The sequence below is a fragment of the Pleurodeles waltl genome, chromosome 2_2 (assembly GCF_031143425.1).
Source record: "Pleurodeles waltl isolate 20211129_DDA chromosome 2_2, aPleWal1.hap1.20221129, whole genome shotgun sequence".
NCBI classification, from domain to species: domain Eukaryota; kingdom Metazoa; phylum Chordata; class Amphibia; order Caudata; family Salamandridae; genus Pleurodeles; species Pleurodeles waltl.
In genome coordinates this window covers 12,258,802-12,330,890 of record NC_090439.1, presented here as the reverse complement: position 1 = coordinate 12,330,890, position 72,089 = coordinate 12,258,802, and positions in this window count along the sequence as shown.

Genomic DNA, 72,089 nt, shown 5'->3' with positions numbered 1-72,089 from the left:
CCAGCAGTAAAGTTTCCAGAGAAAAGTTATGAAACCCTTCTGTGCCCCCACTTACTATATCAAGGTGCATTTACCTATTTTGGAGTCACCCTCTCATCCACTGTAAACCTGAACAGGCACCTACCAAATGTCAGCTGCAATAGGCAAAACGCCAACCAGGAAAATTCCCAGATTTATGCATACATTTGGGGCCGGCATTATTCAGTATATATCAATGAGAACTCAGAAAAAGTTAGACTCTCAACTATTGCATATAGCAGTTAAATGTTCTGCATACTTATCTTAGCACTTAACTATTTTTGTGTTGAGCTTTAATCCCTCCATCAATTTACCAGGAGAATATTGACAATTCTCAGTGGTTTATTTTTCACACAAAATTACTTTGCAAAAACATGTTTCCATATAAACATATGCAAATTCATCTTATTTTATTGGACACATCCAAAATGTATATTGTCTTATAAGACACACTGTGCCATGTACAGTCTGTAACAAACTTCTAACAGAAAGAAACAAGATCATGAAATCTCCTATGTCAATTCCAGAATGTTGGTGATCAAATCATCTAGCTTTCCTGCTGTTGCCAAGCCAGTCTTTTAAGATGTATCATTGACTTTGCTTGCAAAGGTTCAGCTAGAATGAATGTTGTGCCTTCATCAGGATGTTCAAACGTTTCAGGCTAATAGCTAAAATCAATTTCAGCATGCACCATGTTACCCTCAATTGCATTTCATATAGAGATATACGGCCAGATGTGAGTAGGTTTGGGTTTAAAAATTCGCAATTATGAAATTGTAAACTGGGATGTATAACAGTGTGTTTACCACTGTTTGCGATTCCCATTGGGGTCGTAAATGACCTGCCTAATCAATATTCATGAGGTAGGTCACAATTTGTGACCCCGTGGCTCTAATACCTGCTCTGAAAAAATATTTCTCTTCCATTCACAAAGGGGATGGATTCCCATGGAGACCTCTACCCATTCGCAAATGGGTTAACTGCAATTGTTTTGTGACCGCATTCACTGTTGCAAAACAATCTTATATCCCCCTGCGACTCGCTATGAGGAACAGACGCCCTTGGCACTCCCCTTCCTAACATCGACTCGCAAACCTATTTTCGAGTTAGTAACAGGTTATCGACACAGAATAGGATTGTTACATGGGAAAAAGCTTTTTCCTGACAAAATTAACCATATGCAACTGGGAAAAGGCCTTCATACATCTGGCCCATAGTGATTCTTCTATTATATATCAAAGGTAATTTATCTGTATCTGTTTTACAATTGAGTGAACGCTAACAGTCTGTTACATTTCACTGCTTTATTCAATTTTACAGATTATCTCAGTTTTAGACTACATTATTGGGCAAATAAATCCTCCCATTTTATCTCCTGTATCTATTTTCATTTCACCTCAATGATCATGTGTTCACAACACCTTCCCTTTTCCTCCATAACTGCCTTGTGTTGGCAGTCTAGTCTAGCAACTTGACGACTTTAGGTATCTATAAATCCATAAATAAATCAATAATAAAAATGTAACATGATAGGACATGAAGGTAAAACACATCTTGTGAAGCCAACAATGTAATGACTGGTGTTGGGAAATGTTTACTACCATAAGCCTACTAACTAAACTTTAGCTCTTCAATTGTGTATGGCTGCAAGTCTGAACTTCATAAAGAAGACATGTTATGCCTCCACACTAGACTTAATTCGATGAAAAGCTATGAGTAACTAACTGAAAAAGAATATACTCCTGGGAAAGATATTTTCAGTCTACCCGAGTTGCTCCAGCCTTATTTGCCATCCCTGCAAAATGCAGATGTATGGAAACATTTTGTACTGACAGTGGCTGACATCCTAACTTTGAACCTGCTGGTAAATAAGTGGGGCCCACAAACATACTAAAATGCACATCAAACACAAGTTGTTTAGTTCATATATTGTGATTGTCTATGGCATCCCATTCATGCAAAAAAATAATTGACTAAGCCTCGGCCTTGAATACCTGAAATAAAAACTAGCTTATTTTTTTGTAGGAAACCAAGATGTATCAGTCACAAAGAAAGTTTAGCTATTAAAAACCAGAGTCCAGTCAGGAGGGTGTGGCTAGGCAGCGAGGGAGTGAGGAGTGCCTAATTCATTGTCAAAATACTTAATGGGATGGAAACTGTGTTGCGGTATGTACCCCATCTTTTATTCCTATACTATAGTCCACTTCACTGTAACATAGCCCATGCCACATGAATACATTTATGTATTTTTGCTGGTGCCATGGGGGTGATGGCCATATGGTTAAGTGCAGTCATGGTCACATTGTTTTTGTCATAGAAGGGAAGGGAATAGGAGAGAATAGGAGGGTGGCTCAGTGTTAGTTGTTCTTGAAAAAGCTGTTGCACCTAGGTGGCTCTGGACTATAGTGCTAAGCATGTGTGGGTGTCTCAGCAGACGGCATGTTGAATGCAACAGTTGGCCTCCAAGGTTGAATAACTATTGTTTTTGTTATCCACTTTTTCTGTTTAGTTCCATAGGTGTAGTCAGCTTTCCTTACTTGTGAAAGTAACATAACTTCAGTTGTTTCATCTGCTTTTTCTCTTTATTTGATAGGTGTGGTCAGCTGTCCTTATTCATGAAAGTTACAGTTTAGGTCTCGCCTAGAACAGTGTCCATGCGCTGTTACTTGCAAGATATACTGCTTACTACATGCGGCGGGGAGCCTGCCCATTGTTTCCGATTTGTTTGCTTCATTGTCACTTTTATTTGCTGCCTCCTAATGGACGAGTGAGTGCCAGTTTTACTTCTTTCATGATTTACTGATTCCTCAATTTTGATTATCGCCCTTCTGCTGTTTGCACTTTAATTCAGGTACTAATTTTATTTCTTCTTCCTTGTTTCTGTGTTGCTTCTTCTGTGCTGCTGCTTCCCTCCTCCCCTGTTGTTCATGTTGCTTCTTCCTTCCCACCCCTTGTTGTCCACTGGCCACATTGTAGGGCCTTTTTTCCTAACTTTTAGCCATGCTGCACAACAACTGCACTTCTCTACAAAATGTCTTAAGGAAATTAGCAATGCCAGTGGCTCTTACATAAACAAGACCTATTGGTTTTGTCAATGCTTGTTTTTCATATACATTTTCTCCTTCATTCCTTAGATGTGGCTAGCTTGCATTATGCCTGAAACTAACACTCACACTTGGACTTTTGCCAACTGCACCGAAAATGCAGAACTTCATATCAAGGGTGTAAATAAAAAACATTTTCTTCAAAAGATGAGTGTAAAAAATGTTTGTCACTTCTCAATTGCTATTAACAGGGGAGGAATGCAGGCCCTTACAGCCCCGGTGATCAGGACCAGATCTAAGGTGGGACACCCATTGCAGCCGCACCTGACGCTGACCTCTCGGGGGTGTCGTGTTTTGAACTAACAGGGTTTAAAAAGCACCTGCTGCAGAGTTCTTTGGTGACCTGCAGTTTCAGGCAGAAATAAAAATGGCAAGATAACTCTTGTGATTAATGTTACTGCTGGAGAGAGATCGAAGTTTTGTCTAGTGGTAGTTTCCACTCAGAATAGAGTAGTGCAGAGGGTTAATGTACCCTCTCCAAAGAACGTGTACCTCACAAATCACAAAATTGTATTTTATGGGAATCACTCAGTAGGTAACTGCTTTTGTCACTCAGAGCCTTTTGTTACTTGCAATTGGTAAGTTGCAACCCTAATATAGCAAAGTGAGCTATGAACTGACATCAAACAACTCCATGCAAACTGCATGATATAGGTTGGAATGTTTAGTTGTTTTCCCCTACTTTTACTATTTTGCATTCTTATTAATAAAGTCAACAATGTGGTACACTGTAAATCATGAATTTGTGCTCCTCCAGACAAAAGACCTAAAATCTACTGCCTACTTGTATTGGTCACATGTGACTTCTACACCTTGTAATCCTCATAATGTTATGTAACATTTCCTATAGGCTGATTTACACATGTATGATTCATTGCCTCATTAAAATCTGTGTGTGATGTGAAGTGCTCTGTTCCTTAAACTGGCATGTTTAGCACTATAAAACAAATCAAATGGATGTTAGAAGGAGCTACGGGGAAATGAGGGTCACCGGTGGAGCGTGGCAGTGAGGAAATATTTTGAAGAAGATGTTTTTTGGGGGGCACCAACAACGATTGTTGCACAGGGCACCACCAGTTATAAAGCCGGCCCTATCTACTGTGCAAGGGGTCCCCCAACACTTCAAGGGCTCTAAACACTTGAAGGGGGACCCATTTATTCCAAGACCAATGAATATCTGTGAGATACAGTAGGCTAAGGGGCCCCTTTTCACATTCTTTAGGGGGTCCAAATTGTTTTGCGTTATGCAGCTGGTTACAAAAGTTGTTTTTGGATGTGGTGGGCAGGCGAATGCCATTTTTCATTGGTGGGATGGGTGTAAATGTACTTTATACCCATATCAGTTGATGAAAATGTTGGTGCATAAATCCACTGTAGTAGTGCACTGTCTGCCTCCTGGAGACTTAAGGGCATATCTAAGTGCCCCTAGCACCACCTTACCGTTGCCATGGTGTCATTATTTTGACCCTAAGGTGGCGCTAAAGTGGCCTTTTTGCCACACGATATTTACAAAGTGGCACAATGCATGCATTGCACCACTTTGTAAACCCTTGCCCCACATTATGCAAGGTGGGCGTTCTCCTGTTAGAGTGGCTAAAAAAATGTCGCTAGGAAATCTAAGAGATTTCCTTGCGCCACTTTTTTCGGCACTTTTAGTCCCTGCTCAGAGAAGGCGTTGAAAGGGGCATACCATTATTTATAATGAGCACCTATGTACTCTGCGGGAGTAGCACTAAAATTATGGCGCTACTCCTGCAGAGTACATCAATAACATCATAAAAAATGATGCTATTGCTGCCTACCCTGTGCCATGGTGTGCCATATTTTAAATACGGCGCACACATGGTGGCGTTAGGGGGGCACTAAGGGGAGCAAAGAATGTGGCCCTGCAGTGAGAGCAATGCCTTAAATCTGCCCCTTAATGTCATATAAGGTGATCTAGAGATGTTAGACGAGGGAGATTGAGTAATGCATTTCTTTCGAATCAGTTGACATGGTATAAACCGATAAACTCCTTTCTATTGGTCCGTCCCACTCCCCCCGTCTGCTGTGTTTGCGTTACACATCTTTCTATGCAAGACTTTCATCCTCCCAATAAGACTCGTTTCTCTGTATGCGAATATCTTCAATTGCTGCACTGCAGCTGCCCACGACTCATATTTATTGCCCATTTTAAGCTTCCTGCTGGCAGGATAGTGAATTCCTTTATTTTTCATATTACCATTATCACTGTTATTTATGCTGCCATTACTGCTGGTGCTTGCACTGGTAGGTGACCTAACATTTGAATTGCAGCTCACAATATATTACTGGCCTGGCCAATGCGAAGTGTGACTTCTAAATCAAGAGAATGCATATGTGTAAAAACAAAGCATTGAGTGCCTAGGACTGCCATTAGGATGCCCAAGTGTCTATGTCAAACTGTTGTTTTTATGAATACACATACTTCCTTTTTTCTATTTAACACATTCCTAGTCAAGCAAGTGTGAGTCTCTAAAAAACGGATATCATGGACACGGAAGTACAAAAACCAACACTGGCAGGACACAAAATTGGACAGAAAGAATATACTTGAGGTCGGGCATGTGTAAGCAGTGGGATAGTTGGATTATAAACATTAATATTTGGTAAAAAGAAAGGTTGGAAACCATAAAAAGTTCACCCAATGCACAATCGAACCTCAGCCGTAAAGAAAGAAATGACTGTACTGCTGAATATCGACAGGAAGAATATCGAGGACAGATTATCGCAAGACAAAATATCATAAGGCGAGTGCCTATAGGGAAGAACAGATTCACTAGTCCTAACTACGTATATGTTCTGTGTAGTTACTTAGGTGTGGAGTTAGGGATAGAAAAAATAGACTTATTTACCTGTCGATGTTTTTTTCCGATATGTTATCCTCGATATTTAGGACCCTCTATAGTTTGACTTCGGTATTTAGGCCCATATTTATACTTTTCAGCGCCACATTTGCGCAGCTTTTTGACGCAAATACGGTGCAAATTTACAAAATACAATTGTATTTTGCAATTTTGCGCCGCTTTTGTGTAAAAAAATGACGCAAATGAGGCACTAAAAAAGTATAAATATGGGCCTTTAGAGCCAGATGTAGCAAAGGTTTTTGCCCATTCTGTGTCTATGGGAAAAAGTGTTCTTACATATGGCCCTCAGTGTGCACACCAAAAGAAATTACATGGCGATATTATGGAATGGCTAAAGAACGTCTCTTTAAAAAGCCATGCCTGTGGCCTTGCACTGATGTTTGATGGAGACGAATGGAGTGACATTTATGAGATAAAGAGTTTGACATCAGCAATTTCGCTCCAAAATAAAACATCTTCAGTTGTTCCAGGGCTGGGTATAGAAGGCCATCACGGGGCATTTCTCGACTAGAAACTCAAGAACTCATGGCCTCATTACAAATTACCATTATTTGGTGTGGTGATACTATAGGTGGTGAGAGGAAGCAAAAACTGTATTGGCCAGTCACCTAGCACCAGGTAACTGGCACTGCAAGTAAGTGACCCTGGAAATGAGGAATAACATGCAGATTCAGTAACAATGGGTCATTTTCTATATGCAATGCCCAAAACCAAGTCCTTTACTTGCTTTGTGCACATAGTAAATTGTAGCAGGGGGGAGTGCCGCAAGTCAGAGGCTGTGGGCGGTGCACATAGGTTGGCAGGGCAATGTTGGAAGGAATGTGTTCTGTTCTCCTCATGGTGCTGGAACACAGTGGACAGGAGCACCTCCCTGGAATCAGCTTTGATTTCACCCCCAATAAAACCGGATCCATTGTTTCCAAACCCAAGATTTCTGGGTCCAAAAAGAGAAGGCAGCTTGGAGTTGCATGGAGCAGTATATCTCACCAGAGAGGCAACTCTGGCAATATGTAATGAGACCCTCAGAGGCCAGCTCAGAAAAATGTGGCCTGGTCTACCTGCTACTTGTCTTGTAATATCTAAATACAGACATGTGCATGCTAAAACAACAAATAGGATGTAGCTTTCACCATGAACTTGGGCTGTATTCTCACATCAGTCTATCAAAGAGACAAGAGCAACAATTTGGGAAAATCCAGGTCCAGCAGATGTTTCAGATACGTCTTAAGCAGCAGATCCCATCATACATTGAGGACATTGAAACAAACAAACCTCTTTCTGTTTGTATCAGGTTATGCTTGCTGAAGGTCGGCTGTTGTGGTGAAGTCTTATGAGTGTCTAATCATTATCAGTGAATTTTTACTTGGGGAGCACTCCCCCCAGAGTGCCCCAACTCTGCCCTGTCCCCTTATCCCTCGATTCCCTGACTTTCACCCCCAACCTAAACTAACCATCCTGCTGATCCTTTCTAATTGTTCTGAAAAGTGGAAAATGACAGTGTATTTATCCCTGGAACCACTACAAACCGCATGGTAAAGGGCCTGGTATTCCTAGGCCTGTGGCGTTGATCTCCATTACAAGAAGCAGAGGTTTGTATAGTTAAAATTCGGAGCAGTAACACTGGCGAGAATTAGAGAATCCAGCCACCTGGTATTTCTTCACCAATTCCAGCAAACTCATGTAGAGGCCATTAGTGTTGGCTCAAGGCTGCTCCTCATACATCACATTAAATGCTTCATATCCTCACTCATATCTAATATTTCATTTGCTCATCATTTTATTAGGATTAATTACAGAAAAAATGGTAGTGTGACTATAATTTTCTTTCTGTGAAAGAAGATAGATAGATAGAAAGATAGATAGATAGATAGATAGATAGATAGATAGATAGATAGATAGATAGATAGATAGATAGATAGATAGATAGATAGATAGATCAAGTGTTGATCAATCTCTTATTAGAACAAGGCTCTTTACTCTCTGTGGAACACTAATAGATTACATTTTGAAGACTTGTATTTTTAACGGCAGGTTGATTCTCCTCTTACATCAAATGGAAAGATCAAGAGAACTCAATGAATTAAATTTGTGAATTAAGTTGGGACATTGCAACTTTCCCATCGAAAAATCACCCCAGTCCTTTCCCAACCCTGGATCAGTAGTAGCGGACTAGAAAATATTTCAAAGTAAAAACCATTCCTGCAGAGATTTCATAACCTTTCATGTGTAATACAGAGAAGCCATGGCTCTAGATTTCTTGTTTGAATCCATTACCATTGTACACCTTTGTTGTCGAACAACAGGATCAAACTTTAGGCGACAGTAGTTTGTCATTTGTGAAAATTTGCAGCTTATCTTCATTTTTTGTCATACTTGAAAAGCTGTGTTTCGGGATCGCATTTCTTGATGAGTCTCTGATTCCAGGTATCCACAAATCTGTGATCAGTTCTTAATTCTCCTTCATGCAAAACATGGTCCACAGTAGACTGGCCAATAGTAAACCCACAAGTAACTCTCCAGTGGGTTAATAGTTAAATTAAAGTCCCATCACCCCTTCTACAATGATGTGGTATTAACTTTTCAAAGAATACAATTTTTGCAAATTAGAGTGTCACCAGGTATTATATTTTTTAAAGCAATCATGAAAAGATTTCCCGTAACCTAAATTCTTACGCTATCTTATATTTAGATTGCTAAGTATTCACACTGAAATGGAAAGTACAAGTTTATACTTTAAGAAAGTACAAGCTTATACTTTACAGTTTTGTGGATGATTGCAAGAAATGCATCTTCAACCAGCTGAGAAGCAACCAGACTAAACCATCCCAGAAATAACCCTTGTATGTGTAGGCTGGGGATTAGCCGCTGATGTCACCAATAAAGGTTACCTTGGATGTCTCAGGGACAGACAGTAACTGTATCAGCAGGTGACTAGGGTCAAGCCAAATCAACTATTTCGGGCTCAGATATATTTAGGCCAAGTTTCAAGCACTCTTCAGGGTCAGTACGAGATGTTTGTTTTGGACTACACCACAAATAAATGTTTTCCTAAAGATGTTGGTCTTGGTTGATTTATCCAATGCAGGTTGGATTGAACATACTACCAATAGGCAGGGACAGTGTCAAGAGTAACAGAAGAACTCAATCAGCATGCCTTAAAATGATTTAAATATTCTGGGGGTCATTCTGACCCTGGCGGCCGGTGGCCGCCAGGGCCACCGACCACGGGAGCACCGCCAACAGGCTGGCGGTGCTCCCACGAGCATTCTGACCGCGGCGGTTCAGCCGCGGTCAGAAGCGGCAAGTCGGCGGGCTCCCGCCGACTTACCGCTGCTCGGGGGAATCCTTCATGGCGGCGGAGCGCGCTCCGCCGCCATGAGGATTCTGACCCCCCCTACCGCCATCCTGTTCATGGCGGGAAAGCCGCCATGAACAGGATGGCGGTAGGGGGGGTCGCGGGGCCCCTGGGGGCCCCTGCCGTGCCCATGCCAATGGCATGGCCACGGCAGGGGCCCCCGTAAGAGGGCCCCGCAAAGTATTTCAGTGTCTGCCTTGCAGACACTGAAATACGCGACGGGTGCCACTGCACCCGTCGCACCTTCCCACTCCGCCGGCTCGATTACGAGCCGGCATCCTCGTGGGAAGGGAGTTTTTCCCTGGGCTGGCGGGCGGTCTTTTGGAGACCGCCCGCCAGCCCAGGGAAAAACTCATAATACCCTCCGCGGTCTTCTGACCGTGGAGCGGTATAATGGGGGCGGAATTCTGGCGGGCGGCCTCCGCCGCCCGCCAGAATCAGAATCACCCCCTCTGACTTCTAGCGATTACACAGTGTGTCCCTGGGAGTACAACTTACTTGTCTACGATGCACGGCTGACTGATATTTTTTTAGTAATGTTTTGAGCTTGTCCCACGCTTTGGTAGTTCTTGTCTAAAGAGAATGTGTTCATTACGGATTGGATGGGTAGATCAGGGCTTTGTAGCCTCAAGATGTGGACCTAGGTTTGATGCCTTGACCAAGGGCAGGAAATCTAACTGTACATTTGCATTTCTAGCCCCTTTTCGAGTGAAGGGACTTATAGTGATGAGATGGCAATCGGTGCAACCTCTCATTGCGGCTTGGAAATCAGCATTGCTGAAATAAGTGATGGCAGAGAATGAGGTGTGTTGCAGCCTTCCAAGGAAGGGTCACCTTGATGATGCAGAATGACCCCCACACCATGTGAGAAAACTTCCATTGTGTAAGAGCCATTACCTTTTGTATTTTCAAAAACACAATACAAAAACGTTTTGATTGTACCGTCTGTCAAACTTTTAATACATTGACAGGAACGACCAGCACAGCAGTTCCTGTCAAAGTTATGAGATGTCCGCTATGCTGGTAGACATCTCTAAATTTAGCGTCACAGCACCGTTGGTTAAATGGGAGTAAAGTACTGCACCATACCAACGGATTTACCTCTGTCCTCCAAAGTATAAGTCAAGCCCTTAGTGTTTGAAGAATGTGGCATGTCCTGCGTCCTCCACACTCTATATTGCCGTTTTAGGGTCTGATTTGGAGTATGGTAGATTGGTTACTCTATCATAAACATGACCAAAATCCTCTCCACTTAATTACAGGTGCATTATATTCCATGTTGTATGGCACGTAAGATAAGGCCGACAGTATATCAGGCTTCTTTGTGTCGAAATAACACACATCCTAAACTCTTGTTTTTTTTCCCTTTCTTATTTATATTTATTGATGCAGTCAACTTGGTCATTTAGGGCCTAGTTTATAGTTTGGTGGGTGGGGTACTACTTACAAACATGGGTAAGTAACCTTTTTGCCTAAATCTAAATCAGATCCACTGCATTTTGTACATTCTAGGGTTCTCATGTAAGATAAGCTCAATGCATTTCGAAATAAATATAGCTCACATGCTATTTTTGAGCACTTTGTTTTGGGGACAATAGCCATTCGTTGAGGCATTCCAGTGACTTCCAAGCTATTTATTGGCATTTCCTATCGTATACTACAAATAGCACTTACAGCATAGATTGTGAGTTGATGCAAGAGCTCGTAACGTCTGTCTTTTGATCTCCCAGTCCTCGATGGCGTCACAAACTACTATGAAAATAATCTTCCTTTTTCCTGCATGTGCAATTTATACTAAATTGCCCATGACTGACTACTAAATCGTGTTCTGCTCTCTGAGACTGAGCACGTTTCTGAGCTGTAAAGCAGGCTTCAAAGTTGTTCGCTTCCCCACTCACAAAACCAAAGATAACCAAACAAATGTTGCAGTAAGACATTTGGCAAAAGGTCAATCTAACATGCTATTTTCCCAGCGTTTTCAGCTTTTCGCGTGATTATGCACTTAGAATCGTAAGAAGCCAATGGAATGCGCAATTCAAGGACCACATCAAAAGTACCCATTTCAAGAGTGTGAAGACAGTTAACCTTTAAACAGATGGATAATTCCAGACAGCACTGTAAAATTAATAGAGCCTAAACTGCAGGTCTCAAAGCTGCAGAACCTGTCTGCAGAGACCATGTTTTTGAGATCAGCATAAATCATTTTTTTTCTTATCAGTCAGGTGAGCTCATGTGAGCTACAAGACCGATAGGGCTATGAATATGTATTCTGCGACATCGGGAATTATCAAATCTTCCCATATCATGGGTTCGGTGCTGATAACGCGTCCAGCCCTTATAAATTACCTGTACCTGGACACGTTGGAGGTCGGTGAATCTTTTAACCGAGTCGGGCTCTCCTCATCCTCAATAGTCGAGTCACTCAGATCAATAATCAATAACTGTCATAATCGGTAATCAGTACTCAATTAATAGATCAATATAACACATCAGAACAGTTGGTATTTCGGCGCACCATGACCTTTCAGTCATGAATAACCACACCAGTTTATTAAAAGTTAGTGAATTTATTTCCCTATATTAACAAAGCTAGCACGATATATATATGTCTCAAGACCAATTGATATATGTATATGAACATTACTAACTGTCCATAACGGCAGAAGCAACGCAATCTTCGCAAAATCTGAATAATGATACACTCTGTTATAGCAATGCAAATCACCAATGTGACTAACTGTATTTGACTAATTGCATACATTCGGTCAGCATAACAAGATTTCAATTCTTCATGACACATTGAATGAAAACCTCGACTAACCTCTAATTAGCATTGGCATGTGGGACTTCATGCAAAACGAATTTAGTCAACACAAATTTGGAAAACTTCTAGCTAGGATCCTATCAAAATAGCAGTTGGTACCTAAAAGGAAAAACACAATGCATAATACATTTATCCTTTCATATTTACCAAATACAATCAGCATTCAAGAAAAGTCTTCGTCCTTCAGGTACCGGTTGATCAGCATGGGGCAAGTTTTGAAGGAGCAAAGTTAAGGGCAAGTTTCCTTGCAGCGGCAAGGAGAATGGGGCAAAGTTACTGCATAGGCAAGACGGAGCAAATCAAAGTTAAAGTCTCTAGGGTGAGAATTCTTAAGTCTCTTTCTCTCGAATAGAGAAAAGGGTATCAGGGTGTCGTCCAAAATGGAGTCTGGCATCAGGCTTCAAACTGGCATCGAGGAAAATGGCTGACTTCTCTTTGTCCGGTGGGTTTAAGTAAGAAACATTCCAAATTCTGCAGGGTCTTCCATTGGAGGGCTCATAGGTTGGCTTCAAATTGTCCAATCAAAAATTGTCTTTTACTAGCGCTCATTTATGCATACACTGTCCTTGGCGCCTTGGAACACAAATTGTATCATGGTTTGCCAATTATTTTACTATCTGTACCTTCATTGTCCGCACCTGCAGAGACTGACCTTGTATCAAAGGGGATGTAACCGGCCTAACACGAAACCTTGGAGATAAGTGTATCAGCCAGTTTCTACTGGAAAAATACAACTTCAAGCAAGAATATATTTCATTAATTCAAGGAAAAAAAAGAATCACGCAGTTAGAATTTGAAGCCAAGCAACTAGGCCAAAGCCTGTACTAAATTTAAGCTAAGCAAAACAGTTTTCAAACAAGAAATCATGGCATACATTTGCGATTATGACGGATTAGTACATTTTTAATACTTCATGATTAATAAAGCTCGTTTATAATGATGGCGAACTACCCCGAGGGCACAATTTCCCTCGTACATTATTTCTTTTACTTAAAATCACACTTCAATATATATGTCGGTTACACAGTGTACATGAATATATGTCGAACCTTCTTTTCTGCGTCATCAATCCCTCCTCTGATGACTAATTATGTCATCACATCAAATCTACCCACAAATTTTATTCCATTAAAATTCTGTATAGTAATTTGGCACTTCAGTCAATTCCCTTTTTCTTTTAGTCCCTTTTGACTTCTCCCTATAAATTTCCACCATTTTGTTCTCTATTTTCTCTTCTTTTTTTCTTTTGTTCCTTGCTTTTAACATTTTGAAAGCTTTCCATATTCCCCAAGAACCTAATAGACAAATTAATATTATTAATATTCCCTTTACTATTTTTAGTAACAATCCGTTCCAAACGTTGCTGAGCCAATTTCCCACAGAAGCAAATCCTTTTCCAATTTTCTCCCAAACTCCGGGTTCTTTCAATTCCTTTAAATCTACACTTTCTCTAGTTAAATTTGTAAGCATTGTTCTAATTTTTCCACTGTTGTCGGGTATATAGGTACAACAGTGACGCGTGCCAAGCATTTTGCAAACGCCGCCATCCTTTGCTAAAAGAATGTCTAAGGCAAGCCGATTTTGAAGAGTCATAGCTCTTTCTGCAGCGAGTTCAGCATCCATCAGGATTATAGCTCCCGAAAACTTTGTTAGCATGTTATCCACAATAGTAGACAACTTTCGTATTTTGATTGAATTCAATATGACTCCTACTGAAGGAATCACAGCTCCAAATATATCTCCTACCACACCAGCAGCTGTCTCCCTTTTCTGAACATGATGTGATTCGGACAGCCTTATAAATTTCTTTAAGTCATCTAGTTGGTAAATCTTTGGGAACAATATTCCCAAATAACACCTCCCATACCATCCTTTATGAAGACGATAATAGGCGTTGAGTCCACAAATATAATATACTCCAGGAATAACTGGGTCTTGTCCATTCAGCATGAACGTCCACTTTTGTTGAAATGCGTATGTGTGTTTACATTCACTCGTTCCCACAAAAACGGTGTCATAATATGATGGAAATCTATGTATACAAAATCTTCCCACATGCAATGTATCTAAAGCTATTTTCCCTTGTGTCTTTATTGCGGCAAAAGCATAATTATCTACAGACGTCCTTTCGTGCAACTCCTTCTCTAATTTCTCCTTCATTTAGTTCTTTCTGTCGTCAGTGCGGTCTAAAAATTCTATTTCTATTGGTGAAAGCAAGCATGTAAGGTTCTCCCTATGTGCGTGAGCTGTGTGGAAAGGTGACATTGGTTCGAAGAATTCCCTCATTAGTTTGGCAGACCAATCTCTAGCTATCTTACTTAGGTGCCCTATTATGGGGACATATGCAAATGTAACATCGTAATTAGTATAGAAATAATGAATGTCTTTTTGAGCATAAAATCTGGAAGCTACTATACTACATGTAATTCCATACGTAAGAGGCATGCTGTGATACGTTACCCCCTCCACTACTGAGGTAGGTATTTGTGTACACACATAACAATCTTTCGCATCCATGGTCTCAACATACTCACTCAGTAAGCGATAGAAAACGTTAGATGAAAGTTCCTTCTTATCATGCAAGTGTCTCTCGTCTTGCTCGAGTCTCTTGAGAGCTGTTAGTTCAGTAACGATAATAGGTTTAGAAGTAGAAGCATCATTCGTCTCACTCTCACTTTTACCATGCATTCCAAGAACTATTGCTACAATTATTAGTACGCATGCGGTCAGTAAGCCTATACACATGTATTTACAATACTTCATTTTACGCCCCTGTGTAGTGAAGCTAGTCATGATCTGTATAGAATCAGAAAGCTGAAGACACTTTATCAAAGCGTTTTTTTTTTTTTTTTTTCTTAGTTGCAGTTCTTTACAAAGCTGAATGAGTTCAATGTTCACACAGTTTTCTTTAGCAGCTTAGTCTCTTATCGGTTAGCAGCGTTGTCTCAAAATCGGTTTCAAAGTCAATCAAGTTCGCAATGTCTTAGCCGGTTGAAAAGTCAATCAGGTTATCAATGTTTTCAATCAACAGAGTCCATAGAACTTTTATTTCCAAAGTGTAGCTCTGCTTCTTCGTTCTCGAGACTGAGGGATACAAATTCGTCTGACCAGTCGTTATTGACTATGTATGCCCACTCCGGACCGGAATACCTTCTGCTTGGTATCCTTTTTCTTTTAAATTTTGCATCTCTCTTTGATTCTTTCTCACTCGTACTTTCCTCTTTGGCCAAATCTTTTTCTTCACTTGGTGTTGGTACTACGACAGACACTTCCTTTCTTTTCTCTTTCACTCTTGGCCCTTCACTGTCATTCAACGTTTCTCTAGTTCTCAGTTTTACTGGTGATATGCTTTGTCTACGTTTTGCACTGGGTCCACTTGACGGACCTGCAACCTCTTCCGAAGGAGTTTGAACAGTTTCACCCTGTCTGGTTTCGTCTTCTCCCTCTGGGAAATCAATCAGGTTCTCCTGTTCCCTTCCCATATCGTCTGCTTCGGGGAAAGCCCTCCTCTGATCAGACTTTCCTGCTTCTTCACCTGTCTCGAGCCCTTTGTCACCGTTACTTTCTTCAGGCTCTTTGTCACTCTCAGCTGCTTCAGGCTCTTTGTTACCTTCAGCTGCTTCGTCGCTGTCTGAGGCTTCTCCTTGGTCTTCCCCAAGTGAGTCAGTTGCATCGTCCTCAGAGAATATTTCTCCCTCCTCTATTTCTGCCTGTTCGCTTCTAGTCCTTGTTCGCTCTGTCTCAGCGCTTGGCACTTTGTTATCAGGTACTGGTAATTTCAGCGCTTCAACTTCCTCATCTGTGGGACACAACACCCTCTTTGTGTGACTGGCGTGAATCCAGTTGGGAACTCCCGCACACTTCACAGCGGTGGTAGTCGTCAGAATCACTTGGAAAGGCCCTTTCCAACGGGGTTCCAAACACGACTTCCTCACGTGCTTCTTTATCACGACCCAGTCACCTGCTTTCAGGGAGTGTCCTGGACCTTGGATCGGTGGCAAGGTGGTTGCCTCCACCTGGTGAGAGAAAGAGCGAACCACATCAGCTAGACCTTTGGAGTAGTCTAACACCATATCATCTGTAATATTCAAAAGTGCATTTGCAGGAACTGCTGGAAGTCTCATAGCTCTGCCCATGAGAATCTCGTGTGGAGACAGTCCAGTTTTTCGGTCAGGGGTGTTTCTCATTGACATTAACACCAAAGGCAATGCGTCGGGCCATTTCAAGTTTGTTGATGCACATATTTTCGCCATTCTCGATTTCAATGTGCCATTCATTTGCTCCACTAGACCTGATGCTTCAGGGCGGTAGCTACAATGCAGCTTTTGCTCAATATTCAGTGCTGCACAAAGCAATTTTATTACTTCATTATTGAAGTGACTTCCCCTATCTGATTCTAAAGAGATCGGGAATCCGAAACGTGGTATTGACTCTCTCAAGAGTAGTTTTGCAACTGTGAGACTGTCGTTTCTGCGTGTAGGGTATGCTTCAATCCAGTGACTAAAAATGCACACAATCACCAACACATACTTCAAGCCTCCATGCACAGGCATCTCAATGAAGTCCATTTGCATCCTGCTGAATGGACCCCCTGCTCTTCCAATGTGGCTCAAATTTACTACTGTTCCCTTCCCTGCGTTCATCTGTTGGCAAATGACGCAGCGGTGGCAAACTGCTTCAGCAACTTGACGGAATTTGGGGTTAAACCAATCAGTTTTAAATAACCTAATCATGGCATCCCTCCCAAGATGAGCTTGTCCATGGTAAAATCTGGCTATCTGTGTCAAAAGGCTATTTGGAAGAACGAATTTCCCTTCACTTGAAACCCATAATTCATCTAGTCTCTTTACACATTGTGATTTAGTCCACGAGAGTTTTTCATCCTCACTGACACCATTCTGTAGGGATTTCAATTCGTCCATTGTATCTATAACGTTTAGAGCAAATATTTCGCTTTGTTCAAGTTCTGGTTCACTTATCAAATTCCATTCATCCCTGAGCAATATACAGTTCAATGCGCAAAACCTTGCGACTTGATCCGCATATCCATTTCCTAGGGAAACATAGTCTTGTCCCTTCGAGTGTGCACTGCACTTCAGCACTGCTACTTCCCCTGGTAACTGAATGGCATGTAACAATTCTCTTATTCTTTCACCATTTTTCACTGGTGATCCTGAAGAGGTCATAAAGCCTCTCTGTGACCACAATTGTCCAAAATCATGCACTATTCCAAATCCGTATTGGCTGTCAGTGTAAATAGTAACTTTCATCAATGCAGAAAGTTGGCAAGCTCTAGTAAGGGCTACCAATTCTGCTACCTGTGCTGGGTAAACCCCTTGAAGCCAAGAGGCTTCCAGAACACCTGTTACAGTACATACAGCGTACCCTGCTTTCAATACACCCAGTGCATCTCTTAAACATGAACCATCAACAAAAATGATTTGATCATTCTCTTCCAGTCGGGTGTCTTTGATATCAGGTCTTGGTTTGGTGCAAAATTCAGTCACCTGAAGACAGTCGTGCTCGATGTCTTCAGCGTTCTCAATTTCAGCATTTTCACTGGGAAACAAGGTTGCTGGATTCAACGTAGTGCACCTTTTCAGCTGCACATTAGGTGATCCCAGAATTATTGTTTCGTACCTTGTGAGTCTAGCACCAGTCATGTGCTGTGTTCGGGAACGTGTCAAAAGTATCTCGACTGAGTGAGGGACCATGACTGTTAATGGGTGTCCCATCACTATTCCTTCACTCTGAGTGAGGCTGATACCAACTGCTGCTACGGCGCGCAAACACCCTGGCAGTGCTGCTGCGACCGGATCCAAAGTAGCTGAAAAATACGCTACTGGTCTGTTTATGCCACCATGGGCTTGGGTCAAGACAGACAAGGAACATGCATCACGTTCATGACAAAACAATGTGAAAGGCTTTGTGTAATCAGGCATACCTAAAGCTGGAGCCCTGCACATGCATTCTTTCAATTCAATAAAAGCATCCATCTCATCTCCTTTCAGCTCAATTTCATCCAATGCATCCTTCTGGGTCAGTTTCAGTAAAGGTTTTGCTAGAGTTGAGAAGTTGGGAATCCATTGGCGACAGTAGCTCACCATCCCCAAAAACTTCCTCACCTCCCTCCTCGTCTTTGGTGGACTCATTTGAAGTACACTTGTTATTCTTTCCTTCATTATTCTCCGTGACCCTTTCTCTATTTGATGACCCAAATATTTCACTTTCTTCTGACAGAACTGCAATTTTGAAGGAGACACCTTGTGTCCATTCCTTCCCAAATGGTTCAATAGGGCAATGGTGTCGGCTGTGCAGTCACTTTCTGTCTTGGATGCAATCAGTAAGTCATCAATGTACTGTACTAGGGTTGACTCGAATGGCAATTCTAACGCTTCCAAGTCTTTCTTTAGAATCTGATTGAAAATTGACGGTGACTCCGAAAACCCTTGAGGAATTCGACACCAACTGTAAACTCTGTCTAAGAACTTGAACCAAAAGAGAAATTGGCTGTCCTCATGGAGAGGCACCGAAAAGAATGCTTGGGACAAGTCGATGACTGAGAACCATTCGGCATCGCAAGGGACTTGAAACATTATCACAGCTGGATTTGGTACTACAGGGCAGCATTTAATTATTATGTCATTTATTTTCCTCAAGTCCTGCACAATTCGTACCTTTCCACTTGGCTTTATTAGTCCCATAATTGGTGAATTACATGGACTGCTTAACACTTCTTTCAGTACTCCCTGTTTTACAAACTCGTCAATGAGTTGGGCGACTTTCATGAGGGTGTCTTGTGCCATATGGTACTGTGGGGTCTGGGGAAAGGTTACATTGGGTTTTACGGTCACTTTCACTGGTTCCACTCCTTTCACCAATCCCACCTCTTTTCCTGTCATATCCCACACTTCTTTTCCGACTGTTTCCTGTAATTCAGCTGGAATGTCTGCTTCAGTGATCATCGGAAAAAGGGTAATCAGAGGATACTCTTCATCGACAGTTTCCATCTCATCCCCTTCTACACTGTCATCTTCTTCCCCATCACTGCTCGTCTGAATTCTACTTCCGTCATTCGAACACATAATCAAACATCCCAATTTGCACAATAGGTCTCTCCCTAACAGTGATATCGGGCTTGAGTCACATACCACAAAATTATGTGACCCTTGATAGTTACCAATTCTGACTTGTACTGGATCTGTGATTGGGTTCGTCAGGTACCTGTTTGCTACTCCCACTACTTGAACTGTTCTCCCTGAAAGTGGCAGATTTGGTACTTCAATGCTCCTAACAGTGGAACGTGTAGCTCCTGTGTCAACCAAGAATGAAACGCGATGACCCATAACTCTTCCCTCCACATACGGACCCTTTTGATCAACTTCCAAGGATGCTGCAAGCACACAATTTCCCTCCTCATCTGAACTTCCACTCTCCCATACATCGTTTATTCCATTCTCGCTGTGTAGTGGGAATTGGTGTACTGTGTCATTTTGACTCATTCCCTGACCCGTGACCTGTTGAGGAAGCATTGCTTGCTGCTGATTCATTGGTGCTAAGGGTATTTGCATTTGCTGATTAGGTACCATGGGAAACTGCTGTTGCATTGGCTGCAATTGTGTCATTTGCACACGAGGCATTTGCACCTGTTGCGGTTGCATGGGTTGTAGACCCTGCATCTGGTTCATATTGTTTTGAAAATTTGGGTTCGGACCTCTCAGTTTCAGTCCTCTCATAGTCTGAAATGCATTGACATCATTGTTTTGCTGACCTACACCTTCCTGCACCATCATTGGGCACTCCCGTTTCCAATGCCCGACAATTCCGCACGTGTGACATGGCATCACCTTCTTCATTGCCTGTATACCATTTGGAATCATAACGGTATTCAAATCAGGACCATTATTCACAAGACCTCCTCGGCCTCTGCCTCTCATCTGCGGCTGAAACATAGCATTTCCCTGTTGCTGCTGCTGCGGCATCTGTTGTTGAAACCCTTGCAAACCTTGTAAACCTGTCTGAGCTGCTCTGAGCTGCATCACCATCACCTTTTCCTTCAATCTTTTCTGCTTTGTCTCAATCTCATCACTGCAGTATTTTGCATAGTTCAACACTTCATCGATCGACTTTGACTGCCAACAAATCAAATGCGATTTAATCATCTGGCTGATTTCGTGTCTCAGCCCTTCCACAAACCTGAACACAAAATGGAGCATGTCTTTTGGCTCAATTGTTTCCGTGCCACTGTAATTTTTAAACGCTTTCAACAACCTCTCATAATACGCATGTATAGATTCTTTAACCTCTTGAGCGGTCCTGTCAATCCTTTGCCAATCCACATTTTTCGACGCAACCTTGGTTTTCAAGTGCTCGATCACCTTGTGGTACAAACTCATTACCATAGGTGATGGCGCACCTGTGTCCCTATCTCTCTCTGGTTCAATCGTCGGCCAACCTATAGCCCTTTTACAATCTTCCCACAAATCAGCCGGAACCACAATCTCAAATAAGGTATTCAGGTCTTCCCAGAGACCCTTCGCGAGTTTCACAAATCTATCTGTTTGTTGATACCACTCGATCGGTTTTTCTCTCAATTTGGGAAAGTCGTCCGTAAAGGATTGAATATCGCACCTGTGCCATGGTACATGCACAAGTTTTCCCCCTGCTGTCTCTCTCATTGGTAACATGGTTATCAGATCGTCATTCTGTTGTTTTTTCTCACTTCGTTCTGAAGTATTTTCCTTCTTTTTATCCTTTTTCTTGACCCACCTGCTTTCCCACTTGTCTAAACATCTCCAGACCTGTGCACTCTGCAGTATCTCTTTAAGGTGTGTTTTCATCCCTGCGGATCTCATGTGTTCGAAGTCTTTCGTGTCGAAATCTAACCTGTAACTTCTACTCAGGTGTTTAGTCTTACCTATATCAATCTCGTGTCTGTCTGCGATTTCTTGTAATTTCTTATGTATGCTGCTCACTTCTCTTGTAATCCTAGGGCACATGTATCTTAGTTCTTCCTCCGTGTATGATTCTAATCTGTTCAAACCCATTGTTCCCTCAACCAGTTCATCTGCCTCCATACCCAACCTTATTTTATTCAGGTATTCTTCTCCCTTTCCGCTAGATACACTCTGTGGGGAGTTCAGGCTGTTGAACCATTGTGTTAGCTGTTGCGCGTTCAGTCCCATCAATGTAGCAGTTACGTCAACTGCCATTGACGGTTTCTGTAATGTTTCAGTCTGTGATGTTAACGGTACTAATAGTGGTGGATGTGACCTTACCACGGTTGACGGAGCACAAATTGGAATTGGACTAAATTCCGACAAGGACCCAGATCCAGTTGGCAGTGCCGCTATCGGAGTTGTCTCTGGAGTGGTTTCTATGCATCTTCTCCCTGTCTCATTCTGTATCATTAACCCTTGGTTGCTGGAGCTTGAATTTGCCTGTATGTACAGTGGTACTGGTGGACCTACAGTGATAGGTAGAGATATTGCATCTGGATTCTGTCTGTTCCCCGAATTCTGTGGCATGTTAATCCCCACATTGTGGTTCATCATTGCTGGCATACCTAACTGGCTTTCTACTACTCGCACTTCTGGTGTCTGCTTTTGGGGCATTGAGAACTGTGTTGATTCAGCTTGAATCAATGTCGGTCTCTGATAGTTTTGTCCTCCCTGCGCCATTGAATCGGAAGTCATTCCCACATTATGCTCATCGCAATAGTGCCTTTGAACCTGTGGCTGATAGTTATCAGCAGGTTTCAATGTTGGCACGTCTGGGTACATTCTCTGAATCCGTGGTATTCGTGGTGAGAAAGGCATGTCAGAGCTGCTCGGTCTCTGAGATACCCTCAAATTTGGTGTTACATTACCCTGTATTGGCTCTGGAGGGGCAGTACTAATACTTGAGCCTTTTTCGCTTTCCACGTATGGTGGTGGGCGATCATTCAGCAATTGTATAATGAACTCCTCATCATCTGACTCGTCTCCCCTTTTCGAGCTCCTATTGCTCTCTCCCTCCCTGGACTGATTCCTGTTTGTCTTACAGGTGGCTTTCCTTCCTTCCGTCTCCGCTTCCTCGGTAATCGCTGGAAACAATTTAATTCCCTGTAATACGTCTGATCTCCAAACCTTTTGTGTACTGTCCCATCTAGCATCCGCTAGTGTCTTTTCTACTTTTCTTATTCTTGTCTCAAATTTCTTTTGTTGTTGGTTTCTAGCTATTAGCTCCCAAATTGCTAATGCCTCAAACTGTGCCGGCCTTGGAGGTACTTTCATGTCGTATAGCGCAAATCTCAGATTTTCTAAAACCCTTAGGTTAAACGACCCATGGATAGGGAACGCTACACTTCCATGTTTTTCTGTTAATTTGCACCATTGCTTTAGCCATAGACATGGCGCTACACCCTTTCCTTCAATGACGATGTAAGCTGGTGTACCCTCAGACGGTGTTTCTTCTCCTACATTTGCTTTAATATAAACATCTCCCCTCATGGCACTCTTAAATGCTTTGAAAAATGTCATCCTTCCGTCTTTTGTTTTTCTAAAAATATGTAATCAATAAGTGACTTTAATTCCCGGAATACTCTTCGCTTGCCTTTCCCCTTCCGATTGCGCTTCATGGACTGCGTCCAATCCGTGCGCGACCCTTCTCACCAACCGACCTATCCCAGCGCGGTTCCTAGTGACGTCACACTCACACACTGCGGCTGACAAAGTCCCGCGGCTTGTCCTCTTTTCATTCGGCTTCACTCATAAACTAATTTCTGCAATATAACGCGAGCACTTAACCAAAAGAATAAAACAGATCTGTCGGTTTACTACAGGAAAGGTAATACAATCGCTTCAGAAACCTTAGGGATTTTTCACTAGCCTCGGCAGTTATTCCATCTTTCTCGGTTTCCCACTTTCGCAAGCAAAATTTGACCCGCAAACTTTACTCTCAACTGATCAGTGAACTATTCTAGTGCACTTTAGAATTCGTCAAATCTCAAAGTCGAAGTTTTCTTTCACTCTGCAACATTCATACCAACTTGTTGACCACGCCCGATCAACCTATTAAACCGACCAGATCACAACATCAAACAAGTGTCACATACACTTTTCAACATACTCCGGAGTCTCTTGACCTCGCAGGGCCCGTCTCAACATCAACAACCACGTGGACAATTTTTTCTGCTCAAAGCGCTACACACACGTGAAGTTCGACGACTTCCCTACTCTCACACCTTTGGAGGAACACTCCTCTAATATCTTTTAACTCCTTAAATCCTCACAAACTTCTCAATTAATCTGCGGCGATAAGCTGTGCAAGCGTGAAACCCTAACTTCACTCATACCGTCACTAGAAATGCTGAGACCATTCTCATACCTTCATGTTCCTCATTCGCAAGCTCCGAGATCCCGGGAAAGTCATTGGGGACTTAGGGCATCATCATCTCTCCGACTTGTTTTATCAAAGAAAATTCTAACCTGACTCTGTCTATTGTTCGGATGGGGTCCCAAAGGGCTAAACCATCAATCTCTGCTACCATCTACTGATAACGCGTCCAGCCCTTATAAATTACCTGTACCTGGACACGTTGGAGGTCGGTGAATCTTTTAACCGAGTCGGGCTCTCCTCATCCTCAATAGTCGAGGCACTCAGATCAATAATCAATAACTGTCATAATCGGTAATCAGTACTCAATTAATAGATCAATATAACACATCAGAACAGTTGGTATTTTGGCGCACCATGACCTTTCAGTCATGAATAACCACACCAGTTTATTAAAAGTTAGTGAATTTATTTCCCTATATTAACAAAGCTAGCACGATATATATATGTCTCAAGACCAATTGATATATGTATACGAACATTACTAACTGTCCATAACGGCGGAAGAAACGCAATCTTCGCAAAATCTGAATAATGATACACTCTGTTATAGCAATGCAAATCACCAATGTGACTAACTGTATTTGACTAATTGCATACATTCGGTCAGCATAACAAGATTTCAATTCTTCATGGTACATTGAATGAAAACCTAGACTAACCTCTAATTAGCATTGGCATGTGGGACTTCATGCAAAACGAATTTAGTCAACACAAATTTGGAAAACTTCTAGCTACGATCCTATCAAAATAGCAGTTGGTACCTAAAAGGAAAAACACAATGCATAATACATTTATCCTTTCATATTTACCAAATACAATCAGCATTCAAGAAAAGTCTTCGTCCTTCAGGTACCGGTTGATCAGCATGGGGCAAGTTTCGAAGGAGCAAAGTTAAGGGCAAGTTTCCTTGCAGCGGCAAGGAGAATGGGGCAAAGTTACTGCATAGGCAAGACGGAGCAAATCAAAGTTAAAGTCTCTAGGGTGAGAATTCTTAAGTCTCTTTCTCTCGAATAGAGAAAAGGGTATCAGGGTGTCGTCCAAAATGGAGTCTGGCATCAGGCTTCAAACTGGCATCGAGGAAAATGGCTGACTTCTCTTTGTCCGGTGGGTTTAAGTAAGAAACATTCCAAATTCTGCAGGGTCTTCCATTGGAGGGTTCATAGGTTGGCTTCAAATTGTCCAATCAAAAATTGTCTTTTACTAGCGCTCATTTATGCATACACTGTCCTTGGCGCCTTGGAACACAAATTGTATCATGGTTTGCCAATTATTTTACTATCTGTACCTTCATTGTCCGCACCTGCAGAGACTGACCTTGTATCAAAGGGGATGTAACCGGCCTAACACGAAACCTTGGAGATAAGTGTATCAGCCAGTTTCTACTGGAAAAATACAACTTCAAGCAAGAATATATTTCATTAATTCAAGGAAAAAAAAGAATCACGCAGTTAGAATTTGAAGCCAAGCAACTAGGCCAAAGCCTGTACTAAATTTAAGCTAAGCAAAACAGTTTTCAAACAAGAAATCATGGCATACATTTGCGATTATGACGGATTAGTACATTTTTAATACTTCATGATTAATAAAGCTCGTTTATAATGATGGCGAACTACCCCGAGGGCACAATTTCCCTCGTACATTATTTCTTTTACTTAAAATCACACTTCAATATATATGTCGGTTACACGGTGTACATGAATATATGTCGAACCTTCTTTTCTGCGTCATCAGTGCTCAGGTTACAAGTGCCATCCAATAGTTTCCATTACTAGAAAATAGATATAACAGTGGCGATCTGCTGTTAATAAAATAGCTGATGGAATAATGTATAACATATGCCATTGATGTGAGGACGGTGCTCGAACTAGACCGCGTTTAATCTTCTCCTGCTGCAAGTACTCACATTTTTACAGTTTTCCCTGCCTTTTGGAAAATGCATCCTATACGTCTTCAAATTGGTTTCCCTGGCTGTTAGCAGTCACGCTTGTCCAAGTAGGATGTAGCATGCAGATAAGAGAGTTCACAAAAAGTACAGGAATCTACTCAATGATGGGATGGATGAGGTAGGTGGCAATCTCACCGCAGTCAGTTCATTGCAGGGGAGGTCAGTATTGCTACTGGGGCGCAGACAAACCTGTCGTTTCTTCACGCAGGATTAAGGGCAAGTGGAGCTTCTGGCAGGAAGCTGCAGTCAACACTTTGCAAGTGCCAGCAAATTATTGCGATGGGCAGGTAAACTGATATCGAAGTAACACAGTGAGCAGACTGACCTCCAGGTTCACCCAGAAAAATCACAAGTAAGGGGTGGGGAAACAAAAAAGTATTTGTAAATATAGTATGGTTCATCTCGTATACTACTCCACTGTCCTAGAAGTATTAATTATTAGTAGTAAGTAAGATAATATGCTGTTCTGTGCAGGGTTGTACGATTCTGTAGTTTGATAATAGTTGCTTTGAGTTTTTTGGTACTGTTTATCAGAAATACAAATAAAGCACGTGTAGAGCTGCAAAGTGCGTACTTGCTCGGTTTCCAAAACCATACAAAGAATGCATCTATCCTTGTTCTGTCAGAAGAATTTGCTCTATCCTGCACATACTGCTTGTGTACAGGCCCGCTCTTCAAAAGGTCGATGCAGCATCGCCTTAGACCTATTGTGCTGAAGGACGGGGTGGGTGAAGCTAACGCAGCATGTGTGCATTCTTTCGCAAAGTCCTTCCTGGACTTTGGAAACAGTATTGGTGGTGCTAGCGCACCTGGGGACAGATGTAGCAAGCAGTTTTGCCCATTCTGTGTCTATGGGAAAATGAGTTTGTACATATGGCCCCTGGTCTTTAGTAAGTAAACTTACAAGGGGACACGTATAGGTCGATGAACCTTTTGGATCGCATGGAGTATCTATCCAACTATGTAGTAATTGATAACCATCAATTATCAATGTATAAATCAATAATCAATAAGCAAAACTCTAATCATCAATCATTAACATCAACATTTCATGAATAACCACAACTTAATTATATATTTTAACAATTTTATTTCTGTATTAGTTACAATACTAAGTCATCAGGTTAGATCAGCTTTATTCAGTCAGGTCAGAATTAGTTCAATAATGACCACCAATAACATATTCTAATCAGAACTTGAGAACACATATGCTTGAATGTTTCAGCATAAGCCAACAAAGATGAATATACCAGCATTGATATCAGAATTTAGCAATCAGTTCGTCAATCATCTGTCACTGTCAACGCCTCCCAAAGAATCCTACCTTACCCAAATTAGCATTTAGCATGTGGGACTTCATGTGAAAACAATTTAAAATATGAATTTAGCTAGTAGATAACCTATAAAAACAGCGCAGTTGGTACCTACAAAGGAAAGGCACAAAATGTAATTAGTCACATTGTCATAGCTACCTATCCACGAAATGGATCAGGAACAACATTAGTCTTCATCTTCAGGTCACCAATCGATCAGCAACGCATCAGGCTCTCAAAAGCCTGAGCCCAATGACATAATCTCGAATCATGTCTTCTGCCCTCGCATCTGAAGTTTTTGCCCCTTGTCATGACTTTTTATTTGAGTTTTTCAGTCCATCCCCCTAATTCCTAATTGGTCAGTCATTAGGCAGTTATGGCTCTATCCTATAATATTTATTTTACATATCTATGAATTCTAATATTTCCCCATCCCCAATTTGTTGATTGGTTCACTGTACGATGTCCTCATCATCCGGCTCATCAGGAATCGAAAATGTTGCATCTTCTTCTCCAGTCAGTTCTTCTATTGTTCGAGTCCTGGGAAAGTTCATCTCGTCTACTCTACACATAATTGTTTCAATTTGATTCCATCATCTCCTGTCCGTTGGTACATTGCAGAAAATTCTAGCTAAGCAAACTTTAAGATCGGGTGGTTCAAGGTCAGTTTAGCATCTCAACTTCACTCCAGCATGCTCTAATAACTCAGCTTCTGCACGAAACCTGGCAAAACTAGGCCACAACTTCGACTAAGTTAACTCTATAATATAATGCAAAACTTAGGTTATGCATCTCAATATGACATACTACTACATTATTATGATACATTTTCATTATTTCACATATTTTTTAGTCCTTTTAGTACAAGTTCGTATAAGTGGCTGCCATACCCCGTGGGCACATTTTCAAACTTGCACATTAATTTTTCTCCACGATTAATTTTGCTATGAACTTTTATAAATCATGACAAAGAAACATTTATTAATAATTTCTAATTAGCATATCTGCTTCAACAGCCCCTCCTCTGATGACTAAATATGTCATCACACCATTCTTTACCAACATTTTACAATTCAGTTTCTGCTGTATTTTATCTTCTCAAACCTTCCTTTTAAATTATTTCCCTGTTTCATTCTTACCTCCTCTGATTTTTTCAGACCTTTTCAATTTTATCTTTTGACATAATTTACATGTACCCCATAATCCTAATATGCAAGCAATCACAATTAATATTCCCTGTATGATTTTTAATAATACCCTATTCCAAATTTGACTAAGCCAAATTCCCACTGAAGCAAATCCTTTTCCAACCTTTTCCCAAAAACCTGGTTCTTTCAAGTCTTTTAAATCCCTACTTGAGTTAGTCAGATTAGTGAGTAAGTCTCTTATCTTCCTATCATTATCTGGAATATAGGAGAAACAATGCCTAGCATTCATCATTTAACAGACTCCACCGTCTTTCGCTAAAAGAATGTCTAAAGCAAGCCTATTTTGAAGTGTCATAGCTCTATACCCGTGGCTAATTCAGTATCTATCAGGAGTATTGCCCCTGTAAAATTTGTCGGCATGTTATCCACAATAGTAGACAACTTTCGTATCTTGATCGAATTCAAAATGACTCCCACTGAAGGAATCACTGCACCAAAGATATCTCCGACAATTGCAGAAGAGGTTTCTCTCCTCTGTCACTTATGATGTAATTCAGTCAATTTCAGAAACTTATTAAGTCATCAATTTTAGGGAAAGGGAAAACTATCACCAAATAACACGTCCCATACCATCCTCTTGTGAGATGGTAATAAGTATTAAGTCCACAAATATAATAGATCCCAGGAATTACAGGGTCCTGACCATTCATCATGAAAGTCCACGTACTCTGAAACAAAAACACATGCCTACATTCATTTGTTCCCACAAATAAAGTGTCAGTGCGTGATTTGGGCCTATATATATATACAAAGCTTCCCTACATGTAGTGCATGTAAGGCTAATTTCCCTTGCGTTTTAATAGCAGTGTAAGCATAATCATTTTTATAAGTCCTTTTCTGTAAACCTTTTTCAACATTTTCTTTTAATGATTTTCTCCTATCATCAGTGTGCCCTATGAAGCTCTTTTCTAGAGATGTAAGCAAGCATGTGAGATTGTGACGATGTGCATACGCTGTTCCAAATGTTAATGCAGGCTCGAAGAATTCTCTAACTTGCACTATATCATGCTCTTTAGCTACTCTACACAGATATCTAAAAATAGGAACAAACGAAAACACCATGCCATAGTTAGAGTAAAAATACTGTATATACTCTTGGTTATAGAATCTTGTTAGTAGCAAGCTACAGTTTATTCCATAAGTTAGCGGAAGACTATGGTACATAACTCCTTCCTCTTCTGATGAAGAAATTTGCGTACACACAAGACAATTCCTCGCATCCATTGTCTCAACATACTCACTCAATAAGCGATAAAAAAACGATAGAAGAAAGCTTTCCTTGTGCACTAGTATAGTCATGTGAATATTTCTCGCCTAGCTTAAACCTCTCTAAAGCTGTTAGTGTAGTAGTCTCAGGAGCAGAAGTAGTAGTTGCTCTTTTCATATCATGAACAGACATTCTCACAATCATCCCTATAAACATTATTCCACACATAACTGCCAATCCAACACTCATGTAGCTACAGTGCCTAGCAATTCTATCTTGATTATTTAGCTCAGCCATGAGGTGTAAAGATTCAGAAAGCAGAAGTAACTCTTATATAAAGTGCAGTAAAATCAAAAATCAAAAATTCTTCTCTCACAGTTCAGTTTCACATCCAGGAACCCTTTTCCTTTGTCAAATCGATTAGCAGATTGTCACATCTGGTTTTCAGTGTCAAATCAGGTTATCAATGTCTCTTTCGGTTTTATTTTCAACGGTCTCTTTCTTAGGTTATTCAGAATAGCTCAACAATTCAGCTTCCTTGATTACTTTCAGGTTACTTCAAAATACTGACTCTGACCTTCTCTGTCAAAATAAAAAGACATAGGGGGTGATTCGCCGAGCGGGAACCGCCAGAAGACCGTACCGCGGTCAAAAGACCGCGGCGGTCATTCTGGGTTTCCCACTGGGCTGGCGGGCGACTGCCGAAAGTCCGCCCGCCAGCCCAGCGGGAAACACCCTTCCCACGAGGACGCCGGCTCAGAATTGAGCCGGCAGAGTGGAAAGGTGCGACGGGTGCAGTTGCACCCGTCGCGAATTTCAGTGTCTGCTAGGCAGACACTGAAATTCTTTTTGGGGCCCTCTTACGGGGGCCCCTGCAGTGCCCATGCCATTGGCATGGGCACTGCAGGGGCCCCCAGGGGCCCCGCGGCACCCCCTACCGCCATCCTGTTCCCGGCGGGAGAACTGCCAGGAACTGGATGGCGGTAGGGGGTGTCAGAATCCCCATGGCGGCGGAGCGCGCTCCGCCGCCATGGAGGATTCTCAAGGGCAGCGGAAAGTCAGCGGGACACCGCCGACTTTCCGTTTCTGGCCGCGGCTGAACCGCCGCGGTCAGAATGCCCAGCGGTGCACCGCCAGCCTGTTGGCGGTGCTACCGCCGACCTCCGCCATGGCGGTAATTACCGCCAGGGTCAGAATGACCCCCATAAACTCATGTTGCCATTCATTGGTAGTTGCATACGCCCATTCAGGACCTGCGTAACGTCGACTTGCTATTCTCTTTCTTTTCAACCTTCGATCACCACTTAGTTCTCCTTCATTCAATTCTTCTTTTCTCGTAGTACCCACTTCCTCTTCCGCTGTTTCATTTATGACCAGTTCCTTTTTCTTCCCTAGCTGCGATTCAGGCCAATTATCTCCTTTTCTTGTTCCTTCTGTTAATATTCTCTCAGGATTGGACTCTTCTCCTTCTCTTTCTCTATGGTGTTTTCTCTTGATGGACCTGCAACGGTCTCAGGAGGAGTCGGATCACTTTGACTTTGATCTGTCTCAGCTCTTTCCCCCTCTTAGTCCGGCACTTGTTCTGTCTGCTTTTCAGCACTGTCTGCTTCTGGGAGAACCTCTGCTGAGCTAGGCTCTCCTGCTGTGTCCGTCGAGATTGGTTCTTGCTCCCCTTCCTGTAATTCTTCACTTTCATCTCTTACAGGGGTAATAGAACCATCTTCCACGAGCTCTGGTTCAACTTCAGGCTCTAATGGCTCCTTTTCTGGCTCAGGTGCGGTGACCTGTTTCTCTATTGTTGGTGCTTTCACAATGCTTCTTCATGATCTGGTGGACATACCACTCTCTTTGTATGGCTCGCATGTATTCAGTTTGGAAGTCCTGCACACTTCACAGCTGTTGTAGTTGTTAACACCACCTGATAAGGCCCCCTCCAACGTGGTTTCAAACAGGTCTTGCGAACATGCTTTCTGACAACGACCCAGTCACTGTCTCACATGTTGTGCCCTGGATCGTGGATGGGTGGCAGGGTGGTGGCCTGCACCTGCTGACAAAAAGAGCGAACCACATCAGCCAGACCCTTGCAGTAGTCCAACACCATATCATCTGCAATGTTTACAAGTGCATTGGCTGGAACTGCTGGTAATCTCATTGCTCTGCCCAGGAGGATTTCATGGGGCAACAGCCCTGTCTTCCTGTCAGGTGTGCTTCTCATCGACATCAACACAAAAGGCAATGCATCTGGCCATTTCAGATTTATAGCTACACAAATCTTTGCAATTCTTGATTTCAAGGTACCATTCATCTGTTCCACCTGTCCTGATGCTTCAGGGCGGTAACTACAATGCAACTTTTGCTCGATGTTTAGTGCTGCACATAAGAGTTTAATTACCTCGTTATTGAAATGAGTTCCCCTATCTGATTCTTAAGAGATCGGAAACCCGAAATGTGGTATCAACTCCCTAAGTAACAACTTTGCTACTGTGAGACTGTCATTTCTTCTTGTGGGGTATGCTGCAATCCAGTGACTAAAGACACACACTATCACCAACACGTACTTCAAACCTCCACACACAGGCATTTCAATGAAATCCAAATACATTCTGCTGAATGGACCTCCTGCTCTTCCAATGTGGCTCAAATTCACCACTGTCCCTTTTCCCATGTTTAGCTGCTGACAAATTATATAGTGATGACATACTGCCTCTGCTGCCTGCCTAAACTTAGGGTTAAACCAGTGGATCTTGAACAATCTATCCATGGCATCTCTCCCAATATATGCCTGGCCATGATAATATCTGGCCATTTGCAACAATAAACTATTGGGTAGGACCATCTGGCCCTCCCCAGAAACCCAAATCTCATCAGGACTTTGGACACATTTCAATTTGGCCCAAAGACGATTTTCTTCCTTGTCAACATTACTTTGCAATGGTTCCAACTCTTCCAGAGTATCAATCACTTTTAATGCAAAACTTGGACATATCTTATCTTCTTCTGTCATCAATTCCGATTTGTCTTTGAATGATATACAGTTCAATGCGCAAAATCTTGCGACTTGATCCGCACATCTGTTTCTCCGTGAAATGTAATTTTGTGCCTTTTGATGTGCACTGCATTTCACCATGGCAATTTCTTCAGGTATATGTATCGCATGCAACAACTCTTTTATCTTGTTGCCATTTCTTACTGGTGTACCAGTGGAGGTCAGGGAACCTCTTTGCAACCACAATTGACCAAAATCATGAACAATTCCAAATCCATATTGGCTGTCAGTATAGATTGTGGCTCTCAGTCTCGCAGAAACATGGCATGCTCTAGTAAGAGCTACCAATTCTGCCACTTGTGCAGAATATACACCTCGAAGCCAGGAAACTTCTAATGTACCTGTGAGTTTTTGCTGTGAGTGTACATACAGCATATCCTGCTCTCAATCTCCCTGTACCATCTCTGAGACATGAGCCATCAACAAAGGCAATTTGGTCATTTTCTTCCAATCGATTATGCCTGATATCAGGCCTTGCTTTAGTACACAGTTCAGTTACCTCAAGACAATAATGCTCGATGTCTTTCTCCGTTTCAATTTCAACAGTATCACTCAGAAGTAATGTTGCCGGGTTCAACACTATACATCTTTTCAATGTTTCATTCGGAGCACCTAGTATGCTCGTATCATATCTTGTCATCTTGCTGAGTTTTCGTCCTTGTCAGTAAAATCTCAACAGAATGAGGAACCATTGCCATCAAAGGGTATCCCAGCACTGCTCTTTCACATTCTCAAAGGCTTTGACCAACTGCGGCAACAGCATGCAGACAGCCTGGTAAAGCTGCTGAGACTGGGTCCAAGGTAGCTGAAAAATAGGCTACTGGGCGATAAGCACCTCCATGGACCTGTGTCAAAACAGACAAAGAACAAGCATCAGGTTCATGACAAAACAATGTGAATGGCTTTGTGTAATCAGGCATTCCCATCGCTGGAGCTCTGCACAAACTCTCTCTCAGCTCAGAGAATGCTTTCATCTGATCCTCATCTAAAGGTATGGGATCTGTAACACCCTTGTGTGTCAGCTGCTGCAATAGTTTGGCAATATCAGCAAAATTTGGGATCCACTGTCGACAATAGCTTACCATTCCCAGAAACATTCTGACATCTCTCTGTGAAGTTGGAGGACTTCTCTGCAGTATCATTGTAATTCTTTCTCTGGAGAGTCTCCTTGACCCTTTCTCAATCTGGTGTCTCAAGTATTTCAATGACTTCTGACAGTAATGCAATTTCAAATGTTCATATTTTCCCAAGTGATTCAACACGGCAATCGAGTTGTGTTTACACTCGTCCCTTTCCTTGGACGCAATCAGCAAGTCATCAATGTACTGCACTAGAGTAGATTGGTTTGGTAGTTCCAATGACTCAAAATTCTTTTTCAGGATCTGATTGAACAGAGGCGGTGACTACGTATACCCTTGTGGGAGTCTGCACCAGCTGTAGACTCTGTCTAGGAATTTGAAACCAAAAAGAAACTGACCATCCTCATGAAGTGGCACAGAAAAGAAAGCTTGTGACAAGTCAGCCACTGTGAACCACTCAGCATTGCAAGAAATCTGAAACAGTATCACTGCTTGGTTCAGCACTACAGGACAACACTTGACCACCCAGTCCTTCACTTTTCACAAATCCTGCACAATGCGCACTTTCCCACACGGCTTCTTAAAGCCCATTATTGGTGAATTACATGGACTGCTCAACACTTTTTTCAAAACTCCTTGTTTTAGAAAATCTCCAATTATTTGTGCCACTTTCATCAGAACATCCTGTGCCATGTTAAACTGTGGAAGCTGCGGGAACACTACATTCAGCTTCAAAGTAATCTTAATCGGTTCCACTCCTGTGATCAGGCCCACTTATTTACCTGTTAGATCCCACACATTTTCTTGTACTGTTCCCTGCAAATCTGCATGCAATTCTTTCACAGTAAACATCAGGAAAAACTCAATCAACTGGTACACTTTGTTGACATTTTCAGTCTCAGTTTCAGGAGCCTGCTCTTCCTCATCATCACTATTAGTCTGAACCTCTATTCCTGCAGTCAAACAACTAATTGAACATTTGGTCTTGCACAAGTCCCTTCCCAGTAGAGATACTGGACTTGAGTCACAGACTACAAACTTATGCAGTCCCTGGAAATTGCAATTCTCAACCTGTACTGGGTCTGTGATCGGATTTGTCAATTGTCTGTTTGCTACCCCCACAACCTGAACTGTTCTGCCTGAGGTAAATTCGGAGCTGCTGCACTTCTCTCTGTAGAGCATGTAGCTCCTGTGTCCACTAAGAATGAGACTCTGTGACCCATTACCTTTCCCTTCACAAAAGGTCCTCTTTGATCTACCTCTAAGGACGCTGCAAGCATACATGGCTCTTCATCCGAACTAATACTCATCCATTCATCGTTTATTTAATTCTCACTATGTAATGGGAATTGGTGCACTGTGTCATTACTTCTATGTTGTCTCTGACCTGTGACATGTGAAGTAAGCATCATCTGTTGCAGTTCCATCGGGGCTTGAGGTATCTGCATTTGCTGTCTAGGTACCATAGGAACATAGGAACCTGCTGCTGCATTGGTTGCAACTGTGTCACTTGTGCACGCGGCACTTGCACTTGCTGCATGGGTTAAAAATTCTGCACTTGATTTTGCAAATTCAAATGAAGTCCTCTCATTCTAGGGACTTTCACAGTTTGGAATGTATTGACATCACCACTTTGCTGAACAACACCATCCTGCACCATCAACGGACACTCCCACTTCCAGTGCCCCACGGTTCTGCACAGATGACACGGTAACATCTTTTTCATCCCTTGAACATCATTTTGAACCACTACAGTACTCAAATCTGGACCGCAATTCATATTGACTCCACAACCCCTACCTCTCATCTGAGGTTGGAACATGACAGTTCCCTGCTGCTGTGGTATTTGTTGCACTAAAGCTCCTTGCACTCCATTTTGAGCTGCCTTCATTTACATCATCATTGCTTTCTCTTTCAACTTTTTCTGCTTCAACTCAATATTATCACTACAGTATTTCGCATACTGTAATACCTCGTCAATCGCCGTCACTTGCCAGCAAATCAAATGACTCTTAATCATCTGCCCTATTTCAGGTCCCAATCCTTCAATGAACCTGAACACAAAGTGCAACATGTCTTTCGGCTCAATTGTTTATTTACTACTGTGCTCTTTAAACGCTTTCAGCAATCTCTCATAGTAGGTATGTATTGACTCTTTCGCCTCCTGCACTGTCCTATCAATCCTCTGCCAGTCAATATTTTTAGGCGAGATTCTTGTTTTCAGGAACTCAATCACCTTATGATAATGTTTCATCACTTCAGGTGATGATGCGCCTGTAACTCTATCCCTTTCCGGTTCACTTGTCGGCCAATCCACTGCTCTCTTATATTCAACCCACATGTAGGCCGGAACCACTATTTCCAACAAGGTATACAAATATTCCCACAGACATTTAGAAACTTTCAGAAATCTATCTGTCTGCTGGTACCACTCAACCGGTTTCTCTCTCACTTTCGGATAATCATTTGTGAATGAAAGGATATCACTCCTGTGCCACGGAACATGACCAAACTGCCCTCCTGGAATTTGCCTCATCTGTAAAAAATGTACTGGATCCTTTTCTCTCTGAACACCTTCAAACCCTTCTTGTGAATCTTGTTTCCATTTTCCTTCTTTTTTCCCCATCTACCTTCCAATTGTTCAATGCTCCCCAAATCTGAGCACTCTGCAATAATTCTTTAAGGTGTGCCTTCATACCTGCTGACCTCATGTGCTCAAAATCTTTTGCATAAAATCTAACCTACAGCTTTGTTTCAAGTGCTTTGTTTTCTCAATTTCTATGTCATGTTTATCTGCCAGGTCTGCCAATTTCTGATGTATCTTGCCCACTTCTCTTGTAATCCTCAGACACACATACCTCAGCTCTTCTTCTGTATAGGATTCTAATCTATTTACTCCCTTTGTTCCCTCAACTAGCTCGGTTATTTAGGTAGCCAACCTTACACGATTTATCTGCTTTTTACCCATGGAAGTGTTTCGAGGAATATTCAAACTATCCAACCACTCATTCAATTGCTGTGCTGTCAATCCCTGTAATGAGATGTTACTCGCATTCGGCAATGGTACCTGCTGTACTATTGCACCAGGAGTCTGCGGTGTCAAAAGCTTCAGACTCTGACTTGCACTCGGGCTGTTTACCGCATCTGGAAGCGCAACAAGTGGACTAAGATCCATTAATGGTCTAGATCCTTCAAAGCTCCGAACCATAGACGATACCACCTGCACATTATCACTCACTCCCCTCCTCCCAAGGCTCTGTGACATTGCACCCTGATCTCCTGCAATTGTTTTAGTTTTTCGTAAACAATGGTACTGCTGGACCAACAGTAATCGGCAGCAATATTGCATCTGGTGTTGCTTTGATACTCGCATTTTGTGGAAGGGCTACTCCCATACTCTGAGTCATCACCGGTGTCACATCTGACTGTGTCCCTGTCATTGGTGTGAACTTCGGCAAACCCTGTGTCTGTGCCTGAGGCAACAACATCGGAGTTGGCTCAGTCTGAACTAGGATTGGCCTCGGAACCACTTGATTCGATGGCACCACTAAGTTCGAAGTTGTCTCAAGAACTGGTACTTCTGGATAAATCCTCTGTATCAATGGTGGGTGCATCTGTGCTTGGATCACCAAATTAGTCACTGTATTAGGAGTACTCTGCACTACCCCTTCTATCTGTCCATTATCTGTCTGCACTGGTCCAATTGTTCCTGTCACTTGTGCTGGAGCAGTCGGAACAGAACTAGCACCTGGACCTCCGTCAGATCTTCAACATCTGAATCTTCTTCGTCTACATACGTTTTTTTCTTCTTCTTATCTCTTGAACCCTTAACACTCTTGTCATCATCCTCTTTTTCATCTGGCTCATCTTCCTCTGCAATAGCAGGAAATAACCTATCACCCTGTAACGTTGTCATTCTCCACTTCTTCTGCTCCCAATCCCACCTTGCTTCTGCCAGGGATTTTTCTACCTTCCTTATTCTCCTTTGGAACTTCATCTCTTGCTGTTGTCTGGCTATGAGCTCCCAAACCGCTAAAGCCTCAAACTGTGCTGGTCTCAGAAGTGGCTTTGTCTCATATATTGTCATTCGCAACTGATCAAAATTCTCAAATTAAATGTTCCATGCTCTGGAAACTCTAAAGCTCCATGTTTCTCTGTCAACTTGCACCACTGCTTTAACCAAAGACACGGCGTGACACCACACTCCTCCATCACAATAAATGCCAGAGAATTTTCGGTGGAGTCGGCTCCCCCACTGTCACCTTAATGTGAGAATCACCCTTCATGGCACTTCTGAATGCTTTGAAAAACTTCATCTTGCTATCATTTGTGTATTCAATTCAATAAGGAAATTACTTTTACTCCCAAGATTCCCTTCACCCGCTTACTCAACAAATTGTCCGTCATGGACGGCTGCCAATCCGCTCGAGACTCTTCTCACTAACCAACTTATCCCAGCACGTCTCACTCTGACGTCACACTCACACACTGTGGCTGACAAAGCCTTGCAGCTCATCTTCCTAAACTTGAACTCACACAAAACTAATGCAAAATATTGCGAGCACTAGCCATAAACCAATAACCAAAAACAAACCTGCTGGTTTACTGCAGGGAAGGTACACAATCCTTATGGATTTTCGCTAAAGGCCCTTTGCATACAGCTATTCCTCTTTCTCAGTCTCCCACATGTGCAAGCAAAATTCGACTCGCAAATTTCACTCTCAACTGATCAATGGGTCTGTCCTGGTGCACATAGGACTCACCAAATCTCAGTTGAAAAATTTATTTTACTCTCTTAACTTTCACACCGACTTGTTTACCACGCACGAACAACCTACTAAACCAGACAGATTTCAACATATAACCAAGTGTCTCCTACACTTGTCAATATACTCCGGAGTCTTAGACCACGCAAGGTCTGTACATCACCAACAACCATGTGGACACTTTATGAGCACGAAGCGCCACACACATATGAAGTTCGACGACTTCCCTACTCTCATACTGAGTACTCACACTCCTACTAAATCTCAGCTGGAGTACACAAGCTCCCTACTTCCCTCACATACATCACAATTCATCTGCAATTTCCATAAGCCTTTGCAAGCGCAACCTACCACTTTCATACTAACACACAGACTCCGAGAACATACCCATCTTTACTAGCGGCATCCAGGATCTGGGAAAGTCATTTCTGGGCTTAAGAGGACATCATCTTTGCTACAATCACCATTTCAGAAAAACAAAATTCAAACCTCATAAAAATTAACAACTAACCCTAACTTAAACTACCACCACAACTTCCAATCCCCACATAACTAGTTCTCCAAAGAAACTAACCATCAAGCTGCTACCAAAAACTGCAAGCGTGCTTTGTCCTTAGTAAGTAAACTTACAAGGGGACCCGTATAGGTCGATGAACCTTTTGTATCGCATGGAGTATCCTAGCTATGTAGTAATTGATGATAATCAATTATCAATGTATAAATCAATAAGCAAAACTCCAATCATCAATCATTAACGTCAACATTTCATGAATAACCACAACTCCATTATACGTTTTAACAATTTTATTTCCCTATTAGTTACAATACTAAGTCATCAGGTTAGATCAACTTTCTTCAATCAGCTCAGAATTAGTTCATTAATGACCACCAATAACATATTCTAATCAGAACTTGAGAACACATATGCTCGAATGCTTCAGCATAAGCCAACAAAGATGAATATAACAGCATTAATATCAGAGTTCAGCAATCAGTTCTTCAATCATCTGTCACTGTCAACGTCTCCCAAAGAATACTACCTAACCCAAATTAGCATTTAGCATGTGGGACTTCATGCAAAAACAATTTAAAACATGAATTTAAAAATTATCTAGCTAGTAGGTAACCTATAAAAACAGCGCAGTTGGTACCTAGAAAGTAAAGGCACAAAAGTTAATCAGTCACATTGTCATAGCTACCTATCAACGAAATGGATCAGCAACAAAGTCAGTCTTCATCTTCAGGTCATCAATTGATCAGCAACGCATCAGGCTCTCAAGAGCATGAGCCCAATGACATAATCTCGAATCGCATCTTCTGGAGTCAGCTTTTCACCCCTCGAATCTGCCCTCGCTTCTGAAGTTTTAGTAAACATCACTCTAGTATGGCAGATCCTGAATACCGACTTCAGAATATTGTGGGACACTAATATTGTAGACAAAATATCAAGAGACAAAATATCGAAAGGTAAGTATTCGTAGATTTCCGACACCTAACTCCACATATATGTAACTTGACTGCATATATATCTTCAAGATAAATAGAGTTGGACTAGAGAAAAGTAAATTTGCACTTCCTTATAAGCACTTGTCTTTCGATATTTTCTCTATTGATAGTCTGTCCTCGATATCAGTGTGAAACAATATTCTTGATCCTGTAATTCCAGAGGAGAAACATCCGAAACAACACGTTGTAAATAACACAGACATTTACCACACAAGCAGAATAACGACTGCCGGAACAACAAACGCCTTTTTCTCTGCCTTAACAACGCATTTGCCAAACTACGCATATGCGTGGTTAAGGCGGAGAAAGAGACAGAGGGCCCTTTGTGCTGCGGTAGTTTAGATTTTAGATTGTCGTTTTTTAGGGCTTAGGGTGGGTTGGTGGTCGGTGTAGTTTAGTTATTAGGGGTGTGGGAAGGTGTTAGGGCTAAGGACGGATTGGGGGGGTCTTGGTAATTTACTTATTGGGATGGGGGTAGTTTTGGGCCGCAGCACTGGTGGAGGGGTGGGGGTACTTTTTTAGGTTGATAGGGGCATTGTGTGACAGAACCAGGCATGCCGTTTCCACATATGCCTTTACTAAGCATGCTTTCACAATGAAATTCATTGTAAAGGCATGCATGTAAAAGACGCAGTCGTGGGTCCGACCGCGTTGTTAAGGCATGAGTGGTTCCGGCATGCATGGTTCTGTCATACAACTATTCCAGAGTACTATCGTATGATACTAGAATGCGGCATTGGATTGGCACATGTGTTGATTTATGCCTGGGTGGATATGTAGATGTTGCACTGTTGCTTTTAAATGTAACTCACATTGGTTTGTGTTTCTGCCACCATACAGTACGATAGTCAGGCATATGTGAATATGGTGAATTTTACCAGAAGAAACTGCCCGATATTGCTTTCCACCACAGGAGAAGGAAACTCTGCAGAACAATATATGATCAACATAGGCAGGTAAGATCGTAGTATATGAAAGCATTCAAGCACCTGCTAACCTAACCAAAAACAAAAAAAGCAGGGGAGCAAAGTGTGACTGCCTCAAAGCCAAGAAGATACAATACATGGGTGGGCACTGTAATAAGTAGCAGAACGGGCAATCATGCAGCAAAGTCAGAAATGTCAAACCGTTGCAGAAGTCACATATCTATTTTATCTCCTGCTACCAAAGTGCCCAGTTTATGTGCTGAGGCACCTTATCTGAGAGGCCTTGGGTTCTTTCCAGAGTTTCAGGTCCCTATCCAAGGCTCCTTTTTCCCATTGGCACCTCCTTAAGAACATCGCAGGTTGAGTGGACTAGATCAATTCATGCCATTGTGAGGCAGGGCACAGGTACAGGAAGGATAATGAGTCCTCACTATATTGCAGCACATCCCTGCATCACTGACTTCATGTCGCTGATCTCCATCAACTCACCGATGTTGACCCCAAGAAGACGCTGCATAGGTTGAAGGGTGCAGCATATTTCCAGCTTAAACTCTGGCTGCAAACTGAGTGGTAAAAATGTGCAACCAGCTGTTTTCGTTCTTCTCAGTACTCTAAAGAAGTCAATATTTATTAACGCTTTCTTCTCAGAGCTCCCTCACCTCTATGCTCTGCCACAGTAAGCTTATGTCCAGGGGGTATTGCCGTTTTGGGCGCATTTAGCATCCTTTTCAAACTGCTGATGTCAAAGGTGCAGAAATGTGGGGGTAATTGCATGCTTTTGTGTCCAGAAAGAGTCTTGTCACTCGACATAGTTGTATCAGCGATGTGGGGGAGGAACACTGTTCATGACAGAAAGCAGCTTTGGCTCAGTGTGGCTCCTCCTGAGAGTGACCCATGGGCTATCAGGCTGATGCTACTAACACCACTGCATCGATAATAGGAGTTTGTACACAGTAGTGTGGGCGTGGTGAGACAGGGACTGACTCAGTTTGCTATCTGAAGATGCTAGTGCCACAAAGCATTGGCTGCATCAGTGGAGAAATGCATTTTTCTTCTCTTGTAAGAGTATTTTTTTCTTTTATACCTTACCATAACAGATGAAAGTTTTTGCTCTTCCCCGGTGCTTGGTAGCAGAACGTTTCCTTCCCTTGATGGCCCTGGAACATCAGATTGCAAGAAACTACTTTCGTTAAAAATCATTCATAACATTGGGCATTAAATGTGTTTCTCTGTGGCGCCATTAAGATCAAAACTAAAATGGAGCAGAGAAATGTGGCGCATCAAGAAAAGACTGCAAGGCCAGTAAGCTATCACAGGGAGTTGGGTGGAAGGGTACAATAATCCATGTGTTTAAACAAAGTGCAATGTACAAGAAACAGAGCAGGGAATTCACTGGCAACGCAAATACGTATTGAATTGTCCTTTCTATATCTATGTAAATCATTTCCAATATAATGTGGGATGGGTGGCTAGTGGAGTTTAGATGGAGACAGTAAACATTTATAGAAAGTGAAATAAATGCAGGGCGAATACTTCTAAACTTTTTCACTTCTAGGGGAAGACAGTGAAAACACAAAAGTTCAGTAAGAAGACACGCTCACCCATTATGTTCCTGTAGAATATAAAATGGAAGCCTAGTACCCGTCTTGCTCTTCTTTAGGTCCACAATATCCTCAAATCCAACCACATTTCTACCATTTTACCCCACTTTCTTAAGCTGTGCTCTAATATTACAATCTTTTAGGGTGTGATTATAAATTATGTAATAATCGGGTGCAGTAAAACTCCCCAAGTTTTACCGATACTGTCAAATTCATCCACGAGACAAGTAAAATCACTTAATCACACTTATTTACCCGGCCCTACAGAAACGGTTTTAGCGACTTATCTGGGCAGTAAAACCAATCGGAAAAAAACACACGAATAGAAACATCACACGGACAAGAAATAACATCACCAAGTAGGAACTACGATATTTAAAAGTGCAGTCAAAACGACTGGAAGAAAACCTCCTGATTTTTTACCCTGTCATTTTCATCTTCTACGTCTATATTTACACAATCTTCAATCTAAAACCCTCTTGGCAGCCATTTTGTAGATTTACAATCCACTACAATACAGCAGAACTAACAGTTATCTGTCTACATTTATATTAGTAATCAAGTTCAAGGATCCCGAGCAGCCTAGGATATAGGTTTAGTGACACATAATTGCAGGAACTGGCAGAGGGTGCGGTGAATGGAGGGGCCCGCGGAGAGGGAGAGACGCAGTCTAGTCTCTCCACAGGCATTTTCGGGAAAAGGAAGTGGCGCGCAAGGCGCCTCATTGGGTAAAAGGTAAGTGGGGGTGGGTTTTTAGTTAGGAGATATAAGGGGGGTGGAGGGTGGGGTCGGCCTCTTTACCGCGCCGACTTAGCGTGGGAGGGTCGTTTAAATAGGACCCCCCACCCACCCAGCTTAGGAAGGCAGAAGGAGGAGGTTGTAGATAGGCAGGAAAAGGGGGGCAGGTAGGGGCGGTTAACAGTCATTTAGTACAGGTGAATTTGGAGTGATGGCAGGAGATGGGGGAGGGTGGAGAGCCAGGTGCGGGCTTGTCCACCCTTCCAGGGGGAAAAACAAGGATTTGAAGGATCAGAGCGGGGAGGGGTAGGCTACAGGCAGGGAAGGCATGGGAAGAATAGGAGAGTAGATACGGTAGGGAAATTGAAGGGAGATATTTTAAGGAGAAAATAAATGAAAAGGAATTGTTTAAGGTAAAGTCTGTTTAAAAGGAGATATAGTTAAATGTTTAAGTAATGATGTTTAAAACCTGTTCTAATAAATGACCTTTTACACCAACAAGAGTGTCACGTATGTATGTCCCGAAGGAGAGGCTTGGCTAATGGGACCTACCCTCCATACAATCAGTGGCAATACCAGATCAGAAATGAAAAGAGTGAATGCAACCTCATTTCGCCCTAGGATAGTTGAACATTGCGAGAAGAGATTTCAAGACTTAAAATGTCATGTTAGGGATTTACTATTGAAGCACAGCCTTGTTACAGGAGGGGGTCGACAAAGAAAGAAGATCTGAGTGAAGGAGAGTTGCAAGGTGACCGCAAATTGAAAAGAAAGAAAGAAAATAGCAAACAGAAGATACACTGGTCCTGAATGGGCTTTTGCAAGTTCAGCTGAGTGGTAACAAGAATTCTTGGCATTCTGCTTTGATCGAGAAGTCCCAGGTCAATACTATGGTACCTGAGTTGGCCACAAGGAAATGAGACTGTGTTAAGTTGAAATCAAGTTGAGAAACCTGAGAAAAGGGATTGATAAATTACTGGATGTGTCTGTCACTGTTAACCTGAATTGACTTTTAAAAACTGATTGTGACAAGCTGGTAACTGGATTGACAAAGGACCCTGGGAGCGAATGAAGAAAGCTTAAAATACTTGCTAAAGAGAGATTTTGCTTAGTCTCGCTGAAAAAAACCCAAAAGGGGTCTTTAACCATCCTCAGTTGATTTGTTGCTTACGTTTGTAGCACTTTACTTCCTGATTTTTTAGAGATCATGCCTAGCACGGGAGATGACATTGAGGGGAGTAAGCGTTGTAAATATTTGGGTGTTGCTTTGGGTGTTGTGTGTGTTATTATTCATTATAGCTTTGTTTGTGGAGATGCGATTGGTGGATGAGAATGAAGCTAACAATGCTACAGTTTCTGAGACCGCTACACTAACACCTTGGGAAAAGTTTGAGCAAGATACAAAGTATCTGCATGACAAAACTAACACAAAGAGGGAACTGTCTACTAATGTTTTCTATCGCTCGCTGAGTGAGTATGTTGACACTATGGATGCGAAAAGCTTGTTATGTGTGTACACAAATTCCTCTTTCAGTCCAAGAGGGGGTTACATATCACAGTTTGCCACTAACCTATGGGATTAGTTGTAGTCTGCTACTAACGCATTTCTATAACTAAGAAGTACAATATTTTTACTCTAACTATGACCTTGTGTTCTCTTATATGCCTATCATAGAAGATCTGAATAGTGTAGCTAAATATTATGCCATAAAGCTGATTAAAGGATTCTTTGAACCTAGAGTAACAATTAGTATGTCATATGCACACCGCAACAATTTGACATGCTTTCTTACACCTGTAGAGAAAAGCTTTTTAGATCACACTGAAGATAGAAGAAGGGTTTTAAAGGGGAAATTAGAAAAGGGCTTGCAGCAACGATCCTTTCTTAGTAATAGCAACAGTGGAATTAGGGAACAAGGGAAGCTAGCTTTAGATGCGAAACATGTAGGTTGGCTTTGCATAACACAGCCAAAGTCATATTATGACAATGTGTTTGTGGGAACGAGTGAGTGTAAGCATGTGTTTTTGTTTCAGAATAAATGGACGTTCATGCTAAATGGAATGGATCAGGCGATCCCAGGGGTCTATTATATTTGTGGACTTAATGCTTATTACGGTCTCCCAAAGGGATGGTATGGGACATGTTACTTGGGGATAGTTTTCCCAGAGATTTACCAGTTGGAAGACTTAAAGAAATTTCCGAAAGTGACTGTATTACTTTGTGCTAGACAAAAGAGAGAAACTGCTGGTGGTGTAGTAGGAGACATATTTGGAGCGATAATTCCTTCAGTAGGGGTTTTCTTAAATGCCATAAAGATTCGAAAGTTGTCTACTATTGTGGATAACATGTTGACAAACTTTACAGGGGCTATACTCCTGATGGATACTGAACTTGCTGCGAAGAGGGCTGTGACTCTGCAAAACAGGCTTGCTTTAGACATTCTATTAGCAAAAAGTGGCGGAATCTGTAAGATGCTTAATGAGCGTCACTGCTGTGCCTACATACCTGACAATAGTAATGAGATTAGAAGTATGATTACTAACCTAACAAGAGATAGTGCAGATTTGAAATAATTGAAGGAACCAGGAGTTTGGGAAAAGGTTGGAAAAGGATTTGCTCATGTGGGAGAAAATGTTCAGAGCAAAATATGAAAAGGCAAAGCAAAAGGAAGAAATTGAGATGAAAGAGATGAAGAAGTGACAAAGTGGTAAAAGGAAGGATTTGTGTGATGAGAAGAGTCATCAGAGGAGGGATTGTTGGAGTGTAGCTTTTATAATCAAAGTTTAATATGAACTGCTTGCAAAATAATGTGTAATGAAGCTGCATAGAAAACGCATTAATATGTTTCTAATATACGCATTTGAAATATGCCCACGGGGGTGTGCCCACCAATGTATACAATGATTAATGAAATTGACTAATAATGAATTATGAATGTACTAATGTATGATTCTGTTCTAGTATTAAAAGTTATATGTGAAGATTTTGTCGAATTAATCATTAGGCCTTAGTTAGCAAGATTCTGGGCCTAGCTGCCTGGCCTCATATTAAATGTGTTTTCTAAAAGTGCAATGTGCTGTTTTCCTGAAGGACATGAAGCTGTACTTTTCCAGAAGCTAGAGATGTGTGTAACCGTAGTAAATTCTTTCTCATGAGATCCGACTTGCTCAAGGAGACATTCTTGCCGAATGCAACAGTGTAATTCGCAACAGGTACAAGGTCGCCTAAACTGGTAAAGACAATGGAGCTACTAACTGAAGCCGTGCGTGTAACTTTTCTTACCTGCCATCTCACCCAACGAAGACGTAAATCACAGGAGCCAATGAACTGCATGAGAACTGTCTTAGGTGAAATTTGTAGTAAGGTGACCACTCAACCATTGGACAGAGATAGTGGTGCGCCAGATTTTGTCCAATTGGAAATGAATGGTTTGTTCGACGGATTTAATAGAATGACATTCCACAAGGAGAAATTGTCCACTCTTTTGCCATCCTTTGTTGTTCCTTGCAGCCATTACCTTATCATTATTTTGAGAGACTTTTACGTACTTTGAATCATCCTCTTACTCGACATTTACTTCACCTCCTTAAGAGGGAAGAACGTTTTACCCTGTTTGCAGAGACTTTGCTGTTCTGTCCTGGCTGATGGAGGATCGACTACTATCCTGAGGACGAAGACTGACTCTGTATGCTGACCCATGCGGAGGGTAACTATATGATAATGAAAATGCAATTGTCTGCTTTCCTTTCCTTTCTAGGTGCCAACTGCTTTTGACAGAGACCACAGTTAGATGTTTTCCAAATTTGTGTTACTAAATTGTTTTGCATGAAGTCCAACAGGCTGATGCTAATTTGAGGCTAGTTAAGGAGTTCACCGGCAATTGGGTTCAAATAGAAAAACGACTGGATCTTTGCTTTGTTGAATAATGTATCAATGCTACTCTGCTAAAGTTGATTCATGTTAACGCCGTGTTTTGTCCTGATGTTTAGAATCTTTGCTTTGCTTAAATCTCACTCAAGTTGCCATATTGTGATATTATTGATGTGTTTCCTGGTGTTGATACTAATAAACTTGCTAGTAGATTGTAATCAATAGGGAATAAATCTCATAAACCTTACTAAATCAAGTGTGGTTATTCATGGATGAAAGGTCATGTTGTGTTTAAATTCATATTAATGCAATTAACTAATTTGATTGATTCGTTATTGTGAATATTGATGAGGTTATTGAACGAGTGATTGATATGCGGAATAGATATCTTGTCTTAAGGTGTCTCCAATCAGGATCAAAAGGTTAATTGGCCTAAAACGAGTCCCAGAGTAAGTAAATTACCTAGGGCGGGACGTGTTATCACTCCTGAAATGAATCTCACATCATGAGGGGAGCAAGTCCATTTGAGCATTAACCACACCAGCTTTGAGAGAATCCCAGGATGGTGCTCTAGCTGGAGTTTTAGAAGATCCACAGAAGTGTCTTACACATATACACAAAACATATTTATATTCTATAATATGGAACAGGTCAGTATTAGAAACAAATCATGCCTCATAGTAATTCTGCCAATAATTACTGTGGCCCTTTACCAAACGCTTTTGTTGCATATCGCCAAGTTAAATATAATTGTAATTTCTGCTCCCTCTGCTAAATAAGTACATCCTGGTATATATATATATATATACACACACACACATATATATATTTATATACACACATGCATATATATATTTGATATGCATGTTGTGTACATATATATATATACTTGAAGCAATTTCACAATCCAGAAAAGGAAACCGGACACCAAGGCCATGCACTATTACATTTATTGACGCGTTTCGGCCGTAGCCTTGCTCACAATACCATTCAAAATAATTCTAGTGACATATAAACCTTAAAATGCCATAAACATAGACAAGGGACTCATTTCGAAGACAGATACCTCAGGAGGGCAAAATGTGGCAGCCATTTTGAAATATATCTATTCACATAGCAAACTGCTAACAGATAGTCTAAAGATGACATAGTGTACAATATAACTTTTCTTTAAGTAATACATTCTATTTATATCAAATATTATCTTCACTATAACAATCTATAGTAACTAATGTATATAAAATAAATGCATTTCACAATCTTTCAAGAAGAATGTTCTAATTTAGTTGTGGTATTAATAACAAGACGTCAACTGCCCCCCATATGTCTCTTTCGCCAAATCACCACAACTGAAACGACTGTCTTCTCCATAATTCACTAGTCATATGCTCATATGTGAAGTGAGTAGTGCTTTTACACCTCTAAACCTAATTTTCAATATTCGAAAAGACCAGCCCCTGTAACTTGTATCATATCCATCTTAATGTAATTTACTAATTCTTTTCTTTATTTAGTTACTTTGTTTTATTTTCTTGATTTCTTTACCATCTCATTCTTGGCAGCTAATGCTGAAGTAATATTCTGGCTGTTTATAAATAATAATATATAAATTAATAGATATATATAAATATATTAAAACATCTATAAATACATATGCCATTTAATCCAAGAATAAATAAATAAATAAGTCTACAAGTTGGTAACTCCTAAAAAACTCCTTACTATGTATATTCCCACAAAAATATATTAATTGCTCACCCTATAGCATACTAAAAGTGCAATACACATCTAAAAATATATACAATTATTGGTTAGTTCATCTATGGTAGTATCAGACAAAACTGAAACATGACATTAATTACCTCTTAAATGTACAGCTAATTCCTCGCTTAAATTTAATCCTTGTGGGGCAAGTGTCTCAAAGTCAATAATGTATTTTGACTCAAGGATCCTCAGTTTAACAGTTCTGTCCCCCCCACGTGGGTCCTTCTTCACCTGATCAATCACTAAATTTTTTTACTTATTCATATCTCCATTGTGCATGATTTGAAAGTGTCTAGCCACCAGATACTTCTGATCATTGTGTCCGATAGCTCTCATATGTTCAAGGACCCTCTTTTTTGCCCGGTGAATCGTAATCCCAATATACAACTTATCACATGGGCATATTAAGCAATAGACACAATAATCTGTGTTGCAGTTAAACAATCCTCTAATCTTAAAGAGTCTATCGCCTATTGGGAGGGTGTCAGAATTCTCACTCTTCCTGCATGCTTTACAATTTAAACAACGTACAAAGCCTGTGCTTTTACTGACATTCACATGAGTATTGGATGTAATCATATTATGACTCAAATTGTCTTGCAGAGACTTACTTTTTCTAAAAGTAATCTGCGGTGTCTCATGTATATATTGTGTCAATACAGAATCTGTATGTAAAATATGCCAGCTCTTGTTCAAAATAGATCTAACTTTCTTAGATTGTTTCGAAAAAGTAGTAATGAATCTTATTTTTTCATCCTCTATTGCTTTAGTGTTCCAGGAGTCAAAAAGCAGACTTTCTCTTGTGATTCTGCTGATTTTCTCCATTGCTTGCGCAACCAACTGATCACTGTACCCTCGTTCTTTGAATCTTAGACACATATTTGTCTGCTCATGTTCAAAATCTGTGGCAGTACTACATATACGTTTTGCTCGAAGAAGTTCCCCATAAGGGATGCTCCGTATCAAGCTATCCGGATGTGCACTGAGGAGACTATTCCCTGCTGTTTTTTTCCTATATAGCTTTGTAGTAAGTCTCTCTTCCTTTACATTGATCATTACATCCAAAAATTCAATATCACTATTGCTAACCGTTCCACTAAAGAACAGGTTGCAATTGTTTACATTCAATTTAGATATAAAATTATTCGGTGAAATCATGTCACCTTTCCAAATGACAAATACATCGTCAATGTATCTACACCATAGAATTACATGTTTCTCAAAATCAGGTAAACTGACGGACATCTGCTCCTCCCACCAGCCCATAAATAAGTTTGCGTAGCGGGGGGCAAAGCAAGTACCCATCGCAGTTCCTTGTAGTTGTCTGCATACATTATTGTCAAATAGAAAGAAGTAGTTCTTTAAACAGAAATCAATCATATCTAATATCATCTCCGTATGTAGCAAATAGGAAATTGGTCTTGCCCTCATATGATGCCTAGTGGCAGCCAATCCCACATCATGTTTGATACATGTATACAGGCTAGCCACATCTAATGTCATTAGTAGAAAATCTTGTTCCCAATGTATTCCATCTATGATCTTAAGGAAGTGTGTTGTATCCTTGATGTAGGAGGGTAGACCTTCCACAAATGTACAAATGAAAAAATCAATGTATTTAGACGTATTCTCAAGCATTGATCCTAAAGCAGACACTCTACCCGGGGGATTGGTCTTATCTTTATGCAGCTTCGGTAATAAATATAAAACCGGAATTTTGGGATATTCACAAAAAAGAAAACAACATTCATCCCATTCTAGGAGTCCTTGCTCTCTCCAATTTAGTAATTTGTCCCTGAACAAATTGTCAGACTGTCTAACCAACTCATAGTTTGCTCTCATATAACAGTTGGGGTCCCCCAATTGCCTTAAACCTTCCTTGATGTACCAATTCTTATCCATGAAAACGACATTGCCTCCTTTATCGGACTGTCTGATAACAATGTTGTTGTCCTTTTTGAATTTCCTGCAGTGCTTGAAATTCTGCTATATTCAAGTTATTTTTGCTATACTCGCCTTGTTTCCCTTTCAACTGTCTTAATTGTTTAATGATATCCTTTTCAAATACTTCTATTGAATCACACTGGATATTAGGTAAAAATCGAGATTTAGCTTTAAAAGGGTCAGGGCATGATTTATCTATCTCTACCCCCAAAACATCAAGATTGATCAAAGGATCTTGATGTGCGGATGTATCATCATCCAGCTCGGCCAAAGTGTGTAGAATTTAAACATCATTAATACATAAATTGTTAGGTTTAAAGGTACTCTCCGGCTTACTTGATCGAATTGTATTGTTAAACCATTTTTTAAATTTTAATTTTCTAACAAATTTAAATAAATCTATTCTGGTCTGCGTATAGTCAAAATTACTCGAAGGACAGAAAGAGAGGCCACAAGAGAGGAGTTTATGTTCAACAACAGTTAGTGTCCTTTTCAACAAATTAACTACATTCATAATATTGTCTTTTTGGCTCTGGTTGTCATTCCCATCGGCTTTTGCTCTTCTTTTCTTACTTCTCGCTTTTGCCTGTCTGTTCATCTCCCTCTTCCTCTCGTTCCTCTCCCCCTTCCTTTTTGTGAGGGTTGAAACCCTCGTTGCTCTGTCCTGCCCTTGTGTAATACTTGGAATTGTTTAAAAAAATTAGACTTGTCTGTATGGTGTCATCCTCGATTAATGGTAGATAATGTAGTTTCAGACAAATCCGAAAGGTTCCTGTCCGAGACATCACTTTCACTGGTATCCTGTAAGATCCCAACTTTTTGTCCCACTTGTACTTCTCCTACTGGATTGGACTCCTCATTATACAGATGATCAAATTTCCGATGGAAGGTCAGAATTCTTCCCGAATTATAATCTTTGAAATCACGTATAAATTTCCGTTGTTTCTTAATAGTGATTTCTTCTTCTAGTTTTACCAATCTGATCTCCATTTTCTTCATGAATTCTTCATATACTTCTTTTGATACTAAAGCTGTTAGATCTGCTGTTAATTTCTCAATTTCATCCAAGATTTTCTCTCTATCTTTAATGGCATACTTAATCAAAATTTTCATCATATTTAGTGAGCAGCTATTAGAATTACTAGCCCACTCTTCTAACATGATCTGATCATGTTCATCGTACGTTGGTATAGTGAAAATCCTCAGGCCCCTTGGAACTCTCTCAACATCACAGTATCTTTGTAGGGATTCTGCTTCCCACCATTTGGATAACTCCTTTATATGTCATTTTTCCAACTTGTCACATAACAGCTGTGATTTCATGCCTTGATTGATACTACCATTGTCAGTGTTACTCATACTCTCATTGTTAGCACCAGAAAAAAACAATTTATTGGACTTTTCTTTTCTTCGTACCTCCAAAGCAGACGCCATATTGTGTCACTAAAATTTCCAACAATAATGTAAAGTGCTGGTCAAGGTGAGTACTAACGTAAATATCTGTATCTCTTACTCACTCTTAACTGTAACAGCGTATTTGAATCTTTGAAAAAGAGCACATGATCCTCAGAGAATACATTGCCACATTTAAATTATATTCTTTATATAGGAATCATCTTAAATCTTCTCCAAGGAGTAGATATTCAATATCTGTGCTCATAATCCCATGCTAATCCAACCTGTATTACAAATCGTTCTTGCTGACTTCTGAGTTATTGAAAGAAATGTGTCAGCGAGCTCAGAAGTCTTCCATCACCACTCACGATTAGCCAGAGGGTTCTACCTCCAGCCCACTCCGTGTTTTTAAAAGCAGGGGAATTTAACAACCATGCCCGCGAAGTGTTTCTATTGTTGCATGGCACCCCACATGCGCGTACGTCGCCTTTGCTGGTTGCCGCGCTACTGAAAATATTGTTATGATCGCGTGTGTGTGACGGGCTTACCGAACGAAAAGGTTTCCTTCAAGCAAGAAGCCACTGTCCTCGTTCGTTTCGCCTTTCAGTTCTCGTATGCCCTCAGCACACCGGGGAGAGACGCCTTCCAAATGTGACGCTCCTCTGACAAAATTCAATTCACTACCTCAGTTCCGCCTCTCGTGTAAAAGGTTCAAAAATGCATACAATTAAACCAGATTCGTCTTTCTCAAATAAGCAATGGAATTTTCCGATTCCAACGCGTACAGCCGCCTCGGCATTGTAACAGAATCCAAACAGACAAACACAGTCCTGGCAGAATGCCAAGGTGGATTCTTAAGCGGTCCAGTGCAGGGTCCAGGAGCCCAAAATTATACTTGAACAATTTCACAATCCAGAAAAGGAAACCGGACACCAAGGCCATGCGCTATTACATTTATTTTTATTGATGCGTTTCGGCCGTAGCCTTGCTCACAATACCATTCAAAATAATTCTAGTGACATATAAACCTTAAAATGCCATAAACATAGACAAGGGACTCATTTCGAAGACAGATACCTCAGGAGGGCAAAATGTGGCAGCCATTTTGAAATATATCTATTCATATAGCAAACTGCTAACAGATAGTCTAAAGATGACATAGTATACAATATAACTTTTCTTTAAGTAATAAATTCTATTTATATCAAATATTATCTTCACTAAAACAATCTATAGTAACTAATGTATATAAAATAAATGCATTTCACAATCTTTCAAGAAGAATGTTCTAATTTAGTTGTTGTATTAATAACAAGACGTCAACTGCCCCCATATGTCTCTTTCGCCAAATCACCACAACTGAAACAACTGTCTTCTCCATAATTCACTAGTCATGTGCTCATACGTGAAGTGAGTAGTGCTTTTACACCTCTAAACCTAATTTTCAATATTCGGAAAGACCAGCCCCTGTAACTTGTATCGTATCCATCTTAATGTAATTTACTCATTCTTTTATTTATTTTGTTACTTTGTTTTATTTTCTTGATTTCTGTACCGTCCCATTCTTGGCAGCTAATGCTGAAGTAATATTCTGGCTGTTTATAAATAATAATATATAAATTAATAGATATATATAGATATATTAAAGCATCTATAAATACATATGCCATTTAATCCAAGAATAAATAAATAAATAAATCTACAAGTTGGTAACTCCTAAAAAACTCCTTACTATGTATATTCCCACAAAAATATATTAATTGCTCACCCTATAGCATACTAAAAGTGCAACACACATCTAAAAATATATACAATTATTGGTTAGTTCATCTATGGTAGTATCAGACAAAACTGAAACATGACATTAATTACCTCTTAAATGTACAGCTAATTCCTCGCTTAAATTTAATCCTTGTGGGGCAAGTGTCTCAAAGTCAGTAATGTATTTTGACTCAAGGATCCTCAGTTTAACAGTTCTGTCCCCCCCACGTGGGTCCTTCTTCACCTGATCAATCACTAAAAATTTTAACTTATTCATATCTCCATTGTGCATGAGTTGAAAGTGTCTAGCCACCGGATACTTCTGATCATTGTTTCCGATGGCTCTCATATGTTCAAGGACCCTCTTTTTAGCCCGGTGAATATTACTCCCAATATACAACTTATCACATTAAGATGGATGTGATACAAGTTACAGGGGCTGGTCTTTTTCAATATTGAAAATTAGGTTTAGAGGTGTAAAAGCACCACTCACTTCACGTATGAGCACATGACTAGTGAATTATGGAGAAGACAGTCGTTTCAGTTGTGGTGATTTGGCGAAAGAGACATATGACGTCTTGTTATTAATACAACAACTAAATTAGAACATTCTTCTTGAAAGATTGTGAAATGCATTTATTTTATATACATTAGTTACTATAGATTGTTATAGTGAAGATAATATTTGATATAAATAGAATTTATTACTTAAAGAAAAGTTATATTGTACACTATGTCATCTTTAGACTATGTGTTAGCAGTTTGCTACGTGAATAGATATATTTCAAAATGGCTGCCACATTTTGCCCTCCTGAGGTATCTGTCTTCGAAATGAGTCCCTTGTCTATGTTTATGGCATTTTAAGGTTTATATGTCACTAGAATTATTTTGAATGGTATTGTGAGCAAGGCTACGGCCGAAACGCGTCAATAAATGTAATAGTGCATGGCCTTGGTGTCCGGTTTCCTTTTCTGGATTGTGAAATTGCTTCAAGTATAATTTTGGGCTCCTGGACCCTGCACCGGACCGCTTAAGAATCCGCCTTGGCATTCTGCCAGGACTGTGTTTGTCACATATATATATATATATATATACATATACATATTATTATATATATATAGTATGTATATATATATATATATATATATATATATGCATATATATATATATATATATATATATATAAACGTGTATATATATATATATATATATATATATATATATTATTATATATATAATATCTATTGGGCATGGTTTAATATGTGTATATGTATTTGGTAATGCATTGCAGTACATAGAATGTTAACCAAGTTAATTTCTTGACTAGGTGACTTGATTTTGATATAGCAATGTAGATCCTAGAGAAATAAAATGACACAGGCTTTTAAGAATCATGATTTAAATGAATTTGCGATGAATTAATACCAAAAGGTTGAATAAATGGCAAAATATGATATTCCCGTCTTAACCCGCTTGGGCAGGATTTAATATGTATGTATTTATTTGGTAATGCTTTGCAGTATATACAGTGTTAACAAAGTTAATTACTTGAGGAGAATTAGGCATGAAATTGGTTTGAAGAAAACATGAGATCATTTGAATATCTGAATCTCCTCTGTATATCCATGCTAGTTTGGACGTTATTGGTGAAATATTATAAGCAAGATAATCAAAGATGATGACTGCCAACTTAAATAGTTCTCGGCATCTTAGCTTTAAAGTCTGTCACTGTTTTCTATTTTTTGTAATGCACTATCACTTTAAATTCACGTCTGCACTAGGGGCCATATTTATACGGCCCTAGCACCATAGGAGTGCCACATTTTGTGACGCTCCTGTGCCGCTAAGCACAGTGAGTCTTTATAAGGTGGTGTTAAGCCACTTTTGTGGCTTAACGCCACCCTGTAAATACGGCCCCTTCCCATGCAACACTGTGCGTGGAAGGGGCGTGCAATGGGTGTTGCTCTGGGTAATTTCCTCTGCATATTACAAGTCTTTCTCAAGATGAAGAATTTTGAGACATTGAACTGCCCAATAATGAAGTGGGCCCAGAAAAATAACCTGGATGGAGGAGGCTAGGAGTCCCGCCAGCCGAGCCAGGGATCTCAAAAACATCGTTGAGGAGTACAGAGCACATCTCAAATCCCTCTTGATCGAAATGATCTTCTGAGGCAGTAAATGTAACATTGCTTGAACTGAGTCTGGTCTGAAACTCAGGAGTTCTGTAGTTTGAGTGTGAGTCAGGCAAGACTTTGGGCCATTGAATTTGAATCCTAGCTCTTGAAGCAATTTGATCGCCCAATGTAAATGACAAATAACTTTGTCTCAACTCTGGGCTATAATGATCATGCCATCCACACAAATATTAAGGCATGCATCCTGGAGTCGGACAGATTCTTTCATAGGTTTCATCAACTTGGTGAAACACAAAGGGCTGAAAACAGCCCTAGTGGAAGAGTGGCAAATTTGTAATACTGGTTTGTCCAGCATAATTGGAAAAAACTTCTGTCTGTAAGGGGGTAATAGAGGAACCAAAAGGTAGGCGTCTTTTTGATGCAAATACACTAACCAATCATTGTCCTGAAGAAGGTCCCTGAGAAGGTGGATACCCTCCATTTTGAAATGGTGATACCCCAACCTAATTTTTGCATCAGAAAAATAGTTGTGACGAATCCCTTGAGGTGAGGATATGATCGTAATATTGATTCTTTTTGCTGAAGGTCTAGAATTTTGTAATTAATGAAAGACATCTCTTGTTGGGAAAAAGAGAGGGGCAAAAGAGACACCTTCTAAACAGGGGTGTCGTAGAACTCTAGATGAATCCCTGAACTGTTTGCAAGAACCAAGGGTCATTTCAAATCTTGCACAACTGGGGAAGAAAGTGACAACCCCAACCCCCCCAAAGCCACTTGTAAGGAGGAAATCAAATTTACCTGTGGAATCAGTTGATCTGGAGTAGCCACCTCAAAATTTGGGTCTAAAGTAACCTCCTCTGTGTTGTTTATTCCTGGTGGGGTAGAAGGTTCCTTGACTGGGGTGCTGTTATAACTGCCACGCCCTCTGGATTGGTATCCACTGCGAGAGGCCTGATTGTGTCCTCGGCCTGGTGCTCGGCCCCTGTAGCATCCAGCTCTGCCAAAACTGGAGCCATGGAAAACCTTCTTTATGGATGATTGAGCTTTGTCTAGCTTCAAAAAGGTGGCCACGTATTTGCTCAGGTCAGTGACAAAATGGTTACCAAACAATTGTCCATTGGCCAAGGGGGCAGCTTCTGCTAGAGCCAACTTGGCAAGTTTAGGATCTATTTGCATGAGAATAGAACACCTCCTCTCCAAAGACAGAGCACAGTCTGCATTTCCTAATATACAAATGGACCGTTGGGCCCAGCCCAAAACATTTTGGTCTACAGGGACTCTTTGGCGAGGGCTGCCATATCTAGATTTATTTTGTTAAGTTCTGTTAAGTTCAAACATTTATCTTGCCATCCCCTCTAAGCCCTATTTGTGCCCTTTTTTGGATCTTTGGCATACTTACACATAAACATCACCATCCTCTGGTCAATCTTCAGAGTTTCCTCTACTTTACCCTGTCACCATAGGTGAGGACACCCATTGCAAAGTTTTGCTCAAACTCCCCTTTCAAAAAATTTGCAGAGGCATGAGTGGACAAAGTCTGCTACCTCCATTAAAGGACACCATTCAGCTGATTTAGGATGGACAATGGAGTCCGGGTCAAAATCTAAGAGACACTCTGTCTGAGGATGGGGGTATTCAAAAGGAGTTTTGCGACTGCGTTTCACAGGAATTGTAGATGTCTTTCTAAATAAAGTTGATGAAGCCAGAGATTCTGCGTCATTTTGCATCAAATCAGAGGGCTGGGAAGATGTAGAGGGACCCAGGGTTCCTACAACCCAATAAGCATGGTCAACTAGGGCTTCTTTAGCCGTATTATATATTGTTGAGGTATCCGCCCACGCTTGGTCCACCACCGGAGAGTCTACAATTTGAGAATTTGGTGCCAAACCTTTAGCACCTTGCTGTCTGTCTCTGATGGCAACATTTGTCAGTGGGCGCCGATAGGGTCACAGTGCTGCTGCCAATGCTCTGTTGACTGAATCCTGAATGAAATTATCAATAGACTTCACCAAACGAACCTCGAATTGGATGCCAGAGGGATCTTCATTTTCATAATAGGAAACGTATAACTCTAATTTGAATAATTTTATTGTGCATAACCTGGCATATTTAAATCAGTTACAACCTCTTTAGCAGTTATTGTGAAGATATCATAAGGGGGGGTATCCCCAAGCAGGCATGTGGCAGTAAGTTTGATATCCAAGCCTGTTCACAACAAAGGGCCCCACTAGTGGAATATATTTGAGGAAGACTGGAGGGAGGTGCTTGACCCCTCGAGCACTCCTGATTCAATTGTTAAGCAGCCTCACAGGGTGTAGAGGAGGACTAGAGGTAGCGTGCTGCTGAACAGATGCCTATTATTTCTATCGCAGCTCAAGCAGAGCTCTTCCACCTCACGGGCACCTCGTGCATGCGCAATCTGGCGTCCGCAATAAACAAAAGTCTGCAAGACTAGCGAGTTCCGTTCCTCGCTCCCTTCAGGTGGCCATATACAAGGCAGGCCCTAGAACCACTACAAGATTCCTCTTACCAGGAATTCAAGAGGCCCAACATTAGCCCCAACTCCCAACCACAAACTTTTTACTCCATACAATGGGGAGGGGCAAACACCGATTGCTTGGTTGCTTTCAGTGAACAAGCTTAAAAGATTGAAGAGCGCAGATAAAGCGTATCAGTTTGGGTTATATTAACACTTGCATATACAATAGAAGAACTTCACTTATCTTGAGGCTGCTGAGCAGCAAAGAAAGAGGAGAAAGATGGCAGCAGCAAGCTATATAGGCTGCATTGAGACATGATTGGAGGGAGAGTTTGATGTCTTACACTTCACGAGATATGTAGTATGTTTTCCATTTCTTTAATGTTGAAACGTTTCAATTTGCTGCTCTAATTTTACAGTAAAGGTAAGAGAAGCATAGTCTGAAACCTCCCAGCCTGACATAGAATCACAAAGCTCTTCACTGCATACAGGCTCATCAGGGTGTTCTTTTTTGGGTGTAACGTTTTTTAAATATAATATATATATATATATATATATATATATATATATATATATATATATATATACATGTGTGTGTGTATATATATGTATATATTTATATATATATATATATATATATATATATATATATATATATATGTGTGGAATTTCAGCATGTAGCACTATAACATGACATGCAATAGTCTACATTGAGCATTTCAAGTATGTTTTACTAATGAAATGCATTGCCACTTTAGTCAGTTGAAATGACTGAAACTTTAGCACGTGTCACTTTAAGCATCCAAAATTGATCAGATGCATTAGCACTTTACATATAGATGATTCTATTGAGCGATTGATATCTTAGTGCGTGTCACTTTAACATGACTTAGGGGGTCAGTACAACATTGGCGGTAAAAGCCGCTTACCGCCGTGCAGAAGACCGCCAACACACCGCCGCGGAATTCCGCCACAGCTATTATGACACACATCTCGGAATCCGCCGAAACTCAGACACCCACACAAGTCCGCCACACCAAAGGTCAGTGTAAAACTGGTGAAAACAAATCCTCCACGGTCACGCCAACAGAAACACGCCCATGCTATCACGACCCACGAATCCACGCGGCGGTCTTTCAAACGCAGTATACCATAGGCGGTATACACCGCCGCGATCAAAATACACACACATCTCCAAAACACTGCCACATTGGACAATTCAAAATACACACACTTGATACACATACACACACCACTCCCACACACCCAACACAATATAAAACACACACCCACATCACCCACAAACCCCTACAACCACAAGTCACGACCGAAGGCCAGAGAGACAGAGAGCACAGCAACTGAGAACCCCACCACACAGAGGCACACAACACCATCACCCATACAACATTACACGTACAATACACCACACACCATTACACATCACCACACACATCAACACTTACACCACCCCACACATCACCCAAACTACCCCATGTCACGCCAAAGACACCCCCGGTTTTCCGAGGAGGAATTCCAGGTCATGGTGGAGGAAATCCTACGGGTAGAGCCACAGCTATTTGGCTCACAGGTGCAGCACACATCCATAGCCAGGAAGATGGAGCTATGGTGCAGAATAGTGGACAGGGTCAACGCAGTGGGACAGCATCCAAGAAATCGGGAGAACATCAGGAAGAGGTGGAACGACCTACGGGGGAAGGTGCGTTCAGTGGTCTCCAGGCACAACATTGCGGTTCAGCTGACTGGCGGCGGACCCCCACCTCCTCCCCCACAACTAACAACATGGGAGAATCAAATCTTGACCATCATGCATCCTGAGGGCCTCGGAGGAGTCGGTGGAGGAATGGACACTGGTAAGTCAAATCTTCACTATGAAATCGCCACCCTACCTGCATGCTATCACACACCCCCACCCTCACCCCCTCCCCTATCACTCAAACTCCTCACTAATGTACTCATACCACAAACCACACATCCCAACACAAAGCCCTGCATGACACAACTAAGCATGGTCACCCCTCACCAAAGCATGCTCACTGCACATACCCATAACACCCCCCTAACCATCATGAAACCAACCCACACACAGGAATGCTTGCACTGGGGTACATGCACACCCACCCATTGCACACCATTACACACACAGATGCAATAATCATGCTCTTATGTCCCTGCAGGACCACGAAGGAACGTCACCACACCAGAGGGTCCAGACAACTCCACTCCATCCACAGAAGAGGCCCACAGTGACGACAGCAGCTCTGCCCTACTGCATCCTGATGACCAGCCCGGACCATCGTGGGCCTCGGGACAGTCGGTTCCCCTTGCACAGGCACAGCCCAACACCGACCTTCCACCCTCTGGTAACACCAGCACAGCACCCACCCAGCGGGCCCATACCTCTGTACCCAGGACACGTCAATCAGCGGTGTGTCCACCACTACAGGGAACCCAGGATAACCCACCACCCCAAGAAAATCAGGGACCTGGGGGCAGTGGTAGTGGGCACACGGTCCAGGGGGCGGAGGCCCAGGAACACAGGGGAACTGGGAGGGCTGCTGTGCGACAGGGGACGGACAGGCCAAGGGAACCCACTCTCCACGAGGCCCTCTCCTCCATCATGGGAGCCTACCATCACTCCCAGGAGACGATGGCAACGGTCCTGGACAAGTTTCAGGAGACCCAGCGCCTGCAGGAGGAGCAGTATTTGGGGTTCAGGGAGGAGCTCAGGACCATCAGCTCCGCCCTGGGCACCATCGTAGGGGTGCTGAAGGACATACAGCAGACCATGAGGGACACCGTGGCACTCCAAGGGGCCCCTGACACTAGCCTGGACGATGAACTGCCCACCACCTCCGCCGGCGCTAGTGGACAGGACGCCCCGCCACAGGACCACCAAACCAGCACCCCACCCCCTGCAGACGGACAACCACCACACAAGCGGTCCCTGAGATCCAGGAACAGGACAGAGCAAGATGGCAAGACCCCTGCCAGGAAATGAGACCACCCTGATTGTCCTCCCACTGTCCCACTTTGTTACCCTGTCCATACTTAAACTGCCAAAGCTCCACTTTCAATGCCCATATGGGCAGTGCACCTGTGTGACCAATGGACTGGACTCTGCCAGGGACATTCCTCCACCGTCCCCCATCACCATATTACAACCCCCTTCCATTTTTGAGCACTTCAATAAACACCCTTGAACCACAAAACAATCTGGAGTCAGTCTGTGATTTTGTAAATATGTATTATCAATGACAGTGTCATAATGCGTTTCCAATTGTAAAGCCAACATACCTATGTCACACATCACAAGTCCTTGAAGGATGCAAGCAGATGACACTCATTGGTAACCACACCTGTGAAACCATAATGGAAAGGTACAACTCAGTGACCAAATACTGGTACGAAATGACAGACAGGATAGAGGTAGACGTGTGAAAGTTAATGTAATGGGAAAAAATAAAATGTTCTCACCTGTGTGTCACTGGAAATATTGCTGTATGACTGACTCCCTGTTGTCGATGTCTTCTTCCTCAGCTTCCTCCTTTTCACTGTCCACAGGCTCCACAGCTGCCACAACACCGTCATCTGGACCATCCTCCTGAAGAAAAGGCACCTGGTGCCGCAAAGCAAGATTGTGAAGCATCGAGCAGGCGATGATGATCTGGCACACCTTCTTCGGTGAGTAGAATAGGGAACCACCTGTCATATGGAGGCACCTGAACCTGGCCTTCAGGAGGCAGAAGGTGCGTTCAATCACCCTCCTAGTCCACCCATGGGCCTCATTGTAGCGATCCTCTGCCCTGGTCCTGGGATTCCTCACTGGGGTCAATAGCCAGGAAAGGTTGGGGTAACCAGAGTCCCCTAATAGCCACACACGGTGCCTCTGGAGTTGACCCATCACATACGGGATGCTGCTATTCCGCAGGATGTAGGCGTCATGCACTGAGCCAGGGAACATAGCATTTACCTGGGAGATGTACTGGTCTGCCAAACATACCATCTGTACATTCATCGAATGATAACTCTTCTGGTTCCTGTACACCTGTTCACTCCTGTGGGGGGGGACCAGAGCTACATGGGTCCCATCAATAGCACCTATGATGTTGGGGATATGTTCAAGGGCATAGAAGTCACCTTTCACTGTAGCCAAATCCTGCACCTCAGGGAAAACGATGTAGCTCCTTACGTGTTTCAGCAGGGCAGACAACACTCTGGACAACACGTTGGAAAACATAGGCTGGGACATCCCTGATGCCATGGCCACTGTTGTCTGAAAAGACCCACTAGCAAGGAAATGGAGCACTGACAGCACCTGCACGTCAGGGGGGATTCCAGTGGGATGACGGATTGGTGACATCAGGTCTGGATCCAACTGGGTACATAGTTCCTGGATAGTGGCACGGTCAAACCTGTAGGTGATGATTAAATGTCGTTCCTCCATTGTCAACAGGTCCACCAGTGGTCGGTACACCGGAGGATTCCGCCATCTTCTCAAATGTCCTAGCTGATGGTGCCTAGGAAGGACAACATCGACCACAGAGTCAACAAAATCCCAGGTATGTACCCACAGATACACAGAACACGACACCAAACACAAAACTGTTCCTGTATGTGTGTTGAGTGTAGGCCTAGCTATGTGTGACGCAGTAGTAAATGAAGCCATGTGGGCCCCTGAAATGGCGGCTGCCTGACCTCTAAACTCGGACAATGGGAATGTGAGGTATCTGCGCTGGCATTGTACACCGTCGTGGTAGGCGGTCGTACAACGCGGCGCAATGCTGCTTTGGTTAACATTGGACCCTATGGGTCCCAGGAGCCAATGACGAAGAGCGCCGGCGGTGATGATACGCACCACCGCGGACGTCACCGCCGCGGATGTGACCGCCATTTTCTATCTGTTCAATCACTCAATACCTGATCATCGACAGGAGAGGAACTACACTGCAAGTGCTGCTGTGACCTCGGTCTGGAAGAGACAATGGCTGCTGCGTCTGGGGAAAGGGCCCCTGCCTTCACTGCTCAGGAGTTGGAGAAGCTAGTAGACGGGGTCCTCCCCCAGTATACGCTACTCTACGGTCCTCCAGACCAACAGGTAAGTACACAGGGAGCACGTTGTATGGGCTATGCCTGGGTGGAGAGGGCTGGTTGTAAGAGGGAAGGGGTCAGAGTGCAGGGAACATGAAGGACTGTGAATGCATGTGCCACATGGCATGGGTAGGGATGGGGGCCACTCACATTGACGGTGCAGTTGGTAATGACTTCTCTTCTTCCCCTGTGCATGTCATGTAGGTCAGCGCCCACCAGAAGAAGGACATTTGGCATGCCATCGCCAAGGAAGTCCGGACCCTGGGGGTCCACCAGAGATGGAGCAATCACTACTGGAAAAGATGGGAGGACATTCGCCGCTGGAGCAAGAAGACGGCAGGGGCTCAGCTGGGGATGGCCTCCCAACGTGGGAGGGGTGCCCGTCGCACCATGACCCCCCTGATGTTCCGGATCCTGGCGGTAGCCTACCCGGAGTTGGATAGGCGCTTGAGGGCATCACAGCAGACACAAGGGGGTGAGTACACTCTCATTCTGGGGACTTGACGCGCAGTTGAGGGTCTGGGTGTGGGAGGAGGGCTGTGGGTGTCCCTAGGCCAGGCAGATTTACGTAGGCTAGGCCCCTCCGTAATGCAGGGCATGTGCCACTCCACCCCACCTCAGTAGTGGGCCAAGTACAGGTATAGATGCGCCTGTAGCATCCATGTGTGCAGATGTCCACAATAGCCATGTAGGCCATATCCCAGGATTTCCATCTGTAGAGGCCAAGAGCACGGCGTAGTGCAGGGGGCTGCTGTGTCTGTATTGTCCGCCAACGGTAGCGGTAAGCCATGCACTCATCCGGTCTTTCTTCTGTCGTCCCCTCCCCCTTTTTGTGCTCTCCCTGTTCTTTTGTGCATCAGCATCATCAGGCGGAGGTACAGTGGCACCAGAGCACGAGGGAGCTGCATCCCACATGGCCATGGGGGGGGCACACCACGGACTCAGAATGCACCAGTGGGACGGAGGGCGAGGGGAGCTACACGTCGGTCACCGGATCACCAACCACCGACACGGACTCGTCCGCCGATGGGAGCTCCCTTGTGGTGGCGGCACCATCTGTGCCCCCACTTCTACAGGTACAGCCGCCACCTCCCCTACCAGCTCCACCCTCCCAGCAGTCCCTCAGCGTTCGCCCCGTGCCCACTCCCCAGGATAATGCAGTTGGCAACCCACCCACTTGTGAGACTTGAGAAACTGTGGCTTTGCACTCCCCAGGATAATGCAGTGGGCAATCCACCCTCTTGTGAGACTTGAGAGACTGTGGCTTTGCACTCCCCAGGATAATGCAGTGGGCAACCCACCCACTTGTGAGACTTGAGAGACTGTGGCTTTGCACTCCCCAGGATAATGCAGTGGGCAACCCTCCCACTTGTGAGACTTGAGAGACTGTGGCTTTGCACTCCCCAGGATACATCAATGGGCATGGAGCCCCATCGTGGATCTGGCATGGTGCTGTAATCCGGCTGAGGTGCCCCCCCTTCCCTTCCCCCTGAGGTGCCTGTTGTATTTCTATCTGATGCCCCTGCAGTGTTCTCTCCGTTTGTGGACAGGTATCTAGTGTGGGCCTCGCCCATGCATTTTTGGCCCAGTGGTGCACGGACATTGATATATGCATATCTGCACTACTTCTCGTAATGTATATACTTTTGAATGTGTATATATATATATATCTGTATATATTTGGTATATGTATTTTGATACATTACAATGTTTGGACTGATTTCCTTTTGTCTTTGCATTCTTCCGGGGTGGTTGTGGGTTGTTACTATGATGTTTGGAAATGCATTGGTGTGTGTGTTGTAATGTGTGAGGGTGGGGTTGGGGGTGTTGCGTGTTTTGTCCCCCTGACTTTTGCCTCCCCCCTCCCCTATGTCGTAGGTGCAGTACTCACCGTTGTCTTCGCCGGCGCTGGTGTTCGTAGATGAGTAGGAAGACAAGGGCAGGGAGGATTTGTAATTCCGGCTCCATGGTGGCCTCCTTCCTCATGGGATGTGTAGAGGTGAGCGTTTTCCCATTGCAAAAGCTGTTTCTGCCGTGTTTTTATCCACGGTGAATCCGCCCCGGAAAAGGTGGCTGATTGGCGGGTTGTGATACTGTGGGCGGTACATTGTCTTCCGGCTGTCTGTTGGCGGTGACCGCCGCGCTGCTTGTCTGTACCGCCGTGGCGGGCGGAGTGTTAAGGTGGCTGTCTTTGTTGGCGGTTTCCGCCACGGTCATAATTCCCTTTTTTTGGCCGCCGGCCTGTTTGCGGTATTACCGCACCTTTAACACCGTCCGCCAGGGTTGTAATGACCACCTTAATGTATCTCATTACAGCAATTATTTTATGCATACTAAATTGATTAAATACATCAATACCTTGAACATAGATGATTCCAATGAGCAATTGTGTACTAATCATGAATCGTTTCATTAAGATATAATGCATATGTTACCTTGAGTTTTAAGAGTGTAGTGAATTAATTATTAATTCTGCACCGATCAGCTCATTAAACAATTGGAACATTGTCATGGGTCATTCTTAGATATGTCCAGTTGATTAATGCATTTGCACATTATATGTGATAGCACAAAAAAAATGCACTATCAGCAATATGTGAAATGCTATCTGAAATAGTATTGGCTATGTGGACAAAATGAGGATAGAATGAATCAACAAGATGTGAAACTGACTGCTCTAGTGTTAGAGGGCTAACAAAATCGTGAAAGGGCTATGTGATATAATGGCATCTATCATGACAATAGTGGAGGCCCAGTTGGGGGCGCTATGCTGAACCATTTGTTTTTTGTTATGTTTGTTTACACTTTATAGATTATAATCGGTGCTCACCAATAAACAATTGACTCTTTGCACTATCCTTTGATTTTGGACGAGTCTGCGCTGCTGATCATGAGTCGGGAAGGAGACGGAGTGATACATATATATATATATATATATATATATATATATATATATATATATATATATATATATATATATATATATTAAACAGCACAAAATGCTGAGGCACCAGTTCAAGAAACACCCAAGCATTTATTCATGATGTAAAAAGCAGCTCCGACAAGGTCCTCCTGATGTGTTTCGGCTGGAATGCCTTAATCATAGGTAAGTAGTTCCAGGTGTCCACAAAGCCAGTGCTTCTAACTTTTGATCCATGTGACTTGATAATCACCAACTAAATTTTCCATAGTGCACCATGATGTTACATCCTTTTCATTGCAGTACTCAATCTTAATCATGCTGACATAGCGTAAAAGATACCACAGTACAGTCCAAGTTCTTAATAGGGCACTCATATGTAGAGCTGTTATCCTTATTGTAATCATTCACAACTGTCAGGAATTTTAGAACTGCTAGAAGAGAGGTAAAAATGTCCCCTCCATCCCCTGCTTACCTCCAGATTTCATTGTCTAGGTTAAACGCAATATAGTAAGGAAGCAAGCGGGTCATGGCCCCATAAATTAATTCACACACAAGAGCAAACTTCGCAAGGGAGCCACCTACCCTGCAGGGCAGCTTCAGCTCCAAGGATGATGCATCCAGTTCAACAATAAACAGCACAAAATGCTAGGCACCAATTCACGGAACATCCAAGCATTTATTCATGATGTAAAAATCAGCTCCCACAAAGTTCTCCTGAAGTGTTTCTGCTGGAATGCCTTAATCATAGGTAAGTAGTTGCAGGTGTCCACAAAGCCAGTGCTTTTAATTTGTGGCCCATGTGACTTGATAATCACCAACTACATTTCCCAAAGTGCACCATGATGTTACATCCTTTTCACTTCAGTACTCAATCTTAATCATGCTGACATAGTATAAAAGATACCACAGTTACAGTCCAAGTTCTTAATAGTGCACTGCTTGCTTCCTTACTATATGGCATTTAACGAAGGTTGAAAAGTTATTTATTTATTTTCGTCATAAACAATACAGCATAACTCATTGGGGCACTAAGCACTTGTACATGAGTCATAAGTCAGCTACTATCAATGCAGGTTTATAAACTCTCAAACCATTGTTAGAAAATACCTCAATCAAGCAACAGATCAGCTTTCTAGTAAAACAAGTATTACCATCAGTCAGGTTATCCCTCATTCTTAGATTCAATCAACTACTACTCCTCTTGCTCTAAAATGTAAAGTCCCTTATACACCCTCCCCCACCCTGTTGTGAGCCTCTCTCTGGTTCTATGAAGATGTGTGTGCTTGCCCTATCATGAAGGAAGTCCTCGTGTGCAGATCATTGAAAATATGGTTTCCCAGGTAGTCCTGTCTTTAGATTTCACTCATTTGTGGGAGTCTTCATCGGGTAACCTCTGGACCGTACCGTTTAGTGGGGACAGGAAGCATTAGAGCTTTTAAGATGTCTTGGGGTCAGGATATTGTAATGAGTCTACTAAGGCATCCCATGCCCTGGCCATGTCTAGAGACCCCAGCCCTTTTTTTGGCCTCTCAGAGTTTTTATCGCACTTTCCCAGGTCGTCCATCTGATGAACACCCTTTTCCATGTTTCTACTTTCGGTCCCTCCAGATTCTTCTAGTTCCTGGCAATCTCCTCTTTGCAAGGACAAAAGCCAAGTCCTGGAATTTGCTTGTGTCTTTGGTTTTCAAAGTATGGGGGAACTGTGCAAAAGGCAATTCACTGGGGTACATGGAATTTCCCACTCAGTGATTTCAGTCAACATTCTAGTAATCACTTCCCAGTAATCTGTCAGCTGAGGACACCTCCAAACCATGTGAAAAAACTCCACTCCCACCTTGTCACATCAGGGGCACTTCACTTTCATTACTGCACAGTATTGATTAATTCGTGCAGGGGTGAGGTATGCCTTGTGCTGGACTTAAAAAGGAAGAGTTTGAACCTGGTGTTCCTAGTAGCTTTAGCCATATGTCCCAGAATGTTTCCCCAGTACTTCTCTGGAATGTCTATACCTATGTCCCCCTCCCATCAGGCTTTCATTCTCAGCAGTTGCAGGTTTATATCACCCCCTTAATCTTTGGTATAGACAAGTGACTGCTTTGGAGGTTCCCAAGGCAGTCACCACATACTGACAACATGCAGACTGTTGTGGCTCCGACAAGCCCATTTTCCAATGTTTACACATGTCAGTTGTTACTGCCCTATGGAGGAGGAAAGGTCCCTAGGGTAGATCGTATCTCAGGCTGAACTCCTCAAAGAGGAGGAGCATATCAGCCTAAAAAAAGGACCCCTATCATTGTCACTTCTGCCACCTCTCATTCCACAAGACCACACCAATCACCTCTGTGTGGGAGTTCTTGAAGGGATCTCTCTGGGATATCAGGGAAATAAGGCATTGAGATTCACACCTCTTGCAGGCTTCTGATCCAGCAACGTCACTGGACCTGATATTCCATAGTGTCCTCAGTCCCCCGATTCAGAAGCCTAAGGATCAGCTTTCTCAGGACGTGCAGGCTCGGGTGGAGGAGTACACCTTTCTCCCCTGGTAAGACTGTTTGCCAACCACTGTGGGAGCCACTGTAGTTGTGCCACCCACTAAGTAAAAAGACACACTAAGGGACCATAAGGCCTCCATCCATTCTTGCCCTCTGAATTGTATACAAGGCCACTCTTCTGTGGCTCAAGCCCCAGATAAAATTTGTAATGATCTTATCTATGGCCGGAAGTAAGCCTGAGGAACCCACAATGGTAAAGTCACAAAGAAGTACAATAGGCAGGTGAGAGTAATCATCTTCAGCAGTGGCACCTGTCATGCCACAGATAAGGGAAGCATTCACCAAAAGTCAGCACTGGCCCTTGGGGCCCAAATGGCCCTACATATGTTGCTTTCTAGAAGATCTACGGGGTCATGATAAATGAGGACCCGAAATAAGGTATTCACTGGGGTTCCCATTGTAGTGCCCCAAGACCCTCCAGCGGTGTCCCGGATGTCCGTGTGGGGAATAAATGGGGATTTGCTCCAGTTAACGCGGAGACCAGATAGAGATCCTAGAGATCCAAATCACTCCAGTAGGTCCCGGGCACTTGCCAGATCTGTCCTTGCCTCATGTAGGAAAAGCAAGAGATCTCCAGCATTCAACGGTATGTGGTGGGTCCAGCCACTCACCACAAGCTGCCGATGTATTTCCCCAGTCCTAGCATAGCACACTAGTGGTTCCATTGCCAGGGCAAACAATAAGGGTGACATGGGCAGCCCTGTCTAGTGCCCCTTTCGACTCTGTGGCTCTCTGAGATCGTGTGCCCTGTCCTGACTCTGGCTGAGGGGCCTGTGTACAGTAACCTGGTCCAAGAAATTAACCCCTGGCCCAGGTCAAAGTGAGCCATGACAATATAGAGGAAAGGCTACTCCAGTCTATCGAATGCCTTCTTTTTATCTGCTGGGAAGACTACAACTTCAGACTCTGCTGTCGAAGTAGCCTCCAATGGATATATTGTGCTGTATTATAGCCTGGGATAAATCCCGCTTGGTTTCAATTAATAACAGTAATCATGTAAGGAAGCAGGTGGGTGGCCAGAATGCTACTTAAGATTTTATGATCAGTATTCAAGGTAGCTAGTGGCTCAGGGCTTTGAGGGACTGCAGAAGTAGACCAGTAGTTCTAGCCACTTTGTATAAATCTACTAACCTGGGGGCCAGGCTCTCCTCATAGGTGGAGTAAAACTCCACCAGGAAGTCATCTGTTCTGCAACCCTCTTATTAGCTTCCAGCAGGTTGGCCTGTATCTCCAGATGTCCAGGCCTATCCTGTTCCCAGACACTTAGGGGCATATTTATACTCCGTTTGCGCCAAATTTGCGTAGTTTTTTTCGACGCAAATTCGGCGCAAAACTAACGCCATATTTATACTTTGGCGTTAGACGCATCTACCGCCAAACTATGAGTAAAGAGCGTCATTTTTTTGCGTGAACGCCTTCCTTGCGTTAATGAGATGCAAGGTAGGCGTTCCCGTCCAAAAAAATGACTGCGACGCAAATGCGTCGTATTTATACTCCTGGGCAAAAATCACGCCCGGGAGCGGGTGGACCAAAAAACCCCGCATTTGTGCCGGATTTTAGCGCCTGGGTCAGGGCAGGCGTTAAGGGACCTGTGGGCTCAAAATGAGCCCACAGCTGCCCTCCCATGCCCCCAGGGACCACCCCTGCCACCCTTGCCCACCCCAGGAGGACACCCAAGGATGGAGGGACCCATCTCAGGGACATTCAGGTAAGTTCAGGTAAGTATATATATATTTTTTTAAATATTTTTTTTTGGCATAGGGGGGCCTGATTTGTGCCCCCCTACATGCCTCAATGCCCAATGACCATGCCCAGGGGACATAAGTCCCCTGGGCATGGCCATTGGGCAAGGGGGCATGACTCCTGTCTTTACTAAGACAGGAGTCATGTAAATGGCGTCTGGGCGTCGTTAAAAATGGCGCAAATCGGGTTAAGACGATTTTTTTGCCTCAACCTGACTTGCACCATTTTTAAGACGCCCTAACGCCATTTTTCCCTACGCCGGCGCTGCCTGGTGTACGTGTTTTTTTTCCACGCACACCAGGCAGCGCCGGTCTGCTTGCGCCGGCTAACGCCATTCAATAAATACGGCGCACGCATGGCGCTTCAGTATGGCGTTAGCCGGCGCAAAAATTTTTGACGCTAAACTGCGTTAGCGCAGTTTAGCGTCAAAAAGTATAAATACGGGCCTTAATATTTCCTCAGATTTCTAGACTTCACTTAGGAGGGTCTCCCAAATGCACACTGACTCCATTGTATATCATCCTCTTAGCAACACTTTAAACGCATCAAACTCCAGCTGGCGGGGTCGTGACGTTCATCGTATTGCCCTCAAAGTATTGCATGATAATTGTTCCAATAGTGTCTCCGAACATAAGATCCTCAAGCACCTGCAGGCACAGCTTCCATGTCACAAAACCAAATTGCCTGGGTCCAATTCTACTTTCCTTAAATTAGATGCCCAGATTAATAAATATCAAGCAGTGGGTAGTTAAGTGGGGGCTTGAACCAGTTTACCCCAAAAAAGGAGAAGAGACACAAGAATTGAGAACCCACTTAAATCTTTCTGGAGATAAAGTACGTTTTCAGTTACAAACAGGCGATAATCCAACCAGTTTCTGAGATTTTTATTCAAGTGAAACGATTCCAGGTGTAGCAATTGTCCTGAAAATGACAACTAAGAACAGCCAACACATGTTTCGCCCCATGTGGTGTGTTAACCTAGGGCTTTTTCAAGGCTGAAAATAATGAGAGAAGGTAAATCAGAAAAAGGGATTGTCAGTATACATAAGCTATAGAAGTGAAGAGAGCCATGCAAAAGTACACCCATTTGGTGCAGAGAATTATTTTGCATTCTGAAGGAAAAGCTAAATTGGAATAGTGAATTAGGATGAGCTATAGTCCCATAGCCTGGTCCACATATTGTGAAGGGTGTAAAAATATTATTGTACGTTTTAAAGCTATATTTAGGAATTCTCAGATAAACAATTCTAAAGGATAAAAAAGTTACATGTAGAAGTGCGATCCAGAGATCCAGAGCCAAAGGAAATAGGAGATGAAGATGGTGCTGACCATATACAGTTAAATAAACACACCAAAAAAGTGTTAAGTAGTAGTCATAGTGAAGAGTGCCAAATAAATATACCATGATAGTTGTAATCAAGAACAAGCCTCATACCATTGCATTACTCATTGAGTTTGTTTTTATACTGTACATGTGGGTAATCTGAACAGATACACATTCCACCAATGGATA